We start from the raw sequence: 72,089 nt of genomic DNA on the forward strand, positions 1-72,089 counted from the left end.
CTTTCCCCAGCCCTGCTTCACCCTAGGTGCCTTGTCTCAGTTCCCTGCAGCCAGGCCCATCTCCCTCTAGAAGCAGAGAGAGACTGACTGAGCTCCTGGCTCACAGCCTTTTATAAGGGCCAGCTGTGGCAATCAGCCCAGCCTTGAGAGCAGTAGCTCTCAAGCCCTGCCAAGCTGCTTTTAAACCCCTTAAAACCAGGAGCAGGGGTCCCCCCTGCTCCCGGGAGTGCTCTGTCTGCTTGAGCTACCCTGCTGGCTGGAGTGCTCCCCCTTCTCTGGCTGCCTTGCTGGCTGGAGCTCCTTCTCCCTTCCTGGGCTGCTGTTGCTGCTGGCTGGAGTGCTCCTTCCCTGGACTGCTGCTGCTGGTGAGTGAGGGGTGGGGTGGAGTGTGGTGGGGCCTTGCTGGCCAGCCCCCACTCCCCCCATCTCTGGAGGGAGAAGCCAGGACCCCACCACCACCACTACTACAGCTACCACCTGTGGGGGGTCCTTCCTGCCTGGCCACCAGGGCTGCTGGAGGAGGAGCTGCTGCTGCTGCTGGAGCTGTGTTTGTCCTGGGGAGCTGCTGGAGCCTGGAGGAGGAAGAGGACTGAGAAGACCACCGGCTGCTGGGGAGCGCACAGGACTCTGAAGACCTCTGTGGAGGGGGCCACCAAAGACTGAGTAACTCTTTAACTGTGCTCTAGTGGTGGGGGTTTAGACTGTGTTTGTGGGGACACAGGGGGTGTGGTGTGGAGCCTGCCCCCTGGTCCATCTGTGTCCCCCACCACCACAACCGCTGCCCCCTCCATCACCCCCGCGGGCCACTTACCATCTGCCTCAGTTCCTGCCTCTGGGACTCAGCTGCTTGCCTGGCCTGCCACGCCCTATTGCCACTGTTTGGGCCTCTAGCAGCAGCCAGCCAGCTATTGACTTTGCACAAGTGCTTGTGGGTGCATGCACCCCCCCTCCCCTGGGCTGACCCCTTCCCCTCTGCAACAGGCCCCCTAGCTTTGCCCCTTGTTGCCTGCCCCGTTCGCCCCTCACAGCCTTTCCCCCCCCCACCCCAGCTTCAGTTTGTTTGCCTGCCCCGCCCATCTCCCTTTACGGCTTTGTTTGTCCTGCCCCGGCCCTGAAGCCAGCCCCTTGGTCCCTCTGCCCCACTCCCAGCCTGGTTGCTCCCCTCCCTCCATGGCCCCTCACCCTGCTTAGCCCCTCCCCTCGTGCTCACCCTGCTTAGCCCCTCCCCTCGTGCGCCCATAGCCCATCAGTGCGCTTGTGCCTCTCCCTTGTTTAAGTTGCCCCTCTTGCACTGCACCCCCCATTGCTCTTGTTTCCCCTCCCCTCCCCTAATGCAGCTAGGGGAGCCGGATTTCAATCCTGTGTCGGTGACTGACACCCCCCCCAAGTCCTTGATAGTCCCCGTATCTGCCCTCCTTCCCCCATTTTGGCACCCTCCTCCCCTGCCCACAGCCTAGCAGGGAGGAGTGGTTGAGCTGTTCTTCCCCCCGCTCCCTTTCTCCGGTGTTTTCCCTCCCTCCCTACTCAGCATGGCAGGAGACGCGGCGGGTGGGACCCCTGGGACAACGCCTGTCCCCCCTCCCCTGCCTGCTCCCCGCAAAACCCCCCCAGTCTCGACCTCAACTGCCGCTGCCGGTCCACCTGCCACCGCTCCCACTGAGGCAGCGGCGACTGGCGTGGTGCCCTCTGCTGCTGCCACGTCCCTCGCCCCTTCCGCCTCTGGGGGAGGCCCCCCGACAGGCGGAAAGGGCCAGGGCAAAAAGAAGGGAAAGGGCCCCGCTAGGAAGCCTAAGCCCTCCATGGCGGAGCCTGCCACCGCTGCCGTGGCCCCGCCACCGGCCACCGCTGCCGTGGCCCCGCCACCGGCCATGGCGTCCCTCCCCGCTGTCCCCTCCACCAGCTCTGCGGGTGCCCCTCCCTCAGCCCCCAGAGCATACGCCCAGGTGGCGGCAGCCCCCCCGCCTGCCGCTACGTCATCTCCCCCGACCACCGCCTCTACAGCGGCCGGGGCCCCTTCCCCACCTTGACCCGGAAGCACGGCGTCCGTTGCCTCCTGGTGCCCGCCTCGCCCCACGTGGAGACCTACGTGCGGGCGTTGGCGAGGGTGGTGGGGCCCACAGCCATCATGGCGGCCTCCAAAATGTATGGCAAGGTGGTCCTCTTCCTTGCCTCAGAGGCCGCTGCCCAGGAGGCGGTGGAGAAGGGCCTGGTGGTGGGGGGCGTGTTCGTCCCCCTGGAGCCGCTGGAGGACCTGGGGGTCCGTGTAGTCCTGACCTCCGTCCCTCCCTTCCTGCCCAATGCCGCCCTGTTATCCGCCCTCTCTACTCTGGGGAAGCCCATTTCCGTGGTGAGCCCTCTCCCCTTGGGCTGCAAGGACCCCGCCCTCTGTCACGTCCTCTCGTTCCGCCGGCAGGTGCAGCTTCAACTGCTGCCGGCGGCGCGTGGCGGAGAGGCGCTCGAGGGGTCTTTCCTGGTCCCCTATCAGGGGACCCAGTACCGGGTGCACTACTCCACGGGGGAGGCCCGGTGTTACCTCTGCCAGGCGACGGGGCACGTTCGGAGGGACTGCCCCTTGGCCCGGCACGCAGGAGCGCCCGGGACCCCCGAGCCCTGGCAGGGCGCCGGCCCCGTCATCGCCGGCGCCCCTAGCTGCCCGGTACCCAGAGCCGCCCCTCCTCCCCCTCAGCCCATCACTGCTCCCGCTCGGGCCTCAGGGGTACGTCCTCCAGTGCTCCCAGATGAGCGGGAGAGCCCTGCCTCTGCTGCCTGAACTCTGGCGGGGCCTGTGGAGGAGGGTGCAGCAGGGGTACTGCTGGGCGTGGGAGAGGGCTCTCCCCAGGGGGACTCTTCTCTATCTCCTGCTGTCCCCCCAGTGCCTCTCCAAGCCCCCGAACTGGCATCCTTGCCCCCCAACCCAACCCCTGTCGACCAGCGCGAAGACGATGCCATGGAGGGCTGGACCCGGGTACAGGGTAAGCGGGGCAAGCGGAAGGCTCGGGCTCCGCTCGTGCCATCTGACGCAGAAGCCCCCCGTAAGACCAGAAGGGGGGCTGCGGACGCCGAGCCTTCCGCCATGCCCACGGGGTCGACCCATCTGCCAGTTCTGGCTAGGGAAGACGTGACCTCCGCTGAGGCCCCTCCTGTTCCCTTGACGCCTGTACCCCCTGCAATACCCGAGGTGAGCGTCACCTCGGGCGCAAGTGGGGAGGACCCCGGGGTGGGGGGAGGTGAGCTCCCCTCCATCTTCGCGGAGATCGAGGCCCTGGGTCTGACCCCAGTCACCCCGGGGGATGACGACCTCTTGTCAGTGGGCCTCGACCTAGCCGACCTCACCCCAGCTTCCCCTTCCCCATGCTCCACCGACCCTCCTGCTGTGTCCACTCCCGCCTCCGAGAGTCCCCTGGACTCCTCAGCCTGCCCGGCTGCAGACAGCACCCTGCTGCTGGCCGCCGAGCCTGCTGTGGCGACAGCCGGTGCCTCGTGGCCGGGAGATGGGCTACCAGGGGTGTCCCTCGGTGGTGCGGGGCAACCGAGCTCCTTCCCGGGCGGGGGCCCCCCTGAGGGTTCTGCGTTTCTCCACGCCGAGGCTGCTCTACCTGCCGTTGAGCCCGAGCCCGGTGTCACTGGGGACCCCCTCCCTACCCCTCAAACCCCCGTGCTTGGCCGCGAGGAGCCACCCACTGAGAGTCCAGCTCTTGCAGCCCAGGGTCCCATCTCTGTCCCTCCCCCCCGCCCCTGATCCTGACCCCAGCCCTGCCCTTGCTCCTGACCCCATCCCTGACCCCGTCCCTGCCCCCTCCACCTCCCATGATGTTATTGCCGCCCCTGGAGCTGTCTCCTTCCCTTTCCCGGAGGATGACTCCCAGGGAGCAACCTTTGAGTTCCACAGTCCTGACCCACTAGGGGCTGCACTCTTCCCTCCGCCGCCCCCCACTGAGCCAGGGTCCGCCCCTTGCTTGCCCGTCCCAGTAGGCCACGGGGCCGTGCCAGAGGCCCCACCCCCCCATACGCTGAGAGAGGAGTTGTGGGAGTTCCTGGAGGACGTCCGGGGCTCCCGCAACAAGATCCCGCTTGCTCTCCAGCGCTGGGGGGATTTCCACAAGATCCTCCTAGCCACGAGGGCCCTCATGGGGGAGGGCAAGAGGACCGGGAAGCAGGGTGCCGCGGCTTACCATCGGGTGCGCAAATTCCGTGACTCCTTGCTCACCTTCGGGGTGGGCCACGGTTTGCTGCGTGGCCCAACGGGAGCCGTGAGCGCCCCTGCCAACGAGGATCCCCCCCAGCTCTCCTCATGGCACTCGTCACCTTTGCCACACTGAACACCCGGAGCTGTAGGGTGGGCTTCTGCAGGAGCCAGGTGCTCTCCTTCCTTCGGGAGGGGGGGTACTCCGTGGTTTTCCTGCAGGAGACCCACACGGATCCTGCCACCAAAGCTAGCTGGCGGCTGGAGTGGGGGGACGGGGTCTACTTCAGCCATCTCACAACCCGTCGGGCTGGAGTGGCTACCCTGTTCTCCCCCGACCTACGGCCCGAGGTGCTCGGGGTCGCCGAGGCTGTGCCGGGCCGCCTGCTGCACCTCCAGGTCCTCATGGAGGGGCTCGTGGTCAACCTCATCAACGTCTATGCCCCGACATTGGCCCCGGAGTGGCTGCAGTTCTATCAGCAGGCGTCCGCCTTCCTCGGCTCCTTGGATCCTCGCGAGTGCCTGGTCCTGGGCGGGGACTTTAACACCGTCCTAGAGGAGCGGGACCGCTCGGGGACTGAGCAGAGCCCGGCCGCCGCGGACGTCCTCCAGGAGATTGTCACCCATCACTCCCTGGTGGACGTCTGGCGCGACCACCACCAGGACGATGTCTCCACGTTCACCTATGTCCGGGTGGAAGCCCATCGGTCATGCCGCTCCCGGTTGGACCGCATCTATTTGTCACATTTCCATCTCTCACGGGCCCAGTCCTCCAGCATCCGGCCGGCCCCTTTTTCGGACCACCACCTCGTCACCGTGATGGCCTCTCTCAGTGCGGAGAGGCCGGGGCCAGCCTATTGGCACTTTAACAACAGCTTGCTGGAGGATGGGGGCTTCGTGGCGTCCTTCCCGGAGTTCTGGCTGGCCTGGCGAGGGCAGCGGCGTGCCTTTCCCTCGGCACGGCAGTGGTGGGATGTGGGGAAGGTGCGCGCCCGGCTCTTCTGCCATGACTACACCCGGGGCGCCAGCCGACGGAGGGATGCGGCGATAGGGCAGTTGGAGCGGGAGGTCTTAGAGCTGGAGAGGCGTCTGGCCGCCAGCCCCGAGGATCCCTTTGCGGGGCGTGCTGGGAGAAGCGGGAGGAGCTCCAGGTCCTCGAAGACCATCGGGCCCGGGGAGCCTTTGTTCGATCCCGCATCCGCCTCCTTCGGGAGATGGATCGCGGCTCCCGCTTCTTCTACGCCCTGGAGAAAAGGAGGGGGGCCAAGAAGCACATCATCTGCCTTCTGGCGGAGGACGGCTCCCCCCTCACGGATCCAGCGGAGATGTGCGAGAGGGCCCGGACTTTCTACGCGCGCCTTTTCTCCCCGGATCCGACCGATCCTGCCGCTTGCAGAGTGCTCTAGGACGGGCTCCCGACGGTCAGCGCGGGCGACCGGGACTGGCTAGAGCTGCCTCTCTCTCTGGTCGAGTTCTCGGAAGCCCTCCACCGCATGCCCACCAATAAGTCTCCAGGCATGGACGGGCTGACCGTGGAGTTCTACCGCGTGTTCTGGGACGTCCTCGGCCCGGACCTGGTCGCCGTCTGGGCCGAGTCCTTGCGGAGCGGGGTCCTCCCTTTCTCGTGCAGGCGAGCCGTGCTCGCCTTACTGCCGAAGAAGGGGGACCTCCGCGACTTACAGAATTGGCGTCCCGTCTCGCTCCTCAACACGGACTACAAGATCGTAGCCAAGGCCATCTCGCTGCGGCTGGGGGCCGTGCTGGAGGACATGATCCACCCAGACCAGACCTACACCGTCCCGGGCCGTAGCATCTTCGATAACCTGTATCGGGTCCGGGATCTCTTTGAGCTTGGGTGCAGGGATGATCTGTCGTTCGCCCTCCTGTCCCTGGATCAGGAGAAGGCGTTCGACAGGGTGGACCACGGGTATCTCCTGGGCACTCTGCAGGCGTTCGGCTTCGGGTCCCAGTTTGTGGGTTTTCTCCAGGTGCTGTACGCTTCCGCATAGTGTCTGGTCAGGCTCAACTGGACCCTGACCGAGCCGGTCAGCTTCGGGCGGGGAGTGCGGCAGGGGTGCCCCCTCTCAGGCCAGCTGTACGCCCTGGCGATCGAGCCCTTCCTCTGTCTCCTCCGCAGGAGGTTGACGGGGTTGGTGCTTCGGGAGCCGGAGCTGCGGCTGGTCCTGTCAGCGTACGCCGACGATGTGCTCCTCGTGGTCCAGGACCCGGGCGACTTGGTGCGGGTGGAGGCCTGCCAGGCCGTGTACTCGGCGGCCTCCTCCGCCCGGGTCAACTGGGTCAAGAGCTCTGGCCTGGTGGTCGGGGACGGGTGGCAGGCGAGCTCCCTCCCACCCGCGCTTCAGGCCATCCGGTGGAGCGCGGGTCCGCTGCTCTATCTCGGTGTTTACCTTTCTGCCACACATCCCTCTCCGCCGGAGAACTGGCAAGGTTTGCAGGGCAGGGTGGCGGAGCGGCTCCAGAAATGGACAGGACTCCTCCGGTGCCTTTCCCTCTGAGGGAGGGCACTGGTGCTCAATCAACTGGTCCTGTCCATGCTCTGGTACCGGCTCAACACCCTGGTCCCAGCCCCGGTGTTCCTGACCGACCTCCGGAGGGTGGTTCTGGAGTTCTTTTGGCCAGGACTGTACTGGGTCCTTGCAGGGGTGCTCCACCTGCCCCTGGAGGAGGGAGGGCAGGGCCTGAAGTGCCTGCGCACTCAGGTCCACATCTTCCGCCTCCAGGCACTGCAGAGGCTCCTTTATGGTGCGGGTAGTCTGGCATGGAGAGCCCTGGCGCACGCCTTCCTGCGCCGCTTCCGAGGGCTCCGATACGACCAGCAGCTCCTTTATCTAGATCCAAGGGGCCTTCCGCGAGACCTCTCCGGGCTGCCGGTCTTCTACCAGGACCTCCTCCGGACCTGGAAGCTGTTCTCTGCGACCAGGTCCGTGGCGGCCACCGAGGGGGCAGATCTCCTCGCGGAGCCCCTGCTACACAACCCCCAGCTCCGTGTGCAGGTGGCGGAGTCCCCCGTGATGCGCCAGAGGTTGGTCCTGGCGGAAGCCACCAGGGTCGGAGACCTCCTGGACTACGACCGGGGAGACTGGCTGGATCCCCTGACGCTCGCTCGGCGGATGGGGCTCTCCAGACCTTGTACTCCCTGGCTCATACTACAGGAGGTGAAGGCCGCTTTGCCGCCCGCTGCTCGGGCCTACCTCGACCGGGTCCTGTGTGAGGGCACGCCCTGCCCACCCCCCACCCCGAGCCCTCCGGACCTCTTCATCGGGCCCCTGCCCCGTGGACCCGACCGGCCCCCCCGCCCCTTCTCCACCAGCCGGCTGCACGATCTGCAGCCGGTCCGTTTCCAAACCGCGCCAAGGAAGCAGCTCTACGCGTTCGTGCTCCACACCCTTCACTTCCTCACCCTCGTGTCCCGCCCCGACACCAGGTGGCGGGACCTCTTGCCACCTCTGGAGGGTGAGGAGCCCCGGTGGGCCAGCCTGTACTCCACCCTGGTCCCGAGGCCCATCCGGGACATCAGTTGGCGGCTCCTCCATGGGGCCGTGAGCACGGGCGTGTACTTGGCGCGGTTTACCCCTGTCCCAGACACCTGCCCCTTCTGCGGCGTGAGGGAGACCCTGGCGCATGTTTACGTAGAGTGCGCCAGGCTGCAGCCCCTATACCGGCTCCTCACTAATAACCTCTTGCGTTTCTGGCTGCACTTTTCCCCCCACCTGCTTCTCCACGCACTCCCTATCCATGGCCCCACGAAGTCGCGGGACCTCCTGGTCAACCTCCTCCTCGCCCGGACAAAAATGGCCATCTACGTGACTAGGGAGAGGCGGTTGGCCAATGGAGACTCCTGCGACTGTGGGGCTTGTTTCCGATCCTTAGTCCGTTCACGTCTCCGGGCGGAGTTCCTCTGGGCGGTGTCCGCTGGCTCCCTTGACGCCTTCGAGGAGCAGTGGGCGCTGTCCGGGGTTCTCTGCTCAGTGTCCCCGTCAGGTTCCCTTCTTATGACCCTTTGACCGCACTCCTGGCCCTGTTCTTTTATTAGTTGTCCCCCGCAATTAGTGGGTTTCTGAGGCCCTGTGGAAGCTCCCCTTAGGCTGGGGGGGGTTCCGTTAGCATGGGGCGGGCTTTGCCCGCCCCGTTTCCCGGAAACCCAATAGATACATAGCTCAATACTCAGGCATTCAGCCTCAGGCCCAGAGAACCCAGAAATCCTGCGACGGGATAGTATACTTTAAAAAGAGGCAGCAAAATATGTCAAAAATGATTTGGGATTTTTATTATACAAAGATCATAACAAAACATGAAGATGAGCTCTTAAGGAGCCAGGGAGCACCAATTTGTTCTGTGTTTCTACAGCACCCAGCACAATGGGGTTTGGGTCCAAGGCTGGGGCTTCTAGGCACTACTGCAATACACATCAATCAAAAATAATAAACATTCTAGTCACCTAAAATACCAGGTTTTGCTTATGACAATCTCTGGTTATTTTACACCCACATCTGTAACCCATACACATCTGGGAATATAACACCTTTCATTAACATTAAGTGAAGCTATTGTCTCCTTGATTATCTGGTCACCACAAAATTATAGAGCATTTTTAAGGCCCTTTCCCAGCATACATCTCTCTGGTAACTGTCCCTTTAAATTGGGAGCAAGAACCAGCTGCAGCCCTTAGATGGAAATTTTGTAGCTAACTCTTGCAGGTCATAGTTTCTTTCTTCTGGCCAGTCAGTATTTTGGCTCCTGTACTGTTCTGTCTGGTTTTCTGTTGCTCTTTTTCAGGTAGCACATGTTGGTAGCAACTGGTTAGCAAACTGAAACACAGAGTCCTTGCTTGTGACTTGTAAGACTCTATGCAATATTCTAGTCCCTTTTCTTCATCGGAGGGGTGAGATGCTCTGATGAATACCTCTCTGGCAGCTTGTTGCATATCTGAATTGGTATTTAAGGTCGGCTGTGTAGTGGGAGTGGAGAAAAATATTTCTTCTAGGCAGGTGGAGTAGAATGTCCTTCCCACCGCTCATTCCTTTTTCTCCCCTGGTGTTTTAACTGTTTTCTCAGCTGTTGTTAGGTCATGTTTAGTCACAGGAAACCAACAGTTGAGGACTGGAACATTCCAGAGCCTGCAGTCCCCACCCCGGACCACCTGTGACAGTTGAGGTTGTGACAGTTGAGGACAGTTGTGACAGTTGAGGTTTCTCCATTCTTACAGCATGCCAGTCAGTTGTGATAGCTCTAGGCTTAGCAAGGAAGTGTGGTCCAGAGATCAGTGCACTTGCTTCAGGCTCAGAAGACCAATGTTCTATTCCCTGGGCTGCCACAGTCTTCCTGTGTCATCTTTGGCAAGCCTTTCTGTGTCTCTATTTGTAAAATTGGAATAACAGTACTTCTTTACAGGTGTATAGTAAGGATAAATACATTAAAGATTGTAGGATAGGTAGATCCACATGCAAGTTCTAGTCTCAAACCTATTACAATGAAGTATTCAAAGAGCAACACTAATGGGATTTTCTTTTCCCTTAAAAAATCAGAATTCCTTTATAAGTTTCAAAGTTAGATGCATAAGTATGAATTAACCAAAATAACAGCTTTTAATATTAAAACCTATAATACAACCACAACAAAAATAATATAGTAAAACAGCCAGAGAGTTCATATGCATTTACAACTTTTTGTTGCACAATATAATCTCTGGTCTATTTGAGAGTTCTTGATTCTATGTTAAAACTTATGTAAAACAAAAATAAGTCAATTGAGTTCAATAGCATTGATTGGTGTAAAAACTGTGTGAGATCAGAAGGCCCAGTATTCCCCAAATGGCCTTATCATAGTAAATGGAAAATTGTTTGTGCCTAATATTTCTCTCCTTCAGAAATTCTTAACATTTTCTTGGATGGGAATTGTAAAGCATTGTCAGAAATTAGTTCCCCCAAATTTCCTTCATGACTAAAAGTTGTTAACAAGAACTTACTGTTGTGGAAGGAAAGGCTTCTTCTGGCAATTTGCTAAAGCAATCAATTATAGTGACAGCAAAACAGGAACTTGGTACTTCAGTTTTAAAAGACCCTACGGTGTCAATATCAATCTTTTCCCATTCAAAAAGCAAACATACTGGGTGCAATAGTGCCACACATTATATCACTGTTTTGTCAAATATCTGTCAAGAACACAACATTTTGTAACACTCTCAGTTTGTGAGACATCTACGGCCATCAGGAGAGACCTTTCAGTCTTTCTATGGCTTGGATAATTTATTGATGAGTTCCAAAAGGAAGCTGAACAGACCTAGGTGGGGGAGCTCAGTAAGAACAATTAGACAACACGGTAACTGCTATCGCTACACTTGGATCTTGTCTACCCACACAAGTTGTACCACTTTAATTATACAGTACTGTATAAAATCAAACACATGGTGCCCAGCTTCTAATGAATGTCTTCTAGCCCTCAATCCTATGGAATACTCTGGACAATTAGATTTTCAAAAAAGCTCAACAGCCAACATCTGGAAATCTGACCACTTAGATGCCCAAATGGGAGTTGAGTTCTTCTGAAAATGCACCCTTTAATATATGGCATTGCCTAGTTTGCAGCAGAAAAATTCACCCAGAAAGGACAAAGTGGGGAATCTTAGGCACTCACCTGAAAAATATGCTATGAAGAAAAGTGGCTATGCATTGAAGCAAGGATAATTTAATTGTCCTCTTGGTTTTTGTGTCATATTTTTTATTAAGGTTCCATTTACAAATGGTTTATAGCGGATTAATAAATGATTAAGAGATGTTGCAAGCATGTTGCAGACCTGAGCAGTATGTGTTAAAGTTTGATTATAAGTGCATCAGTGAAGGTGTTATAGATAAGACATGGTTATATGCAACCTATTCATCTATTGGACCCTCTGATTGATTAATCATGTATTAACATGCCTATTAATCAGTTATTAACCCTTTATAACCTATTTATAAATGAAAACGTAATATAAATGTTTTGTTTGTTTTGTTTTGTTTTTAGTAGCAATGTATGAACAGAAGAAAGGTTCAGAAATTCAGTATGGGCAAATAACCATTCAGACTTGTGGGTATCTGAGCACTATCCAAACTCTCTGTACATCTAGAGTCAGCCATACTGGTCTGGAAGCCTCATGATATGTGCTCTTGTGACATTTCTGGGACTTCCCACATCCAGGTTAAGCATCAGCATTCTTGTGGTATTCTGTCATTTCCTTTTTCGACTCCCTGATTCCATTCGGAAGGAAAGAGGTGCAAAAACAAAAAATAATTTAAAAACATTTATCAGCAATTTTTTGGATCTTAAAAAGAGCTTCCCTTGGGCTTGATTTGAGTTTTGGGTTAAGGTTGAAAATGTATTTGGCTGGAGTTCACCCAAACAACAATATCACACTTCCTTTATCAAAAGTCTCTGGTCCAGCTCTCCAGGCACAAGAACAGTGCTCAGTGCTCCTGTGGGGAGGGGGCACATATGTGTCTTTATGCCCCTTTTCCGTCCCTCCCCAATGCTGGGGACTGCTGAGAGCCAAACTGATCTGCAGCACAAGTTAGAGCAGGCTCAGCTCAGGGCTTCTTTAACTTGCAACAGTGACTAGTAGCTCCCAAGGAGTTCCTCTACCTGCCTGGAATGTCAGAAAGCATCATCTACTGACTCTACCCCTGCCCCTTTGTTTCCCAGAACACTTCCTACTTTGAGGAAGGTGGAGAAATGGAGCTGTCTGTGGTAGAATCCTCAGCTGCTCCCTTAAGCTCTCCTAAGTCACTGCAAAGAGGGTTTGCTCTGACCAAGGATCTTGCCCGACACCTTTTTGAAAAAAAAACAACCCACCCCCAACTCACAATATTAAAATGTTTGGAAGTGAACAGTTTAGGGAGTCAGTTAGTTTCCCACTGCCATATAATCCTTCATCGCTCACTATCACCTCACCAGCCTCCCACCCTTAACTCTGCCCCCTAATATCCAAGATTAGATCTGGTGAAGACCAGTAGGTGCCTCAGTCCCGTTTGAAAATGGGGCTTAGCTGTCTAAGTCACTTAGCCCTTGCAATGCTGAGCGGAGCAACACCTAAATGCCTTTAAAAATCTGAGCTTTAGCCTCTCTGTGCCTCAGTTCCCTGGGGTTAAAGGTGAGGATAATGGTCCTGCCCTTCCTCACAGAGGTGTGATAAGGAGAAATACATTAAAGATTGTGAGGTGCTCAGATAATGGGGGCCAGACAAATACCTGAGATAGATAGATGGCTGTTAACAGAATTATTTATCTAACCCCAAGCTTTGAGGTAACATCAGACCTTATTCCTACCTACCCCTGACTTTGCTTTTGGAAAATCGATATGTGACTCCTCAAGGTTTCTCAAAACAAAACACACACACACCCTCTCGCTCTCTGACTGCTCTCGGGGCTAAGAACTTCCTCAGCATTGCCTAGTATGATCAAATCCAGACAACCATTATCTGAAATGTGATTTTTCACACATACACACAGCACTCTGCATCAGTCAGCTTCCCTGGTTGCTTGAAACCCCGTTGATCCAAAATGGCCCTGATCTTTCCACAATATTTGGACTAGAAGTAGTTCCAGGGTCATCTCAAAGTGAATTTTCAGGATGGATTTAAATACCTCTGGGAAATGGCCTTTCCAGTATGGACACTCTCAGCCCCTGAGATACCAGGAGTAGCAGCACACATTATTTCTATCGAACCAGCTTCCTGTGGCCATAAGGTGGCAGTGGCCTTGAACAGAAAATAAATAAATAAATTCCTTAGACTATTAAATCATGATATTGCCAGGGCAGGAACTGCAGGCAGCAGTCAGCTCTTTCTGATTCATTCCAGCAAAACTTCTCCTATATATATATCTGGAACGGTGTACATGTGCGCTTTGTCTCTTTTCATGAGCTCATCAAAGCCGATTACGCAGCCCTGCTGTAAGTGAAAGCTGTGAAGCTGAGCTGAGCAAATCAGGCCATCCCTGTGGATGTATAAATGAGTCAAATGACCTCCAAACGCATGAATCTTCAAATAAGGTTGTATAAACTAGCAGATCTCTATGGTGATTAGTGCAGGCAATGCTTAGAACCTCAGAAGGAAAAGGATGGAGACAGGGGGAGGGAAGCAGAAGCCTATTTATTCCAAGTTTCATTTTGCCCTTCCAAAAGGCAGCACTGACACATACAAGGGCAAGTGTGAACAGTGCTGAAATATAGGGGGAAAGAAGGCATGTTAGCATCCACTCCTGAGGCACTGCCACTGGCAGAAATGGTCATTTGTATGGTGAATACAGGATGAAATCCTGGCCCTTTTGAAACCAATGGGAGTTTTGCCATTGGCTTCAATGAGGCTAGGATTTCACCCATAAAGTCTATAGTTACCCAGTGAAAAACAGAGTGGGGAAAGTTACCATCATTGGAATGAGCATTAACTCCCTTTTCTGTGTATGATTTCACATTGGCACAGGCTAGGTGTGGGGAAAAGCACAGACATGCTTTAGTGAAAGAAAATGTTATCTTCCTCTTTCTACAATGTGATCTTTTAGAGTATACGTACCTGGGATAGCCATGGATTCTGGGGGGGTTGTGACAATCCACCCTAGGTTAGTAGTGACTGACCATTATGACAATCTGATGGCCAGCTGCTGACCTGTGTTGAATGAATTTGTTAGTTTCATCTGACTCCTAGTAGAAAAGAATTCTCATAACAAAATTGACACTAATAATAGTAATAGTATTTTTATTATTATTGCTACAGTAATACCTAGAGGCTCCATCCCAATTCAGAGCCTCAGTATGCTGGGCACTGAACCGAACAGATAGTAAGAGATGGTCTCTTCCCCCAAGAGCTTGCTTTCCAGTAAACATGATGTTACAAGTGGGAAAAACAAACATCTGGTTGGAGGGAGGGCAAGGTACATAGTAATTCTAGGTTGTGTTTAGCATGGATGAGTTGTATACAGTTGGCACAAAACTGGCACATCCAAAGGGTGACCATACGTCCCGTTTTGGCTGGGACAGTCCATTTTTTAAGCCCTGTCCTTGATCAGTTGACAAGAGCAAACAGGACAAATGCCCACTTTTGTCAAAAAAGCGGGGTGCGGGGAGAAGGGCAGTTGAGCAGCGATGCCAAACCCATGCTGGGGAGACGCAGGGCTCAGGCAGGGGGCAGGCAGGGCTCGGGCGAGCAATGACGCCAGCCCCAGCCTCTCATGGGCGGCAGGTGGGGCTCGGGTGAGTGACTCAGGCCAGCCCCACGTGAGGGGGGGGCCTCAGGCTAGCCCCAGGTGGTGTCCCATTTTCCCTTTGGGAAATATGGTCATCCTACACTTCCATAATTGACATTAGTTAGTCTGGCCAGGGACCACCTGTTGCCCCACCACTAACCCATGGGGATGCAGGGAAGCATTGCTCCCCCAAACTGCAAGCCTTGGGCAGGTACAGAATTCTCCCCCGCCATTCGGTCCAATTAGCCTGACTGGAGCTGATCCCCCAAATATAGAAGTCAAATTAAGCCTGTGCACTAACCCTAGCCCAGGACTACCTGCTGGCCGCATCCCTAGTCCTAGCCCAGGATCACGTGCCAGTCCAACCCTAGCTCCAACCCAGGGCCACAAATCAACTCAAACGTTATAGTGGTGAAGGACTGGGAATAACCTTTGCACGTAGAGAGATGGTCCCTCCAGTTTTTGTATGGAAAGAGCATTGCCAGGGTGGGGAGGTATGGAAGCTTACTTTGCCACTGTGCATGCAAAATATGTTCTATGGGTGCAGCTTAATCACCAGGGCTGTCAAGCCCGCACCTTTCATGGCTATTAAAAATCATCATCATCATAATTGAGGGAACATTTGGTTGTTCTCTTGTAACAGTGGAAAAGAATCAGAGAATTACTTTCTTCTAACACTGAACAAGGAACTTTATTAGAATAAGGAAAACAGCATTATTCACGCACATTGTTTTTCAATGTAGGTATGTAGTTAGAAAAAGTTTCCTCCCTTTTACACCATGCTCTGCTATCTGAAAAGATCCTTTTAGGAGCAACAATCTCTTTAGCACATTCCGGCTTCTTATTATTTTGATTTTGTGTATATGTGTGCACTTCGAATTTTGTACCTGTCATAGTTTGACTGGCCCTTTCTGGGGAGATGGGGCCACCACCTGTGCCATAATTAATTATTTGAGGGGATGGTCAGATGATAGTTTAGTGGACACCTGGGCCTCATAAAAGGGCTGGGAGAGCTAATCTGAGGTGTGGAAAGGCTGGCTGGCTGTGGAAGGTCCTGAGCCAGGATTGGCAGGAAATTGGCATTTTAGAGGAGTCAGAAAGTAGGGAGCAGAGGAAAGACTGAAAGGCAGCCCAGAAAGGGGCTGGGAACAGGGCCCTGAGGTGGGCTGAAGGAAAACCCACAAAATGACTTGTTTGGGGACTTTTAGTTGGACTTTTGTTACCCTGAAAAGGGTTAAGTTTGTTTATGACTTGGCTGAAGAGCTAAACCACATCTCTAGCACTGACCTTTTTCATGGAGACACAAGGAGACCCACCTTGGGGAAGGAACCTGAAGGAAGGAGATCCATCAGTGCCATGCTTTAGCAGAAGACAGCACTATGAGAATGCCTTGCCCCAAATGCCAGTACCTCAGAGTGCATTGTGCACTGTATTCAGCATTGGCTAGGGCCCAGCTGAAAGACTGCAAAAACTGCTGGAACCCCAACCAAGATGTATGAGGCTGTTCATAGGGAGGAAATTAGAAGTACAAGGTGTCCAAGTACTTGTTGAAAAACGGATAGAAGGGAGCAGTGACCATGCTGGAAATGAGGATAGGTGGCGGGGTTCCTTCTTGGAATCGGGAAAATAGATTTGGATTCAGTTTGGAGGGGGAGGGAGAAGATTGGACTATGAGGTGTTTTTCATACCAATTTGCACATCTGTACTTAGGATCAGCTAGTTTGTGTGTCCCATTAGAAGCTTAAAAATTTTCTGATTTTGACATCCACATGTTTTTAGCTGTGAATAAGATGCTTTACTTCTTGCTTTGGATGACTAGTATGCACTTTCCCCTCAGGATGGCATATGTATCCCTCTGTAGATTGGGTCCTATCCACGTCTCCTGGAGACCATAGAGTCTGTGGGTATCTGCTCAGTTTTGCAATGTGCTGTTGACCTGTTGGACCTTGTTGGAAACAATGTTTGAAGCTGGCCTATCTTAAAAACAAGGCATTATCTTAGGCATTTTAGCAACTGCAAGGCCTAGTGAGAATTCCAGCCACAAGTCTCCTCAGAGTAGCACTGAATGTGCTTGGCTCTGTCTGGGAGGAGTTTCTCTTGAAGTTATAACAAACCAATAAGGTGACCCTCCCTCTGGCTTCTCAAATGAGTAGATGAGGAAGCTGATCATGTAAATATGTGGGGGGTGGGGTGGAGTGTGATCTGAGAGAGTGTTTGCAATTGAGCCTCTAGCTTCAAAAATGGGACTGCTTGTTCTTTAACTTTCAACTTTCCCATTCCTTTGAGTGCTGACATCTGGAAACCTGTCTGATAACCATGGTTACAACTCCCAGTCAACACACTTGTGCATCAGCTACCCCCACCAGCTTTTGTATCAACGTTAGAATAAAATATTTTGGAAAACAAACATGAATTCAAAGTTAGACTAGAAGCTTCAGCCTCTGTGACCCTGCATCTCAGCCATTGTGGAGCGCTTCTTCAAGCGCTTGAATTAGGTTATATGCAGTAAGGGCTCAGCAAGCATTTACCTTTTTGCTTTGTTCCCACTCTTGGTATAAACTAGATGACTCTGACTCTGATCACTCATCCAGGTGATCGGATGTGAGGTGGTAGTTGATAAACTGTGAGACATCAGTAGAATTAAGTTAAACTGCTGGAGACAAAGGAGCTCTGAACCCCCTTCCTGGTTGGCAGATCAGAGAAGGATTTAACAGCTAGAGCAGAAATCGCTTCATTGAAAGAGATATAGTACAGTTACATTGATGCTCAGAGTAGAAAGCTAAAAGTGTCTCTTCTTAAACATCCAGTGGGCCTTAATGACTCACCTTTTCACATCCCAGAGCATTTCATTTGCAAAGGAAAAGATCAGTTACATAAAGAGTTTTTGCACATGCATACTCCCCCTATGACATTCCTGTCATTTCAGACTCTGACTCAAAACAGGTTGATTTTGAGTTTTCCTCACAGCCCAGGGAGGTGACTTATTCAACCACCCTTATTTGCTTTTTGCATTCCTTCCTCAAGCAGCATATGAGACACCTGAAATATATTCAGGAGCTGAATATATTCTGAATTTCACTAGGAGCTGTCTTTAGTCAACCAGTGTAAAGAGCCACTCTTAGGGCTTGTCTACACGGTGAATTAATCTGCACTCGTGGAGCGTAAATTAGGAATATTGGTACTTTGCATTTCTATAACACCCTTGCAGCCAAAAATCTAAAGCACTTTATAAATAGCAAAGAATTATGTCTATACCTAGCTGAGTAAACTGAGAGACAGAAAGGCTAACACCAATTCTTTTTAAATTAAATGCAGTATTGCCAACCACAAACCATTCAAAAATCATGCATCAGGCTTCTAAAAATCAAGAGATTGGCTTAAAAATCATGAGATTTTTAAAAACAATAAATGTTGGGTTCTTTTATTTGCATTCTGGCTTTTGAGCCATTAGATTCATATTTTCAAGCTTTTTCCTTGCGAGCCCAAGGGCTAGAAACTTTATTTTTTGGTAAACTAAGCTGAGATTTGTTTCATAATCACATGAAAACCACCAAAATGTCATGAGTCTCAGAGAAAATCACAAGAGTTGGCAATAATGTGGGTGTACATTTATGCACCTCAAGAAGTGGCCTGATTTTCACAGGTGCTAAGCAACCACAGCATTGTTTGGCTTAAATGACTTATCCTAGATTACACTTGAAGAATGTGGCAGACTCAGGAATAGAATCCTGACTCCCAGTCCCATTCCTGTTTTAACCACAAGCCTATGATTCCTCCTTATAACTACTCCAAAGCCATTTAACAGGCCATTGGTGTTGCCTGAAATACACCATCCTGTTAGCAGGTCACAATGCTGCCTAAGTATCATAGAATTTCAGAGTTGGCAGGGACCTCAGGAGGTCATCTAATCCTATCCCCTGCTTAAAGCAGGACCACTCCCCAGACATATTTTTGCCCCAGATCCCTAAATAGCCCCCTCAAGGATTGAGCTCACAAGCCTCAGTTTAGCAGGCCAATGCTCAAACCACTAAGCTATCCCCCTTGCTGAGGGTTTCTCCCCCTTTGGTACACAAGAAGTTGAGAGTGGCTTTCTAGACAGAGAAAATCTAGGATGTGGGCTGATAAATCTTCAGAGAGGAACCCTAGAAGCAGCCGAGCCAGAGGAGGAAAACTGAGCTGAATTTTACTATTCCCTTGTTAATTACTGTGTTAATAAAACCAAATCCTTGGAAAGGGGCTGAGATTATAGCCTCTGCATAGGGTGTGTCTCTGCTACACGAGAGCAGATTCGGAAAGACAACAGCTCAGAAGCCATATCATGCCACTGATTTTTTTAAAGCCAAAATCCACTTTGATTTGTACTTTAAAATCAATGCCACAATCACCTAAAGACAGGACAGAAGCCTGCACTTCATGAACATAGTTCTTGAGGTACCTGAATAGATCAGCTTCATGATGTTCCACTGCAATGTCAGTATCACTTAAATAAAACAACAGTACAAAGCTGTCTATTAAAAGAAAAGGTTTGTTCATTTTGGCACCTACCTTCATTATAAATACACACTAAGTTGAAATAACAACTTCAGTGGGAAAAATGAAAACAGCTTTGTTTCCAAAAACAGATCTGAAGCATTTGCATTTAATCACAGTTACAAAATATTCCTGTTGCTTTTAATAGTAATTCAGTGACAGGAGGATACTCTCCACCAATGGGAATCATTCCTACCAGTTTGACAGTGCCCAATAATTGGCGTCTCTGTTCTTTGAATTATTAGACGGCTCTGTAGATAATCATATGCCAAACCCCATTGTCTCACTCCTAAATTTAAAACATCTACTGCTTATCCTGTAGCTCTGCCACTTCCTTTATAAGACAGAGAAGTTGCTTACTTTTATTTCATTTGATACATTTCACATGTACAGTAACATTCTTGTAGAGACCATCGTACTGGGCTATGCAATACATTTTCCCCTTTTGTTGTGTGTTATATAGGAGCTTTATATTTTGGGCTTTCCTTTGGCTCATCCCCATTATTTCGTATTGCTGGACTTAATATCTTACTATGTAGGAATTTTTTAAAACCCTGAATTTAAGGCTTTTCCGTTGCATTTCCTGGCTTAGCATTTAAATCTTATAATAGCCTTGTGCTAGTGATGCTACAGGTTGTGATCTAGCAAAGTATTTAAGCACATTATTAAGTTCAATGAAACTAAAATTAAACACATGCATGAATGTTTTTCTGGCTCTAGATATACTTGTGGTTGAAGGCATCTTTAATAAGGTCTTTGGGGCAGGGACTTTTTGTTCTGTGTTTGTTCAGCACCTGACACAATTGGATCCTGGTCCTTGACTGGGGCTCCTGTGTGTTACTGCAATAAAAATAATACATATTAATAATAACTTATTAGCCCCTATTTTGGGACATTTATTACTATAAAAGTATCTCTTCTCTATTGAATATAACACCACCACCACTGCAATTAATAGGCCCGGAGACTGAGCTATGGGCCAGTTCCAAAGCCCATTGAAGTCAAAGGGAGTCTTCCCATTGACTTCAATGGTCTTTGTATGAGGTCTGGAGTTGGTCCTTCCAAGTCAGAGTTGAGGAACATTGGCAGGACAATATGAGGAGTAAGATTACATAGTCACTGGCTGTGCTATAACTTTTCTTTAGAGGCCCAGTCCTGCCTCAGCCTAGTTAATGGAAATTTTTAAAGTAATGAAATCCTAGCACTGGTATAGGCCTGTTATATAGACAGATGGTAACATTGTTAATAATGATGCAGAAAATGCAGAAGTGTTCACTAAATATTTCTGTTCTATGTTTGGCAAGAAGCAGGATGATCTACTCACATCATATGAGGATGATGAAATACTGTCTAGGCGTAGATGTTAGATAACGTCTAGTAAGGATAAACATTTTAAAATCAGCAGCCCTGGATAACTTTTTACCCAAGAATCCTAAAACAGTTTGCTCAGGACATCTCTGGCCTACTAATGTTCATTTTTAATAAGTCTTGGAGTACTAGGGGAATGCCAGAAGATGGAAAGAGTGCTAATGTTATGCCAGTATTCAAAAAGGTCAAGTGAAATGACTCGGGTAACTACCAGTTAGCCTCACATTAGTGCTGGGCAAAATAATGGAAAAGCGGATCAGGGAGTCAATTAATAAAGAATTAAAGGATAGGGATATAATTAATGCCGGTCAACATGGCTTTATGGAAAATAGGCCATGTCAAACAAACCTCATTTCGTTCTTTGTTGAGATTACAAGTTTAGTTGATAAAAGTAACTACACAGACGTACTATACTTAGACTTTTGCAAGGCATTAGACTTAGTCCTGGACAACATTCAGATTAAAATATTAACATTACGCAATATCGATAGAGCACGTGTCAAATGAACTAAGAACTGGCTAACTGACAGATCTCAAAAAGTAGTTGTCAAGGGAGTATCATTATCAAATGAGGGAGTTTCTAGCGGGGTTCTTTGGGGATTGGAAGCAGGCCCAATGCTATTCAACATTTTCATCAATGATCTGGGAGTAAATATAAAATCACTGCTGATAAAATGTGCAGATGACACAAACATTGGTGGAGTGAGTGGTAAATAATGATGAGGACAGGAAACGTGGGCTCACTCAAACATAATGCTCGTTAATACACCCAAATGCAATGGTATACATCTCAGAACAAGGAAAGCAGGTCATACCTACAGAATAGGGGACTGTGTCCTGGACAGTATTGATTTTGAAAAGGATTTAGGAGTCATAGTGGACAAGCAACTCAACATGCACAACCAGAGTGACCTTGTGGCGACAGGGGATTCTTCAACATACAAACAAAGGAGTAGAGCTGGCTGACACTTGTGATTTTCAGTTCATAAGAAATTCTGGGTTTTCAGAATTAAAACATCAGCTGCTGTGGAGTAGGAAGTCTACCAACTTCTATGCCTGGCAGAGTCCTTGCCACCAAGCTGTCGATCCTGGAACACTGGCAGTGGAAACATGCCAGTGTTTTGACAAAAGTTTTGTCGACTCTGTAATAGATTCAGTGAAACATTTTGTTTCAGTGAATCAGAAGTTTCTGATGAACCTTCATTGTATTGGAGGAATTCCAACCAGCTCTAGTACTGAGTTGAAGTAAAGAGGTAATTTTTACCTCGGGGTATGGCATTGGTGAGATCAATACTGCAATACTGTGTCCCATTCTGGTGTCCACATTTTAAAAGGGCTGTTGAAAAATTGTAGCAGGTTCAGAAAAGAGCCACAGAAATGATTAGAGGTGCAGAAAAAATGCCTTACAGTGAGAGACTTCAAGAGCACAATCTGTTTGGTTTATCAGAAAGAAAACTGAGGGATGAGTTGATTAAAGTACATAGGTACCTTTTGTGCCAGGCACTAAAGAGCTCTTTAGTAAAACATTACACTGCCTTGGAGTTCAGGACCCCATGGTTCTGGAACAGCCTGCCAGGTAGACTACCCCAGAACTGGGGCACAATTCCCTTTCACAGAAATTTAAAAAAATTGGGTTTTCATTCTGAAGCAGAATGAAACCAAATTTTGAAATATCAAAATCCTCCATGAAATGAAATTACCTTTCTCCACATATCTCTAATTAAAACACATATTGTTTGAATGGGCCCAGCTTACATTATAAAGGGCAAGTGTCTTTGATATGTTTGCAAAAAAAACATAAGTTAAAAAAATCAAAGTTCTGAGGGTAGAGTGTTTCACTATTACCCATGCAGTTAAGTTCAAACATACAGCAATTTATATCTCTCTAGAGCTTCCCAACACGAAATAAACACAATTATGCTTCTTTAGGTCATTAGACAATCAAACGGTGGCATATAGTTTAGCTGAAAGCCAGGCCCCATATTGCTTCACTTTGACAGATTTAGAAATCCTGGTACCTGGGTGAGGTTACCACCGTAACATCCAGCTATCAGAGTTTTAGCAGAAAGTCTTGCTCAAATAATGCAAAAACCTTCTGTTCTTCATAAGAAGGATCATCTGTTTGTAAAAATCTAGCTAATTGCTCATTATCTTATTGAAAAACAGCACGCTACAGAGAAATCGCCAGCACTCTCAATAGTTGTATGAAACTTGTGTGCCTGTTTCATCTTCCTGAAACCATCAGTGATAAGACAGTAGGTGCAAGAAGACCAGGGCCAAGTAGAATGGGAAGAACAAGCCAAAAGCAGTGCTCTATAACTACAATAAGTACTAGTAAGGACCATAAGTACTAGATCACAGCTATGCTGCAGGGGCTAAATGCTGGAGTCCTATGACAATACAGGAGCAGTACTGTACACCATTGACACACACAAAGTCGTATCAGATGTCCGAAATCTGTTGGTCATTTATTAGAGGTACTGTGACATTGTGAATGGATAAATTAGCTGACCATTGTCATTTTTGCTGCTCTTCGCTGCCTATATTTTCCCTCCATTTTAATCTGTCAAAAGCTTTTATCTCTCACCCTACGGATATACCAAGAATCCATAACCGATGTTTTTGAGGGTACTTATTAAAAGTTGTTTCAAACTGTCAGTAAATGTAGTTCACCAGGTCTCCTTTGAACAAATTAACAGATGAATTGGTAAAGAGATCGAGCAGGTTAAAGGGTGATTCACCCTTACAAATATTTGTTGTTTTTCCCTATCCCATTATATTCATCTGGGTGCTTTTTGACTATATCTGCAATTACTTGCTCTACTATTTTCCTTCATACCATAGCAAGGCAGTCCTGCAAGTTGTGCCACAGAGGTTCCCACGCATTAGGACTGCTTTCATAGAACACATGCAGGACTGAGGCCTAAAAGTCACTGATCTTCCCTAGAACCAGACTTAGCACTATGTATTTGTTCTCTGTCATTTGGCTTGGCTACATTTGAGAGTTGCAGCGCTTTGAGTTACAGCGCTGGTCGTACAGCTGTGTAGGGAAAGTGCTGGTGTGTGGCCACACTCACAGCTACCTGCGCTGCAGTGTGGCCACATTTGCAGCATTTGCAGCGCTGTTGGGAGTGATGCATTATGGGCAGCTATCCCAGCGTTCAAGTGGCAGCAACGTGCTTTTCAAAAGAGGGGGGTGGGGTGTAGTGTGACAGGGAGCGGGGGAGAGAGAGAGAGAGAGTTTTGGAGCCGACACTGTGTATCAGCTCCCTGCCTTGCAAAATCAGAAAATTTTCCCGACCCCTTACGCTTAACTGCAAACAGCCTGCAGACCAGATAAGCAGCTGTTCCAACGGACTCCCTTTCTCCGCCCCGCCCCCACTGTTTCTCTCGTCAAGCAAACACTCATCCCCCTGCCTGCCTCATTCACAGGGTTTATCTCATTTGATTGTTCACTGAGTTACAGATTGATCACAGCAAACAGGAGCTTGTGTTTGTTTTTTAGATAAGCAGCTCCCGGAGCCCTGGAGCCCCGCATTCACAACAAAACAAAGAGAGGCTGCATAACAAAACAAAGAGAGTAATTAGTTAAAAGCATTCTGGGATATCACCTAATACCCTGGAGGCCAATAACAGCACTGGTGTGTGGCCACACCTGACGAGCAGCACTGCATCACCAGCGCTGCACTAGTTATACCCCAAGCAGACCAGGTGTTCAGCCAGCGCTGCAGCCAGGGAGATGCAGCGCTGGATGTGCCTTGCAGGTGTGGACAGTTACAAAGTTGCAGTGCTGGAAAGCCTCCACCAGCGCTGCAACTCTCAAGTGTAGCCAAGCCCATTGTCTTTAAAAGATAGGCTTGAATGTCGGCCATCCTCCAGGACAGTAGCTTTTTTCAGTGACAGAGTGCATGTCTTTTTCAGTATCTCAGCTACTTTGTTCTTTAGCTCCTTGAGAACTCTTGGATAAATGCCATCCAGTGGTGCTGATTTATTGCTGTTTAATTTCTCGAGATGTTCCATCAACACTTTGTTCAGTACCTCTGTCTCAACAGGGCCAAACCCTCCAGTCCGTACTCTGTCTACTCAGACAATAATCCCATTGTGCCAGATCCTCAGCTGCTGTAAACTGGCATAACCCCACTGAAACAAATGAAACTAGCTAGGGATGTGGTGCGTTGACATCCCAGTGGGAGTGGAGACTGTAGGATTAGCCTTATAAAGGTTAATTCTCAAGTAAATACAACCCCACTGTCCTCTGTGATGAAAACCGATACAAAGCTTCCAAACAATTTTCTTATCCTCTCAGTTTTCCCTCTTCATGGCCTGCTGGCCTAGCAGACCCAGTGACTCTCCAACAGGTTTCCCCAGGCATTGTGTTGGAGGTACTTTGGGTTGTTTTTCTCCACAGTTATTGTCTTTATTATTTGTTAAAAAATGATGCCCTTGGGTGGGGCCAAGATGAAAATAAAAGACACTTTCTGTCCTATAGGGCTTAAAAGACAGATATTGATAAAACTAGAGGATGGTGTCTGCAGTTCAACAATGATCACTGAAGCAAGTTAAGGGATAACATCTTTAACTAACAACAAGAAATAGCTCATAGAGTAAGCACAGTACTGATGCTGTTGTAATCTATCCTGTCTGTATTCTCTGTCTCAGTCTCCCAAGCCAGTTCCTGTCTTTGCGGCCTTCTCCTCCTCTAGGTTTTTCTGAAAAAATTCCCATCACTGCTAACACCAGTGGGAGCACTAGTGTAGAGAAGATGCCAGCAGACTCTGGGTTTTCTCTACTGTGTGATGTAGTCCTGTGGGGAAGGTAATTCTAACAGCTTTAGTTTGATTGCACAACAGCACGGCAATATGGGAATCAGAGTAGAGAAAAGGGCAGTAATCAAGGGAGGAGGGGAACATGACGTGGACATCTATTTTGTCTGTTGGAACAGATAGGAAGGGTTGGGGATTCAAATGTTGCAGTGGAAGCAGGAAGTGGATGCCCACCCCTTTGTGCAGAGCCCGGTGGAGGCTGTAGTCACAAGTTTTTGAGGATGAATCTGTAGATGTGCTAATTGGGAAACATACAGTTGTTGTGTGCCTCTCTGATAACATCTGTCTTAACTACGTGGCATGGTGCAGTGTGTAATCAATCCAAACCGTATTTTGGAGAGGCAGAGCAAACTAAAACGAGTCTCAAACTCTGTTCCTCTTATTTACTCCATAGGAAGCTGAAAATAATTGCAGCAACATTTCCTAAATTCACTCTGCACTGCAAGGCTACGTTTACTACATAAAGCCATCTAGTGGACAAAGCATACTTTGTTCCTTAATGTCCCTGCACTCCTTGACTCATGTGGGTCTTGCCAAATTTCTAACAGTTATATTAGTCACCTAGGAGATTTAATGCATGCCATATCATGACCCAAACATAAGATATATGTTTATGGCCATTTGGCTGTTTCCCCACAGTTACAGAAATAGATGAAGATGGGTTGTTCTGATCCCTATTATGTTTTAACAGAACAAATAAAGGTGTTATCAAATGTCCTTCCATGCAAGTGGAAAGATCTCAGTGCTACGAGAGAGTAAAATTGGTCTAACAATAGCAGCATTTTAAGAAATGATTTTGGTAACTGTGAAGAACAGAGGACATCACAGCAGTGAGTGACCATATTTACCACCAGAAAAATTCCCTGCAATTAAATGGACTAATTATGGTCCTAATTCAACAAAGCATTTAAGCATGTGCTTAATTTAAGAATGTGAGTAATCCCATTGATAGCAAGTCAGACAGACTACTTATATGTTTAAGTGTCTAAGTACACAGATGAATGCATCCACTTTACCCTTTAAAATGTCTCTTAGAAACATCTTCTTCCACAGAGATGACCTTAGAACTTCCCAGAATCCGGTATGGGGATACAGGATGATCAGGAAGGCAGCCAGCAAGCAATTTATGTAGGACAAAAATGCAGGCTGTTAAGACATGATGATGTAGCTGCATGTTACGCGGGCCTAAGACAGGCTGTGCCCACTCCTTTCACACACGCACAATGATTTCTCTTCCTTGTAGAGAGTAACTAAACTATTTTCCATGTCATTCTGTTTCTACATATAGAGCTGTGGACAACTGTGTGTGTTCCACTGAGCAAACTGCTCTCACCTTTCCCTTCCAAAACTACCATGTAACCCTCTGGTGAGTTTGTTACAAGTCCCCCACTGTACTGCCAACCCACAGAGGGTGTGAGTTTATATAGAGGAGAGAGAGCTAAAAGCTCTGGAAATTTCCTGTTCAATTCCCACCATGTTAATCAAGATGGCAGCCCTCCCATCCACACAGTAGGCTTTTGATGTGTCTTTCAATTAGAAAATGATAGATTTATGACAAGTTGTTTCTCAAAGTATTGATGAACAAGCCTTATTTCATAGCCTTTGCACAGGCAAAACTCCAGTTAAGTTCATGGGAGTTTTTCCTACTCAAGGACTGTAGGATCAACCTCTCCTCCTCCCACCCACACACGCGCTAACTTATTTGGTGATCCCATTTAGTAAACCGTAGTTTGAGGAACATTGCACTGTAAAACTTCAAAGGGACCAATAGGAGAGCTAGTGAAATGGGTGTGTATATTGTGTATTTGCCTGTGTGTAGAAGTAAGGCCCAAATGTCAGTGGGGAAGTCTAGCTCAATTTTTTTTTGTTGCACTTTTAGGGGTGAAGCCACAAGATTAGGCAATGGCATTAATTTAATGGCAGTTGGTGAGACTAGATTACAATGTGACATAATGCATAGCATGGGTTTCTTTTTTACTTGTAAGCTGCAAAAACACCCTTACCATTACTGTTTAGCACAAATTTGTGTGTTATAAAATGTCATTTTCTAAACCTATTCCTTATTCTACCTTTTAGGGGTAACATTTTCAAAAGTGCTACTCAGTATGTCTACACAGAGCTAGCTTTAATCTAGCTAGCAGGAATGCCAATAGCAGGGAAGCAGCAGCACCGATTTCGGTGCAGGCTAGCCACCCAAGTAAGTGCCCAGAGACCTGGTTGGGCTTGTGCAGCCCGTGCTGAAGTTTGTGCTGCTGTAGCTTCACTGTATGGGTACCCAAGCTACCTATAGTAAAGCTAGCTTGGGTACGACTACAGCTGGTGCAATCACACCTCTGATTTAAGTGTAGATAGACCCTGAGTGACTTAAGAGCCTAAGCCCCATTTTCAAAAATGACTTAAGCACCTAGGAGCCTACGTTTCACTGAGGGCATGTCTACTTTGCACCTTTCTTATGGTGAGGTGTAGCGTACATACAGTGCAAGCTCCCTAGCACGGGTATAAAGAGTAGTGTAGCTGGTGAGGTACTGCTGAGGCAAGCAGAGTAAAGACACTCCTGGACCCTGTGGGTATGTACCTGGTTGTGTACCCTACACAGCTACCCCATCTATGGTGCTACTTTGAGCAGTGTAGTGTCCCACTGTCTTCCCGCTGCTGGAATCTCTTCCCGTCACAGGGAAAGGCCCTGGCGGTGGTGACGGTTCTCTGGCAGGGGGAGGCAGTGGGGAAAAGCTCCAGCAGTTCCCCGCTGCCCGTTCCTTTCACTGCTGCATGTAGTTACCCACTGCAGTGTGGCCACAACCTGCTTCTCACTGCGACATGTATCTACATGTCCCCAACACGCCACCACTAGTGTGTGCAACACAGGCATAGCCTAAAAGTCAATGTGACTTAGACTCCCAGGAGCAAGTCACTTTTGAAAATGGGACTTGGGCAGCTTACAACGGTACTAATGGCACCATGGCACCCAGCCAGACTCAGAAGGAGCCCTGGCGCCCATACCATGGCCCCGCCCACCCGCTCCCCCTGTGCTCCAGCCTGGGGCCTCGCCTGCCGCTTACTCCTCTCCCCCCCTCACCTCGCCCCCCACTTGCTCCTTTCTGCCTGCTGCATGCTCCTCTCCACCTGCTTGCTGCCTTGTCCCCCGGTTGCTCCTCTGTGCCCTCTGCTCCACATTTGCTGCTCACTCCTCTCTGCCCTCTCCCCACCCACCCGCCAGCCGCTTGCTTGTTCCTCTCTGCCCTCTCTCCCCCATGCAAGCAGCAGGCAGAGCCTCAGGGGGAAGAGGCCAAGTGGGGATGGGGCCTCCGGGTGGAGTGGAGGGGCAGGGCCTCAGGGTGGAACAGGAGGGCAGTGCCTCAGGGTGGAACAGGGGACAGGGCCAGGACCCACAAAAGGTTAATCTGGCCCTGGACTTAGGTGCCTATGTCACTTAGGCACTTTTGAAAATGTTGCCCCTTTTATGACAGAGTGCAGGGAGTGAACAGGTGAGCCTGCTCTCGGATCACTTAGATGCCAATTAGTTCCCCAGAGAAAGTTGATGGAGATAATTAGATAATCAGGCTGGCAAGCTGGGCGGGATAAAGATTTAATTAGCCCATCAGCCCAAAGCTGATAAAGAGGCACAGGAAGGAAGTGTCAAGGGGGGGAGAGAGGGATGAATAGACCTAGCTGAGCCCAGTCACACAGAGGCCTCAGGGAAGGGAGATCTCTGCTCCCTTCAGGTCCTGATGAGAGGGCCAAAACCACAGAGGATATTGTAAATGGCGTTGGTGGAGAGAACTCAGAATAAATGGCACTGTGAATGCACAACCAGTGGCGTCTGTGCAGTGTCTGCAGGGCAAGAAGACAGGAGCAGAGGCGCGTACTGCTACATGTTAGCCCCAAAGCTTTCAAACATAATGGAAAAAAGGAGGGAGTGTTATATAGTGCTTAGTACAGGGGACAGGATATCACCCTCAGTGCAGACCAGGACTGTCATGTTGAAAATGAGGTTACTCAGGAACTAACAAAATTTTAAACTCCTGAGTCCTTGTCTACACTGAGTGCTAAGTCACGTTGTCTTCTGTATTAGTTAACACATACTATAACATGACACTTCTTGCAGAGTAGACAAAGCCCAGAGAGCTCAAGAAGTGCGTAAGACCAGTCGGTGCCCACAACTGGACTAGCCTCCACAAACAGAGCAAAGGGAACTACAATGCTGCACCAACCAGCTGAGTTGGCACCACTCGGCAAAATGTACTTTACATCCTTCCCAGAAGTGCAGCAGCAGCTGCTGTGGCGTGTGTTTCCCCAGCCTTTCTGCCTCCAAGAGCACCTATTAAAGCAGGGTATCCCCAGACTGTCCCCCCAGTCAGTGGCGCTGGGCCTTAAAGGGTAAGTCTATACTATAATGTAAGCCTAGGATTCAAACTCAGGCTCAAGCCTAACCCCCTTCCTTCTACACACAAATCGCGCTAACCCAGGGCTCCGATCCAGGGTCCCAAGACCTCACAGGGGTAAAGGGTCAGAGCCTGAGTCAAGCCAGGACCCAGGGTTCAAGCTCTATTGCTTTGCAGTGTAAACCCAGCCCTACTGGGCTGGTGCTCTGGGAGTCCACCAAAAGTATCCCACAGGCCAATTTTCTTTGTCCTCTATGGACACTCAAGTTTTCCCACACTGCACCATAAACAAATTGCTAGAACAGCAATTTGGGAGGGCGCTAGGAGGTCTGGGGTAGGGTGGTTGGACTCCAGCCCACAGAATGCAGTGCAGACATTGACGCCCCAGGGTTTAACAATTTCTAACCTGTGGTTACAAGGGAATGTAGATGCTCAAGACCTAGGTTAACAAACCTAGGCTCTGCTAACTCAAGCTCTGTTAACCTCGGGCTTACATTGCAGTGTAGACACTACGATGCTGATCAAGCTCTTCCAAGACAGGAGTTGAAGATTTTCTTAGATATGAGGAAATTGTTGGTGCTCAGCACTATTGAAAATCAGGCCACTTATTTAGCTGTCTAATATGGATTTAGGCTAATTTGAGGAAGGGATTAGGGACTTCATATTGGCCTAATTATCCTACTGAAGCCAAGGAGAGTTTTTGATTGACTTCAGTGAGAATGGAGTTACACTCAATGTGCTGCCAACTCTGGTGATTTTCTCACAATATTTGACGTTTTACTGAAAGCCCCAGTTCCTGGAGTCATTTGATTATATGGTAATCTCAGTTTTCATTTAAAAAAAATAGGTTTCTATTTCTCGTTGTTACAAGTAGTTTTCAAGGGAAAACTTGAAAAATGTAACTCAAGTGTACCTCAAAATCTCAAAGGGCCAAGAAAAAGGAACCCAATGGAAGCTAACTTAAATTATCATGATTATTAGGCTAGTTTCAAGAAGCTGGGGGCCCTAACTGATGACTTTTGAATGCTGTGGTCAGAAATATCACACGCACAAAGTTTATAGAGTGATTTGGGATCTTTAGATGCTAGGCTCTAGAGAGGTACAAAGCATTATTAGTTTTAGTGGCTTGCTACAGAGTCATCTAGCATTTAGAAAACGAAAAGATAGAGGAGATTCTTCTTGTTCCTTTTGTAGCTTCACTATTTGATGAACACAATGGAAGAGGGGTCATTGAAGGAAAAAGGATCAGAAGACTGAGGATCACTTTTTCATTCAACTGAAATATAAAATACTCTTGTTGGAGTGATATTTCTTCTCACAAATAGTACATAGAACAAACTGCTAAACGGAATCAGCAATCCAAATTTGCTCCTATTTTCAGCTTAACTGCTCATTTTAAATTGTTGCTTTAATAAGCAGATGGATTTTTCATAATACTTAAAAGGAGTTAAAGCATGAAGACACTTAAAGATATGAGATGTCAGGTCTTTAACTAATGGGATTATACAGTAGGGACTCTTTAAAAACGGCTTGGCCCAGTGATCCAGCCCCCATAAAGACCTTATTATAGGTCAGCAATTTATTTTGTGAGCAATAGCCCCCTTTGAATAACACACACAATAAAAAATTTAGATTTGTGCAAAGAGCATAATTTTATTGAAGGGTTCTAATATATATGCATAAGCTTCCCTGAGCCAGCTGTGTACAGTTTCCATGTGTCTTTTTGCAGTTTCTTTTTTAAAACACTAGCTCTTAATTGTGTTTTAATTTTAAGTTTGCCTGTTTTCCAAAAGAACATTTTCATCTGCTCAGCAATCCCATGAATATTATGCTACAGGCAGTATTCCCAGGGAGAATGGTGTTAGGAATGTGGCCTCGATTTTTTTACAATAGGAAAAGTCTTTTTTTTCCACCCTCTACTTATTTTAAAACAGGATGGATTTCCCTCAGACTTTCCAAAACGACATTCAACTTTGGGATGAGATCAAGCCTAGAAAGTTTCACCCCAAAGGGGGAATTTTTCAGAACGATAGGAGGATTTGTTTGTTATTTATAATTTATTGTAGCCTTTAGGAGCTCCAGCCCCAGGCCAGTGTACAAACAGAACAAAAAGATGCTCCCTGCCCCAATGGCTTCCAGTGCCCTGTCTACGCTCACAGTGGCAGAGCTGTACCATCGCTGTGCCACTGTAAGAGCGCTTGTGTAACCATGTTATGCTGACGGGAGAGAGTTCTCCCGTCGATATAATAAAACCAGCTCAACGAGCGGTGGTAGCTATGTCGGTGGTAGAGTGTCGAGTGCTGTGCACACGAGCACTTATGTTGGTAAAACGTATGTCACTCAGGGGTGTGTTTTTTTCACACTCCTGAGCGACAAAAGTTTTGCTGACAAAAGTGCTAGTGTAGACATGGCCTAAGACAAGAGACAACAGATGGATACTGACAGACTGACAAGGAAACAATGAGACAATATTGGTCAGTATGACAAGCAGTGGGCTCAGTGGACCCGCTGCCTAACCATTGTCAAGTTTTCCATAGGCATGTGAAAACATGGGTTTTTACAGAAAGCATGTTACATCCTTAACTATAGCTTTCATTGCTAAAATCAGAATGCCTTATGGGAAATACAAAGAATCACTTAAGAGATGTGAATACACCCCTCAATAGTCTAAGGTCAGATCTTGCCTACAAATATGCATCTATTGCTAAGGTGCCTATCTCCACGGTAAATCTAGGGCAGTGGTCCCCAACCTTTTTCATCTGGCGGGTGCCGGACGACGAGGCGCCGAGGACTGTGGCCGGCAGACAAGCATCCACTGAAATGCCGCCAAGAAGCGGCAACGTCAAGAGGCATCTCCGCCAAAATGCCGCCGAAAATCAGCGGCATTTCTGTGGTGACACCTCTTGACGTTGCCGTTTTTCGGTGGCATTTTGGTGGATGCTTGTCCGCCGGCCAGTACGTGGGCGCAGATAGATGCCCTGGCGGGTTCCCGTGGGCACTGCGTTGGGGACCACTGATCTAGGGCCTGTCCATAGCCATTAAATAAATGGGAGTCTTTGCAATGAGTTCAAAAGACCTTAGGTCAGGCGCTAAGTGCCTTAGGCTACGTCTGCGCTTAAAATGCTACAGTGGCACAGCTGTAGCACTTCAGTGTAAACACGTTTCAGCGACTGGAGGGGTTCTCCCATCACCGTAGTAAATCCACCTCCCTGAGAGGTGGTAGGTGGGTTGGTGGAAGAATTTTTTCATTGACTGAGCACTGTCTATACCAAGGGTTAGGTTGGCTTAAATACGGCTCTCTCTTTTCACGCTCCTCAGAGACATAGCTATGCCAGTGTAACTTTTGGTGTTGACCAGCCCTTAGTATCTATGGTGAATTGCTCATTGGAATCAATGGGCGTTTTGCAGGAGTAATGGAGGCCTTCAGGACTGCGCTTCGAGGGCCTGTCGCAATGACTTTAAAGAATCAGGCACATATACCTTTTAAAAAAATCCATTTGGGGGTTTCCCTGTTCTTGAATGAATCAGCTCTGGTGGCTTGTTGATGCTGTTTGCTGCCTATTTCTGACCAGTGTGTGGGTGAGTAAAAATTCTGTATTTTGAGTATTAACATTTTATAATAGCACATGCAGAATGATAGACTAGAAGGAGCTGAGTTTGCTGCTGCCATTGGCAGTGTGTTGCCAGTGTCTTAAATGGAAGCAGGATCAAGCCTTAAAAAAATATGCTGACCAACAGCTGGACTGCATGCTCTACAAAACTAATTCCCATTTTGCTGGACTTCGTGTTTTTATTAGTTCACACAGCATCTTTATAGATTTGAGTATAATACAATAATTATAAATACAAGGCCTTGTCCTGCAATCCCTTCCTCGTGCGAGTAGCCTTTACTCATGTAAGCAGCATTACTGAAGCTGCTCAGCTGCGTAAAGGTTTGCAGGCTCGAGCTCACATAGTCCAACAAATAAGATAATTCCTATACATGTATCACAATATACCTAGTGACATCTTCTGATTTACATTATAAATCTATGTACTGTGCACCTCACAGTCACTGGATTTTATGCCTTCAGCACCAGTGTGAGGTATGGGATAGTATTGCCACCATTTTACAGATGGAGAAATGAGGCACAGAGAGTTACGTGACTTACCCAAGGTCACACAGGACATCTGTGGCTGAGATTGGAATTGAACCCAAATCTGACAAGTCCCAGTCCAGTGCTCTGTCTACTGATACTTCCTACCATAAGGGCTGCCAAACTGTAAATAGATAAAGGAAATGGGGCCTGATGCAAAACTCATTCAAGTCTTCAGTGAAATGTAGATCAAGCCCATAGGACCGGATCCTGCAAAGACTTATGCATGTGCATAACTCTACATATGTGACTAGTCTCACTAAAGTCAAATGAATTAAAATTACACACCAGCTTAAGTCTTTGCAGGCTTGGGCCATGCTGACCAGAGAAAGGAAAGCAAGAAGTTGCCATGACATTATAGACATTAAACTGTTATTTCAGAAACTAATATCATGACAAATTTATTTACATGTACAACACAAAATATAAATGAATGGGAATGTTTATCCATCTGCTTCATGTATTAAGGTCAATACTGGATCCTATATGCCCTCAAAGATATGACTTTTCTGTTTCAAAATAACTGAATCCTGCATAGGGTGAAAATTGCCCCAGCACCAAAGGCCAGAACAAAGCCTGGGCACCAATGAAATCCTCAAAGTCAGACTTAAGCAGCATGAAAAAGTGTTGCAGAGGCCTCGTGCTGATTCTGCACAGGGGTGAATTTTATCCCTAGTGCATAATAATAATGTTTATGTTTAAAGAATCCTCCATATGTAATCAAATACTACTTAAAATGCTCGTTTAAAAAAGGCAACAAAATTCCAGAAAATGCAGAAATACAGACTTGCCAATAACCATTTCCCAACATGAAATAAACCAATATCCACTCCAGTGCGGAATCTGCCCTGAGTCAAACACAATGCACCAAAGCATTTAAAAGAGAGATTGTTCATTATGGATCCAGACGAGTGAGGTATGGATAGCTAGAGCCTGCCCTAGGGTGCTGACAAATGGGAGCCAAGAATACAGGACTGGGCCCTAATAATTTAATTTGGAACGAGGCAACAGAATTAGCTAAACAAAGACAAAATCCCTGTGCTGAGCTGAGAAATGATGCTTAAATAACTTGACCAGTTTGACCCAAAAGGCAAGAAGTGTTAGGCTGACGTTCCAGCCATAACTGATGGTGTCAAGCACAGTACAGCAGGGCTGCCCAGAGGGGGGGCAAGTGGGGCAATTTGCCCCAGGCCCCGCAGTGGCCCCGCGAGCTGCTCCGGGTTTTCAGTGGCGGGCGCCTCCTGGTGAGTACAAGCACCGCAAGCGGCCTGGGGCAGGGAGGGTGGAAAGCTGCGATCGGCGGCAATTAGGCTGCTCTACCACCACCGCTTCATTCTTCGGTGGCGGGTCCTTCCCTCCGAGAGGGACCCGCCGCCGAAGACCCGGCCCTGCCCCAAGCCCCCTGAATCCTCTGGGCAGCCCTGCAGTACAGTGATGGGAATTAGGGACAATGGAAATCAAGCATGCAGACTAGAGCCCACATGCACTGCAGGAACACTGTAGCCAAACTGTCTTGCCCCACATGGGCAGAGAGTACTGGCCACGCTAGAAGAATCAGTCAGAGGCCCTGGGGGTTTTTCGCCTTCCTCTGCAGCCTTGGGCATAGGTCACTTGTTGGAAGGTTCTCTGCACCTTGAAGTCTTTAAACCATGATTTGAGGACTTAAATGGCTCAGACACAGGTTTGATACAGGAGTGGGTGGGTGAGATTCTGTGGCCTGCATTGTGCAGGAGGTCAGACTAGATGATCATAATGGTCTCTTCTGACCTTAAAGTCTATGATTCTATGAATCAGTGTAGTTCTCCACACAGCTCTCAGGGCAGGATGCAGCTGTTCAGCTGCCCAGGGCCTCAGTCCAGGCACTGTGCAAATTATAATTCAGGGAAGGTTTGATCCTGCACCCTGAAAGTCAAGGAAGTTATGCCATTGTCTGGCATGAAAGCAAAATCAAGCTCACTGCGGGCTTCTACTGGTAACAGCCTTGTATAACTGCATGTCTGGAACAAGAGAGTTTTTTTTTTCTTTTGGATGAGCAAGTAGAAGAGGCTCAGCTCTAATAGTAATACCTAGCTCTTATACAGTGCTTATAATCAGTAGATCTCAAATCAGTTTACAGAGGAGGTCAATACCCCATTTTACAGATGTGGAAACTGAGGCACAGAGAGCTGAGGTGACTTTCCCAAGGTCACCCAGGAGGCCAGTGGCAAAGTCAGGAGTAGAACCCATGGCTTCTATGTGTCTACCAATGTGCTATCCCCTACACCACATTCCCTTCCCAAGCAGATCTAGGCAATGTATATCTACTTAGTATTAAGAACAGTAATACTAAACTATTATAATAAATCTTATCAATTATAATCATCTTGGTAAAAGTGGGTGAGTAGATTTTGAATGAAATCCTGGCTCCACTGAAGTCAATGGCAAAACTCCCATTGATTTCAATGGAGACAGGATTTCCATCTAGACCGAGGCATTTTATATTTTATATTTTAATGAGAATTTTGCAAACTGGTTTATAGCAACACTGTTCTGGGAAGGTGAAAACAACCAATTTCACTAAAAGAAGGTTCCACCCTACCTGATTATTTGTATCCCTTTCCCCTCAAAATGCATATTGCATGCCTAATAAACAGTAGTGATTTGAGAGCCAAAAAGTCTGTCCTGTAAATAGTTACTTAGGCACAAAAATAGAAAGAATAAAAAAAAACACTTTACAAAACTTCTTTGCAAAATCCTTGCTGTGCATATGTGCATTTGCCCTTTCTGAAGTTCAGTACCTCATCTGCTATATAGGTACAATTTTAAACTACCAAAAGCAATTAAACTGTGTTGAGGACTAGTTTCCTGCCAAATGTATTTATTTATTTTAAATAGAAATGATTTGGGAGGGATAGAAGCATGAGCAGCTGGTAACATTCTCTTGATTAGTTTTTTCCCCTGCATTTCTAATAACAAATTCAAAAATGATTTTTAGCACTTTTTAATTACTTTTTAACAGATTATGTGCAGGTAAAACTTAGTATCTTACAAGTATCAGAGGGGTAGCCTTGTTAGTCTGGATCTGTAAAAAGCGACAAAGAATCCTGTGGCACCTGATAGACTAAGAGACGTTTTGGAGCATGAGCTTTTGTGGGTGAATACCCACTTCACAAGATGCATGTGACATGGTCTGATGAAGTATTCACCCACGAAAGCTCATGCTCCAATACGTCTCTTAGTCTATAAGGTGCCACAGGATTCTTTGTTGCTTATTAGTATCTTACAAAAATCCTAGAGCCCAGAGGTAATAAAGGAAAAAGCAGAGAGGGAGAAATGAGAGGGAGAGGAGAAATAAATACAGGGAAAAGAAAAAGAGTCATGAGGCATGAGAAAGTGAGATAAAAGAAAAATAAACATAGCAAACGCAGCTGCCATCTTACAGAAATATAGTGAATGGTAGCTGCTTCGTAACAATAATTTAGTTCTATACACTGAAGTCTAAAATTAAAGACCCAGGATCAGATTCTCACCTAGTGTAAATTGGTTTAGCCTCATTGACTTCAATGGTACTATGCCAATTTAAATCAGCCAAGGATCTGACCACAAGAGTCAAATGCTGGCATGCTCTCCACATAGGAACTCACCAGAAACCTCACATCTACTAGTGGGAGTACAGAATGAAAGTTTACCTAGCCCTATTTGGCTTCCTTCACCCTAAACCTCCAAGGGGGTGCTATAGAGTCTCTCCACAGCACAAGTCCTGGTGGTGCATTCTGAGGAGAGTCCCTGGGATCAGGGAGCATGGTTTACAATGCTTACCTTGCAGATGCCTTAACCCAACAAAGACTCAGCTACAGGGGCTTTGTGTGGGGAGGCTTAGAGCCAGAACACTGGTGCACATTAAAGCTGATTTTGAAACAAGTATGTGACAAACATCTTCAGTTTGCTGGAGTTCATTGATTGCTTCGGAGACTACTCCATCTAAGACTGTTAGCTTGCTCTAGTCATTCCATCAATCTTCTATTCAAGGGAACCTCAGGATTCCATTACAATTTTTTAAAATCTAACTAAGCTCTTTGGGGAAGGGATTAACTTTTGGTTCTGTGTTTATACAGTACCTAGTACAGTGGGGTCCTCGTTCATGACCAAGGCTGCTAGGCACTACCAAATGCAAATAGTAATAATTCATTAATATATATATGCTAAAGAGCTCTATAAAATAATTCTCACTGCAAATGAAACCAGGGGTATACTTTGAAGTTCTTTATTTAACTGCATGATATGCTTTCATTATATTGTTTCCCCTTTTGGCCCAAGCAGTTAGCCAATATTTGGGGACTTGCGGGTGGTTTCCATTAAGAGGAGAAATTAATGATGGAGTCAGATATTCCTTGGATACAATCCTGTTTATTTTAAAAAAATGTACACAAAGACCTATTTCCTGAACACAGCAGGAACAAACAGCAGGCAGTTTCCTTGCTCATAATTCCAAGCCTGTTTCCAGCCAGCACGCTGCCCAAAAAGAATCTCTCTCTCTCTCTCTCTCTCTCTCTCTCTCTCTCTCACCTCCCCCACCCCCCTCTCTCTCAACTTTCTCCCAGGGCCACACTTCCAGTGCTTCTCTGGCTGTCTCCTGGCTTTTCTAATCCTGTCTGCTTGTGACACACAGAGCCCCTGCATTTTCAGTCAGCTCTCATGGGAAACCCCTTGGCCCACATAGCGTGGCTTCTGTTTGGCTTTGCATGTGGCTTAGTTCCTTGGGTGTTGGCTTCCATTGGGTGTTCACAGCTATCTTACTCCATAAAGGAGCTTAATTACACCTTATATTTATCTGGAATGAAGGATGGCTATCACGCCCATCAGCCTCAACAAGGTCTAAGCTTGCCTATAGATCAAAGACACACCTGCTGGTAGCCTCCAACACCCTCCATCATAGCAATGTGATATTAGTTAAGAAGGTCAAACAATGCTAATTGCTACTTTGTTCTTAATCTAGCCAAACAAATTAGATTAGGGCCAAAAATAAAGGTTCTAGCTCCTCAGATTGTTTCCTAGATATGTATTTTGATACAGTATTTTCCTTAGCTCTGTTTTCTTTTACCGTTTTGTAGTGAGATTACTGGGTGGCAACTGCTGCTACTTTGTAAACTTCTTGGAAGTAATAGTCATCATGCTTTTACTTCAGCTAAATTAAAACTTCCTAAACTAAACAAAGGAGGGGAATAACTAGGATTGTACTCTGATGGCATTTTAAAGACTAACAGATTTATTCGGGCATAAGCTTTCGTGGGTAAAAAACCCACTTCTTCAGATGCATGGAATGAAAATTACAGATACAGGAATAAATATATATTGGCACATGAAGAGAAGGGAGTTACCTCACAAGTGGAGAACCAATGACACTCCTCATCAATTATTAGGAGTAGACCCCATACATCCTGTCTAAATTGGCCTTCAACATTGGTTCTCCACTTGTAAGGTAACTCCCTTCTCTTCATGTGCCAGTATATATTTATGCCTGTATGCGTAATTTTCACTCCATGCATCTGAAGAAGTGCCACCAGGCTCCTCGTTGTTTTTGTGGATACAGACTAACACGGCTACCCCTCTGATACTCGGATTGTACTGAAATGGAATTGTCTCAGCCAGTCAGAGTGCAGTGATGTTTTTCAGGTACTGAAGCATAACCAAAGATCTTTTCCCAGGTAATCCAGTTCCCTGGATTCTGATTTGCATAATTACTACACAGTTATTTTGCAGCTGTGCAGTAGGTGAATCCCAGTGCTCTGACATCTTTAAAAGCCACCCAGAGCACAGAGATTTTTTATTTCTCCAGTGGGACTGGAAAGCTGCAAATCCAGTCTCTAGTCTGATTGGCTGCTATACGCCCTCTGCTCTGATTGGCTCTGGAGTGCAATATCTTTAAGTGTTTTGCCAAAGACAAAAATGCAGCTTCAGCGTCTCATACCATTCAGCTGAAGTAGGAAATTCCAAAAATTACATGAAAAAGAAGATGGAAAAAATAAAAAACACCCCAAAAGGCAAAGCAAGTGGGCTGTGAAACTGCTGGAAGAGAAAATGTTTTTATAAGTGTCTAACCTTCTGAATCATTACTCTCCTCCAGGCCCAATCTTGCTCTGAGTGAAGTCATTAGGAATTTTGCCAATACCCCTTCATTCCCTTGATGCCTGAAGGGCTCTTTTCTCCACAATCACTGTCATTTATTTGTTTTTCATTTGGGAAAGTACCCGCATCTCCCTCCCAATACAATTTCAAAACAAGTGGGTTCCAAGACAGGTAGTGTATCCGCGTGCAGCTGCACCAGACTAACCATGTGTTGGTCCCTTGAGCGGTGTTGCCCAGGGGTTGTATATTCTAAGGGCTTGTCTACACTACAGGACTATTTCGAATCTACTTATCCACTAAATACACAAATTCGAACTTTAGTCCACATTCAATGCATGCTGGACAGTCAGATGCTGAGAAACAAGCACAGACTGGTGGGACCGCATAGTGCTGCAGGTCTGGGATGACTTACCAACATCAGGAACTCTTCAACTATCCACTTTATCTGCCCCTGGATGAGGTCTATGACTGTCCCTGGTGCCTAGTGACTGCAGTCTGTGTGTGCCTGCCAGTGACCCTGCACAGCCAAGTCTAGCAGCATGCACTGTGGGCTATGCAGACATTACAATTCCCCACAGAACAACAGAAAGTCTTCGATTTCGAATACGCTTTATATAATATTTATTATTATTTATTTTGAATGTTTAAATTGTAATAATTATTAATTTTTAAAGTCATTTGTGTTTGTGATATTTCTTCATATATATTATATTATATATTAGTTTAATATTTAGAATTTTGTAAATACTGTTTCTATTTTTTCTATAATAATGTTATAAAAATAAATGTTTATTTAAATATATATTATTTTTTATTTTTAGAAATTTTGTAATACTGTTTTCTTTTTTCCTATAACAATGTTAAAAAAATAAATGTTTATACGTGTTGCAAGAGGAACTTTATGGGCATCCCCACTTTATTCCTGCAAACAGCTGGGCAGGGAGTTGTCCTTTCATAGCTATGGAAAACTTCCCTTCTCACTCTGAATACTGATGTTGGTGACTGTAGCCTGCCTGCTTCTGTGTTTATAAGAGCTCCTGGGTGTAATTTAAAGTAACCTAGAAGCAGCATTAAGTGACAGGCTAGATATGGGTTCTTTGCATCATTTGTCCAGTTCAGGATATCCATAACTGCTGTTTCTCCCTAGATCACATCTCTTTCTCCTTCCTCAACATCTCCTGTTCTGAATACCCCGAGTAAGAGCAGGCATATGGTTTATGGAGCAAGCTCAGAATACCTCCCTCCATAGCTTTTCAACATAAATCCACTTTAGCTACCTTCTATGTTGGCAAGTTGCATCAAGTTCTTAAACCCCTGTGTAAGCAATTCAAGAATAATGTCTAGTGTATTTGAGTTAAATTCTTTCAAACCCAATTCTTTAAATTCTTTCTGAGCTTTTCTATGGCAAAACCCCCCAAATCAAGATTTTTTAAAAAGTAAACAAGCAAAAATAAAATTTTTGGGAGACTTATTATTAATGGTCATTTCTGCTCATTTGCAGAAATCAAAACTAAGATTGTTTGATCTGAAAAATCAATGTGTCCAATAAATGCATCCGAGAGAGAACACAGATCCTTAATTCAAATCCATCATAGACACAACCACTCTTAAGTCAAAGTAATGCTTCAAGGCCTTTGTTACCAGAATGACAAAATCTTCCCATGTGGCCTCCCTAATATTATCATAAATGGCCCTTTCAAGTTTGACTGACAGCTCAGGCCACTTCTCCTTTGATTATAAATGAGGTAAAGTGTTTGCATACAGAACGGATGTTCTGTTGAAGGCCTCTCAGCAGGCACTTCCGGGTATTGCCCCCAGAACAAGTGACAAATCAGGTGTGAAAGGAACAAAGAATTAACAGCCTCAGAGAGCAAGGACTGAAGGCAGAATTAATCTACCTCTTAATTCATCCAAAAGCACTCTTAGGATGTGTAAGATACCACAGGCTTTTAAGGAGGCTTTTACTCCATATGCAATGGAGTTTCTGATTTAATAATATCAGTACAACTCCAGTGATATTTGCCCTTTCCATAAAATCAGATCTCTTGGCAGTCCTATTAACAGAAGTAAGAAAAAACATCAGGAAAATGTTCAGCATTCTGATATATATATCAAACCAACAAACTATTTTAAAGATTTTTGCACCAGGTAACATGTATATTAATGCCTCAATCCTGCAAGTGCTAATACAATACAGATGCTAAACTTTATTTATGTGGATAGTCCATTGACTTCAGTAGATCTATAATTATGAGTAAAGTTAAGCACAGACTGAAAAAACTGGGATTGTTTACCTTAGGAAGGAGGTGAATAAATGTATATGAAATAGTGAATGGCACAGGGAACATTATAATACCTAGCTCTTATATATCACTTGTCATGAATATATTGCAAAGTGCTTTGCAAAGGAGGTCAGTATCATTATTCCCATAGGATAGACAGGGAAGTTGAGTAACTGAGAGGGAAAGTGACTTGTCTAAGGTAACTGAGCAGGTCAATGGCAAAGCAAGGAACAAAACCCAGATCTCGTGAGTCCTAGTCCCTGGCTTTAGCCACACAATTCGCCCTCTCATAATACCCAAACAAGGAGTCATTCAGTGAAACTGAAAGGTGGCAAATTAAAAATCAATTAAAGGAAATACTTTTTCACTCGTGTAATTAGACGGTGGAACTCATTGCCACAGGATGTCATTGAAGCCAAGGATGTAGTAAAATTCAAAGAGTGATTGTATTGTATATAGATAATAAGAATATCTTCCAGTTGTATTAGTTAATGCTAAAAAAAAGTGTTAGAAGGGATAATCCCTCCTACTTCAGGGTTAAAACCAATTTCTTACCCTGTGAGACTGTGCGTAGGATAAGGACGTTCATGGGGCAGTTTATCCCACATCTGTGGGGTTTCTTGAATCTTCTTCTAAAGCACTTTGTGCTGGCTACTGTCAGAGACAAGATATTGGATTAGCTGGACCATGACCTACGTGTTTGCAGGCTCCTGGCCTACATTTTCATTCAGGGTAAGTATGATATCCATTTTGTAAAAGCATATCTCTCAGTTAATGAGTGATATGTCCCATCCATAGGGGAGATTGATAGCTCTAACCTTTTCTGGCTAGCCCTGTGAACTCATGTGAACACCACACACTGCTTTCAGCATAGTGCTCCACTTTTGGGTAAACTTATAAAAATCACCTTTTTCTACATCAGTCATAAGAAAAATGCAAGTTGTGATTGAAAAACAAATCAAGAAAAGAACATGGCTCCTATGCAGGATAGCTCATATGCAAAACACCTAATTTGCTCAGGCGAAAAACTTTCAGTGATTTAGAGCAAAACCCTATCACTGAGCACAAGAAAAACAAACAATTATTTATATTACAGTAGCACCTAGAGGCCTCAGCTGTGATTAAAGCCCAATTATGTTAGGCACTGTCCACACACACATGCAGTAAGATGGTCTGAGGAGTTTACAGTCTGAAAAACAAAACATAAGAGAAAGGAAGTACAATTAGTCCCATATTACGGATGGGGAACTGAGATGAAGAAACTTGCCCAGGCCGCACAAGAAGCCTGTGGCGCAGCTGGGCAATGAACCCCGGTCTCCTGAGGTCCAGCCCAGTGCCTTACTCACAGCCTTGCTTTCTTTAAATGTTCCTTTGTTACCAAAGGTGAAATCTCCAGAGAGCAGTTCAGTGTAAGGCCCCATCTGTAAAGCAGTAAGAAGTAATGAAAATTAGAATTGTAACAAGGCACCTTTCACCTGAGCATCTCAAAGCACTGTACAAACGTTAATGAATTACTATCAGAATAACTTTATTTGTAAAGTGCTTTAAAATCCATGCCTGCCAGGCACTTAGTAGTGTACCATATTCACTACTATTATTCCACAGAATCAAGCTGGAAATGATATTTGCTGGATTCTGCATACAAGCAGGGGCAGCTCTAGAAAATAGGCTGCCCCAGGCAGCGCGGTGTGCTGCGCCGCCCTTCCTCGGTCCCGCGGCGGGTCCCCTCTTCCCGCGGCTCCGGTTGAGCTCCCGCGGCAGGTCCACCGGAGCCCCGGGAACAGCGGACCTCCCGCGGGCACGGCTGCGGACGGTTCGCGGGTCCAGCGGCTCCGGTGGACCTGCCGCAGTCATGCCTGCGGGAGGTCCAGCCGAGCCGCGGGATGAGCGCCCCCTCCGCAGTCATGCCTGCGGCAGGTCCGGTCGTCCGCGGCTCCGGTGGACCTCCCGCAGGCATGACTGCGGCAGGTCCACCGGCCCAGCCTGCCGCCCCCTAGATTTGGCCGCCCTAGGCAACAGCTTGGTTTGCTGGTGCCTAGAGCCGCCCCTGCATACAAGAAAGCGAAGAGTATATCAGAGTAGAGAGAAAACAGCATCTTGTTAAGGCATCTGGTCACTTCCTAGTGTTGCTATAGACTTCAACTAACAGTCGTGGCAGAAGAGCTTCAGAACCTGCATCTTTTTGCAGTGAATTAACTTTAATTTGCACCATCATAGCTATTAGTACATCATGTAATTTGATTAATAGAAATGTAGGTCTGGAAGAGACCTTGAGAGGTCATCCCATTCAGCCCCAAGGCAGGACCAAGTCAAACTAGACCATCCCTGACGGTTTTTGTCCTCCCGGTTCTTAAAAAGCTCCAATAATGGAGATTCCACAACCTCCCTTGGAAACCTTTTCCAGAATTTAAGTACCCTTATAGTTAGAAAGATTTTGCAAATATCTAACCTAAATCTCCCTGGTTGTAGATTAAGACCATTACTTCTTATCCTACCTTCAGTTGACATGGAGAACAACTGATCATCATGCTCTTTATAGCAGCCCTTAACGTATTTGAAAACTATTAACAAGTTCCCCCCCCAATCTTCTTTTCTCAAGGCTAAACATGCCTAGTGTTTTTAATCTTTCTTCAGAGGTCAGATTTTCTAAACCTTTCATCATTTTTATTGCTCTCCTCTGGACTCTCTAAAGTTTATCCACATCTTTCCTAAATTGTGGCACCCAGAATTGGTCACAGTACTCTAGCTGAGGCATCATCAATGCCAAGCAGAGAAGGACAATTTTCTCCCGTGTCTTACATATGACCCTCCTGTTAATACAATAAGAATGATATTAGGCATTTTCACAACTGCATCACATTGTTGACTCCTATTCAATTTGCGACTCGCTGTACCCCCTACATTCTTTTCAGCAGTACTACCACCTACCCAATTATTACCCATTTTGTAGCTGTGTGTTTGCTTTTTCCTTCCGAAGTGAAGTACTTTGCACTTGGCTTTATTGAATTTCATCTGGCTGATTTCAGACCAATTCTCCAATTTGTCGATTGTTTTGAATTCTAATCCTAGCCTTCTGAAGTGTTGCAACCCCTTCCAGCTTCGTCTCATCCAAAAAAGTTATAAGCATACTCTCCACTCCATTATCCAAGTATTTAACGAAAATATTGAATAACACCAGACCCAGGACTGACCCCTTCAGGACCGTACTAGATATGTCCTCTCATTTTGACAGTGAGCCATTGATATCTACTGTTTGAGTATGGTCTTTCAACCAGTTGTGCACCCACCCTATAGTAATTTTACCTAGACCACATTTCCCTAGATTGCTTACGAGAATGTCATGTGGAACTGTGTCAAAAGCCTCACTAAAATCAAGATATATCCCATCTACTGCTTCCCCGCATCCCCTACGCCAGTAACCCTGTCAGAGAAGTAAATTAGTTTGACTTTGCATGATTTGTTCTTGACAAATCCATGCTGGCTATTCCTTAAAAGTCCTATTATCCTCTAGGTGCTTACAAATTGATTGTTTAATAATTTGTTCCAGTATCTTTCCAGGTCTCAGAGGTAGGCTAACTGGGCTCTAATTCTCTGGGTCCTCTTTGTTCCCCTTTTTAAAGATAGGTTCTATTTTCACCTTTCTCCAGTCCCCTGGGACCTCCATGAGTTGTTGAAGATAATTGCTAATGGTTCTGAGATTGCTTCAGTACCTTAGGATGAATTTCATCAGGCCCTGCTGACTGGAATATATCTAACTTATCTAAATATTCTTTAACCTTTTCTTTCCCAGTTTTGGTTTCTGTTCCTTCTCCCTTGTTGATATTAATTGTGTTGAGTATCTGGTCACCATTAATCTTTTTAATGTAGGCTGAAGCAAAATAGACATTAAACATTGCAGCCTTCTTGAGATCATCAGTCATTGGCTCTCCTTCCAACTGAGTAGAGGACCTACACTTTCCTTTGTCTTTCTCTTGCTCCTAATTTATTTAAAGAACCTCTTATTGCCTTTTATGTCCCGTGCTGAGTGAAACTCATTTTGTATCTTTGTCTTTCTGATTTTATCCCTACATGCTTGTAGGGACAAAAGTATAAGCTTATTATTGTTGCCCGTCTGGCTGAAATTTGTGGACTTGAGGATGGTTTTCATTTGGATGAGAAGTTGGTGATGTGGAATCTGAGTATTTTCTTAGCGCAATCTGTTTATTGATAAAATGTACACAAGGGGTGAAATCCTGACCCCACTGAAGTCAGTGTCAAAACTCCCTTTGACTTCAGTGGGGCCAGAACATCACCCAAGAATTTGCTTCACTGAACAGTGGAAGATACAAACAGCCCATAGGGAAGTCACAAGGGGTTGCAGACCTGCTCCCCCCAAAAAAGAATTAAACCAAGCCAGGTGGCTGAGGGGCACACATTGATTAAGCACTGTCTTACCAAAGCTGCTGCTTCCAGATTATGATAGACCTCCCACACTTTTCCAGACCCATTCTAGTACTGAAAACACCTCCTTTGTCTTTCTCTTGCTCCTAATTTATTTAAAGAACTTAAAGGAAAGCTTCCTGTGCTTTTCAGAAGTCCCAGGTGAGTCACTTTAGCCCTGTCCCAAGAGGCTGTCTATTGGGTTCTGCTTTTCTTCATTCTACAACTTCACTTCCTTCGGGCTGAACCAGGATCATTAGCCTCACAATACCCCCTTAACAGCCACTGCTTGTATCCACCCATTCTAAATGGAGTTTTTTCTACCTTAACATTCCATAAGGGTGGGCTACTACATTAGCATGTGTACTGCAGTAGCTGATGTCATGTTGCATTGCATGGCTCTGGTGCTGTGCTGTACATACACATAACAACACCCATACCACTAAGGCCCAAAGTTGTAGTGATATAACTAAAGGTTTGCTTTTATACGCCTTTAGTTACATGGCTAAGGACTTCCAGGATACACCACCGCACCTCCCCAAGAGGGGAAACCATGGTACACCATTAGAGATACATTCTGATCAGGGAGCCCTGCCTATAGAGGAGAATGGGAGCATACGGCACCACAGCAGCATTTTGGAATCAAAATATTTGGGGTTTTGGCTCAAATATTTTGGTATCTGAATTTTTCCAAAAAATACATAATGGGGGGGGGGGGGAGGCGGCAGGGAAAGGGGTGGAAAAGATAATTTTCCAATAATCAGGTTGTATTGGCTTAGTTTACCAACATAAAAGGGTCCAACATTAAAGTTGAATCAGTTCAAGTAATTTTTAAAACTGAATTAAGTTAACCCAGTGCAACTTCTGTGTGTAGACAAGGCCTAAACCAGGTACTGCAAGTTCCCAATAATGCCCTGTCACCTATGCCCGGAAAAAGAGACCAACAGGATTAGAGAGCTTTTACGAAGACATAGCATATATTTCACTCACAAGGCTCTGACATCTTATTGCTACCTGTAACAGAATGGCTTGCCCCATGGGCTGGAGAGCCTGGGACTAAGCCAACTGGAGTACAGAATGAGCCCCAACTGAGGGAATCAGGCAATTCCCCATAAAGAGCAGAAGGTAACTATACTTGAGAGAGACAGACAGGCACAGGCGTAAGTGGTGACAGAGCTGTTGTTAGGATTTCACCCCTTGTGTACATTTTATCAATAAACAGATTGCGCTAAGAAAATACTCAGATTCCACATCACCAACTTCTCATCCAAATGAAAACCATCCTCAAGTCCACAAATTTCAGCCAGACGGGCAACAATAATAAGCTTATACTTTTGTCCCTACAAGCATGTAGGGATAAAATCAGAAAGACAAAGATACAAAATGAGTTTCACTCAGCACGGGACATAAAAGGCAATAAGAGGTTCTTTAAATAAATTAGGAGCAAGAGAAAGACAAAGGAAAGTGTAGGTCCTCTACTCAGTTGGAAGGAGAGCCAATGACTGATGATATCAAGAAGGCTGCAATGTTTAATGTCTATTTTGCTTCAGCCTACATTAAAAAGATTAATGGTGACCAGATACTCAACACAATTAATATCAACAAGGGAGAAGGAACAGAAACCAAAACTGGGAAAGAAAAGGTTAAAGAATATTTAGATAAGTTAGATATATTCCAGTCAGCAGGGCCTGATGAAATTCATCCTAAGGTACTGAAGCAATCTCAGAACCATTAGCAATTATCTTCAACAACTCATGGAGGTCCCAGGGGACTGGAGAAAGGTGAAAATAGAACCTATCTCTGGCCTGGAAGGGAAGGTATCCTGATTAAGCAGGGAAGAGATGGAGAGACTCTCCAGAAGAACTGAAGTGGCCCAGTGAAAATGACAGTACAAAGAGAGGAGCAGGCTTAGCTGCCCAGTACAGGGCCCTGGGCTGGAACCCACAGCTAAGGATGGAACTGTGTTCCCCTGTTGGCCCTGAGGAACAAGCTCATAGAAAGGGTTACCAAGACCTGTAAGGGGGGATTTTTCAAAATTGCTGATGAATGAAAAAATCATCTTTCTGCCAAGTCTGAGTGAAAGTCAACCCAGAACTGGGCCCATTATTTGTACATTTTTATTATCATCTGTATTACTGCAGCATCTTCAGCATCAGGACCCCATTGTGCTAGGCACTGCACAAACACAGAACGAGAGGCAGTCCTTGCCCCAAAGAGCTCACCGTGTAAACACACAAGGAGTGGAAAGGGAAACAGATGACATGAATTGTTCACACAGCAGGTAACCAGCAGAGTTAAAATTAGAAGCCAAATCTCCTGACTCCCATGCCTGTGCCCTAGATATTAGATCACCGCCCATGATATGGGGCATCTATGACTTGATTCAATGGTCACAGATCTACAGAGAAGTGTCCAAATTTAATGTCAAATGCCTGCAAAAATTACAATTTATTTTCCTATTCAGGATCAATTGAGCAGGAAGCTGGGCTCTATTGTTTTTACAGGATGCCAGTCAGTTCAGAAGCAGAGGAGTAGGCTTGCCAGTCAAAGCATGCAGAGAGTCTGCTTTTCTCCTTTGTGGATGGTCCACAATAAAAAAAGTATCTATTTATCTTTTAATTTATAAAACCCACACAACACGTACTCCCTGTGTGGATATATGTCAGCCAACCTTAACAACAGGCAGAGCTAGTAGCACCTCCTTGAATTAAAAGAATGCACCACTCCTTGGCCACTGTCACAATTAAGAGCTCTCCACTTGATGAAAGAAAAATAATGCATTTTCCCCTCCCTCCCTGGAAGAGAGAGGCCTGCATTCATTCTGTAACAGTGCTCCCCAGGTCACTGAGGGCAGCCTTGAGAGTGGAGCTACCAGGGACCAGTTCAGAGCTAATTTATAGAGCTGGTCAAGAATTTTGTTGACAAAACTGTGTTGGACAATGCCCATTTGTCTGGAAACTGAAACCTTCACAGAAGTGTATCGGCTCCAATGAAACAATTGTCAGAAAGGTTTCTCATGTCCAGGCTGGAGTTTCTGGAGAGCATAAGACCCCAGAATATCCAATGGTCAGGGCATGCCTCTGGGATATGAAGACCCAGGTTCAGGTCCCTACTCTAAATCAGGCATATCAGAGATTTGAAGCTGGGTCTTCCGCATTCCAGGGGAGTGCCCTGATCTCTAGGGTAGAGCTCTCTTGCCCGGAAAAATCTGAAAGATCTCAATCTTGTTCTGTATTGGAGCAAAAACATTGTGAAAGCTCAATATTTTTCACAAAACTGAATTCCTGTTTTCTGGCCAGCCCTATTAATTTGTGCCCAGCTGCCCATAGCAACTATGGACCTTATGGCATCTTGGGAGGAGCCAAAGCCCACCCCTCACCTCCAATTCTCAGAATGCTCTCCGGTATGTATATTGGGGACACAGCACAGGGAAGTGCCCTCTGGACTTAGGGCAATAGAGAATCAGGCCCATGGACTTAACACTGCATCTTCATAGGGGTCAGGCTTCATTCTTGGGGTGTGTACGTGCAAATCAGAATCAATTTGAACAAATATCAATTTGAAACTGATTAGGTTTTTTTTAAATGAAATGTACCCAAATAAGATTTGTTCTGGGCTAATATCAAACCTGCAAGATTTCAGCCTGGGAGGATTAAGGGCTGGATTCCCTTGCTTCCTTTGTGGTACTGAGGTGGTGCAAAGAGAGGTGAGACTGCCCATGGCTCCCTAGCATGGAAGCTTCCCCAGCTAGCATATTTGACTTCTACACTTCCCTCCCTGCAGCCTCCTGTGCAAAGGGAAGGAGAGGTGAGGAAGAATGGCTGGAGCATGCTGTGCTCTAGCCTCTGGGACTGTTGCCAGCTGGTACAAGTTGGAGCAGCCCACGGGCTGCTCCAGCCTAGCTGGGGCAGAGAATCGGGAGACATAACTGACGCTCTGACACCCTCACAGCACATAATCTGCGCAGTAGAGATCCTGATCAGAGCAGAGAACCCTTTTTGGAGAAAGTTATAAAGCCCCAAGCCAGCAAAGCTCTTCAGCACATGTGTAGCTTTAAGTGCCTAAGTAGTCCAGGGGTAGGCAACCTATGGCACGGGTGCCGAAGGCAGCACACGAGCTGATTTTCAGTGGCACTCACACTGCCCGGGTCCTGGCCACCAGTCCAAGGGGCTCTGCATTTTAATTTAATTTTAAGTGAAGCTTCTTAAACATTTTAAAAACCTTATTTACTTTACATACAACAATAGTTTAGTTATATATTATAGACTTGTATAAAGAGACCTTCTAAAAACATTAAAATGTATTACTGGCACATGAAACCTTAAATTAGAGTGAATAAATGAAGACTCGGCACAGCACTTCTGAAAGGTTGCTGACCCCTGAAGTAGTCCCTTCAAGTCAATGGGCTTCTTATGTGTTTGAATTTATACTTGCGTTTAAGCACTTTCCTGGATCAAGGCCTAATGGCCTGAAAATATTATTTATTTTGTACTCTGGTAGCACCTAGGAGCCCCAGACATGGACCAGGACCCCACTGCATTAGGTGCTGTATAAACATAGAACAAAAAAGCCAGCCCCTGTCCCCAAAGAGCTTACAAACCAAGGAAATGTAAGGATATGTCTATACCATGCACTGGCGTGGCTGTACCACAACAGCCGCACTGCTGTAAGGTACACAGTGTAGCCAGGAGAGAGTTCTCCCGATGACAATCTAAAACCACCCCCAATGAGGGGAGATAGCTTTGTCGGCAGGAGAGCATCTCCCACTGACGAAGCAGTGCCTACACCGGCACTTTTTGTTGTTCTGGCGGGGTAGGGATTCACACCCCTGAGTGACAAAAGTTTTAACAACGAATGTGCTGTGTAGACGTAGCCTAAATCAAATGGAAGTGCCATCTCCAACTTACCTATGTTGTTGCCTCCACAGTGTAACTGTTTTTTTCCAGTGGTGCTGGAAAAGAGATAACTTGCCAGCAGGTGCATTTTTAAAAAGAGGGAGCCCTTGTGCCAGAAAAAAACTGAGCTCCTTTCCTGTTCCTGAGCTTGGAAAGGGACATAAATATCATCCACGATGTAGCATTGTTAATTAATATGTCATTTCCATCACCTTCTTTTTGGAGGGTGCATTACACTGAGCCGAATAACAAACCATTCAAACATTTCATTTTGTAAGAGGCAGGGAAAAAACCCAAAGCCAAAGAACTTTTTAACTGGATTGTGCAACGACTATGACAATAATTGGCTGTAAGAATTAGATAGAGGTAGCAGAAGGCCTCATGAAACGAGCACATTACAAAGACTTTCAGTACTGAAAAATACCGCTGTCCTAAAGTGTGAGAAGGAAAACAGGGAGATGGAGTGGTTTTGTATGAATATCCAGAATGCTCCAACGTTCATATCCTTGGCCAGGGGACAGATCTACTTACGATGTATTTTCCAGCAGGAGTTTTGAGCTTTTTCTCTCCGGTGTTGCTATCCCGCCTTCCAAACTACTTTTTTCTCTAATGCTAGTATTGGCTAAAGGAGCTGATCTGGCTGTCCTGGAGACTCAAGTCCCTTATGTATCCACACAACAGGGAAGCAGCCTGGGTAGCAGCATTGTGAACTTCTCCTACTGACCTGCCAGTGTGACTCACCTTTGACATGAGGAGTTGATTTCAGTCTTTTTCCCAGTTTATCTTGGCCTTTCTGCTGTGCCTGTTAACAGGTTGCCAGTTAGGCCCTGATCTTGTAAACTGTTCCAAGCACATGGACTCCGGCTTCTGATGAGTCCCACTGAATTCAAAGGGGCTCTGCATGGATGCAGGGATCTGTCCAGATGGCACAGATTGAAGGCTCAGGACCTTGCAGCCTGATCCAAAGCCCCCAGTGGGAGAATAAGGGAGAGGTGGTACAGATCACTGCTGGCAGCCCCACTAGTTATTCTGCGCACTAGTCATCCTTGCATCTATCTGTTTTATATCTTGTTCTATCATATACACATACTTATGACTGCAGCATGTAGAAAATCAGTCTGCTAGTTGCATGATGGTTTTCTGTCCCATCTGAAAAAGGTCCAAATAAAACCTCTTTGCCAGTTGAGAAGTGGACTCAAGTTTATTAGTTTTCAACTAACCCTAAGTTACGCTCGTATAAGTCTGTTGCGCTCATGTGTCACTTATTTCTGCTGTAACTCGGCTCTAACTGTCACAGTTTAGAACACCATAGCCATGCATACAGAACACTGTTTGGAAAGACTTAGAAAGTCTTATTTTTGTCACCACAGTATAGCTGTGTCTTGCAGGTGGTATGGATTTAGTATAAAGTATAATGAAAAACTGTAGCTTGTTCATACACTTGGTGGTAACTGACATAGATATGTCCTACTTGACTTGTGTGGGTTAAAAAGTAAAATTAAAATGCTTTGAACCCCAACAGCGTGGTGCCTGTTTCAGTGTAACAAGTAGTTTATTTAAACCGTTAGTGACTCCAAAAATGCCTACCTTCCACTGTCAGTATCAACTCTAGGCACTTTAAAATTAATAGAGAGGTTGAGGAAAAGGGCATCTTTCAGTCGGCTTTGAAGGGCAGTGAACATAAAAATGCTGGTGCTAAACCATGCACACCGTTATAAAACGTGGCAAACCCGTGTTGCTGATTTTGACCAATATTGTCACTTAACTTTTAGCAGAACTGCTGCACTGCTATAATACAAGGTTGAGTTTAACAGATGACTTTTGTACGTGCTCTAAAATCCCCAAATAGCAAGAAAAGAAGTTGTTACACGCCACCCCCACAACACAGCCTTAACCCTGCTCTCATTTGATCGATGCCCCCAATAATGCACATAGTAACACTCTCCCCTTACAGATGCTACAGGATATATTGGGAACAGAGCGCATGAGCCCTGTAGGACCCAGTCTAATACCGTCTATTTGCTAAGGCAAAACTCAGGTTTAGGGCAGATGTAGCAAACAGGAGCTGCCTACACTCAGCCCACACCTCATAAACCTCCCCAGACTTGATCAACGTTACCATCCCCTCACCCTTGCCTAAAGGATTCCTGCTAAGATACTGCCTTTACTTACCCATCACTGAACCCTGGAGACCACTGTCCTGTGTGCCATTAGACTGCCACCAATCACTGTGGCAAGAAGACTCCGTACCCCACTACTGACACACCCCAAAGAACTTAGCATGGATAAGAGGAATACTTGATCACTCATGGTACACAATGCACTTCTCCTATCATAGTGACAACTCTGTCAAGCTGCTCTTGCTAATCCCTCCACCATTCCATACACCTACAGAAGGCAGTTGGAATGCATGGGGATAAATGCTGCCATTCAAATCTGTGGAACACAACACAAATAACACATTCTTAGTTATGACCTCATAAATAAACTAGGGAAATACAGTCTAGATGGAGCTACTATAAGGTGGGTGCATAACTGGTTGGAAAATCGTTCCCAGAGAGTAGTTATCTGTGGTTCACAGTCATCCTGGAAGGGCATAACGAGTGGGGTCCCACAGGGATTGGTTCTGGGTCCAGTTCTGTTCAATATCTTCATCAATGATTTAGATAATGGCATAATGAGTACACTTATAAAATTTGTTGATGATACCAAGCTGGGAGGGGTTGCAAGTGCTCTGGAGGATAGGATTAAAATTCAAAATGATCTGGACAAACTGGAGAAATGGTCTGAAGTAAATATGATGAAATTCAATAAGGATAAATGCAAAGTACTCCATTTAGGAAGGAACACATACAAAATGGGAAATGGCTGCCTAGGAATGAGTACTGCGGAAAGGGATCTGGGGGTCATAGTGGATCACAAGCTAAATATGAGTCAGTTTAAACTAAATGGAAGGATAAACAAAAATAGATCTGTGACTAGGGTTTTTTATTTCAAAAGGGCTAATTTTAAAGAATTAAGGAAATTAGTTAGATAAGTGGATTGGACTGAAGAACTTGGGGATCTAAAGGTGGAGGAAGCCTGGAATTACTTCAAGTCAAAGTTGCAGAAACTATCAGAAGCCTGCATCCCAAGAAAGGGGGAAAAAAATTCATAGGAAGGACTTGTAGACCAAGCTGGATGAGCAAGCATCTCATAGACTTTAAAGTCAGAAGGGACCATTATGATCATCTAGTCTGACCTCCTGCACAATCTCAGAGAGGTGATTAAGAAAAATCAGAAAGCCTACAAGGAGTGGAAGATGGAAGGGATCAGGAGGGAAAGCTACCTTATTGAGGTCAGAACATGTAGGGATAAAGTTAGAAAGGCCAAAAGCCATGTAGAGTTTTCCCTTGTAAAGGGAATTAAAACCAATAGTAAAAGGTTCTATAGCCATATAAATAAGAAGACAACAAAGAAAGGAGAAGTGGGATCGCTAAACACTGAGGATGGAGTGGAGGTTAAGGATAATCTAGACATGGCCCAATATCTAAACAAATACTTTGCCTCGGTCTTTAATGAGACTAATGAGGAGCTCAGGGATAATGGTAGGATGACAAATAGGAATGAGGATATGGAGGTAGATATTACCACATCTGAGGTAGAAGCCAAACTCGAACATCTTAATGGGACAAAATCGGGGGGCCCAGATAATCTTCATCCAAGAATATTAAAGGAACTGGCACATGAAATTGCAAGCCCATTAGCAAGAATTTTTAATGAATCTGTAAACTCAGGGGTTGTACCGTATGACTGGAGAATTGCTAACATAGTTCCTATCTTTAAGAAAGGGGAAAAAAGTGATCTGGGCAACTACAGGCCTGTCAGTTTGACATCGGTAGTATGCAAGGTCTTGGAAAAATTTTTGAAGGAAAAAGTAGTCAAGGACATTGAGGTCAGTGGTAATTGGAACAAAATACAACATGGTTTTACAAAAGATAGATTGTGTTAAACCAACCTGATATTCTTCTTTGAGAAGGTAACAGATTTTTTAGACAAAGGAAATGCAGTGGATCTAATTTACCTCGATTTCAGTAAGGCATTTGACATGAATGCCAATTATTAGAAAAGATGGCGAATTATTAGAAAAGATGGGGATCAATATGAACATTGAAAGGTGGATAAGGAACTGGTTAAAGGGGAGACTACAATGGGTCGTACTGAAAGGTGAGTTGTTAGGCTGGAGGGAGGTTACTAGTGGAGTTCCTCAGGGACTGGTTTTGGGACCAATCTTATTTAATCTTTTTATTACTGACCTTGGCACAAAAAGTGGGAATGTGCTAATAAAGTTTGCAGATGACACAAAGCTGGGAGGTATTGCCAATACAGAGAAGGACCGGGATATCATACAGGAAGATCTGGATGACTTTGTAAACTGGACTAATAGTAATAGGATGAAATTTAATAGTGAAAATGCAAGGTCATGCATTTAGGGATTAATGACAAGAATTTTGATTATAAATTGGGGGCACATCAGTTGGAAGTAACAGAGGAGGAGAAGTACCTCAGAGTATTGGTTGATCACAGGATGACTACGAGCCGCCAATGTGATATGGCTGTGAAAAAAGCTAATGCAGTATTGGGATGCATCAGGCAAGATATTTCCAGTAGAGATAAGGAGGTGTTAGTACCGTTATACAAGGCACTGGTGAGACCTCATCTGGAATACTGTGTGCAGTTCTGGTCTCCCATGTTTAAGAAGGATGAATTCAAACTGGAACAGGTTCAGAGAAGGGCTACTAGGATGATCTGAGGAATGGAAAACCTGTCATATGAAAGGAGACTCAAAGAGCTTGGCTTGTTTAGCCTAACCAAAAGAAGGCTAAGGGGAGATATGATTGCTCTCTATAAATATATCAGAGGAATAAATACCAAGGAGGGAGAGGAATTATTTAAGCTCAGTACCAATGTGGACACAAGAACAAATGGATATAAACTGGCTATCAGGAAGTTTAGACTTGAAATTAGATGAAGGTTTCTAACCATCAGAGGAGTGAAGTTCTGGAACAGCCTTCCAAGGGGAGTAGTGGGGGCAAAAGACATATCTGACTTCAAGACTGAGCTTGATAAGTTTATGGAGGTGATGGTATAATGGGATAGCCTAATTTTGGCAATTAATTTGTCTTTGACTACTAGCGGTGAATATGCCCAATGGCTTGTGATGGGATGTTAGATGGGATGGGATCTGAGTTACTACAGAGAATTCTTTCCTGGGTGTCTGGCTGGTGAGTCTTGCCCACATGCTCAGGGTTTAGCTGATCACCATATTTGGGGTAGGGAAGGAATTTTCCTCCAGGGCAGATTGGCAGAAGCCATGGGGGGGGTTTTCGCCTTCCTCTGCAGCCTTGGGCATGGGTCACTTGTTGGAGGGTTCTCTGCACCTTGAAGTCTTTAAACCATGATTTGAGGACTTCAGTGGCTCAGACACAGGTTTGATACAGGAGTGGGTGGGTGAGATTCTGTGGCCTGCATTGTGCAGGAGGTCAGACTAGATGATCATAATGGTCCCTTCTGACCTTAAAGTCTATGATTCTATGAGTCAACAGTGTTACGCTGTTACAAAAAAAGCAAACATCATTCTGGGATGTATTAGCAGGATGATTGTAAGCAAGACATAAGAAGTAATTCTTCCGCTCTACTCCATGCTGATTTGGCCTCAACTGGAGTATTGTGTCTAGTTCTGGGCACCACATTTCAGGAAAGATGTGGACAAATTGGAGAAAGTCCAGAGAAGAGCAACAAAAATGATTACATGAAAACATGACCTGTGAGGGAAGATTGAAAAAATTGGGTTTGTTTAGTCTGGAGAAGAGAAGACTGAGAGGGGACATGATAATAGTTTTCAAGTACATAAAAGGTTATTACAAGGAGGAGGGAGAAAAATTGTTCTTCTTAACCTTTGTGGATAGGACAAGAAGCGATGGGCTTAAATTGCAGCAAGGGTGGTTTAGGGTGGACATTAGGGTGGACAATTCCTAATTGTCAGAGTGGTTAAGCACTGGAATAAATTGCCTAGGGATGAGGTGGAATCTCCATCATTAGGGATTTTTAAGAGCAGGTTGGACAAACACCTGTCAGGGATGGTCTAGATAATACTTAGTCCTACATTGAGTGCAAGGGACTGGACTAGATGATCTCTCAAGGTCCCTTCCAGTTCTATGATTCTATGATTCTATTCTTCATGTCAATTAATTATGGCAGCTCCAGGGGGCTGGCCTACGGTTGCATTGGAGAGGTGGCGTGTACCTTAATTCCTCATTTCCTGGCTTTCAGAGGTTTGAATGTGGCTGAACATTCTGGGAACAGGCCACTGCCTGGCATCCCTTAACTCCACTGGAGTTTTTGGCAGTTAATATTATGAACAGGGCCAGTAGCCTCACCTATTAAAGTTGCAAGGAACTTCCAATTAGGACCCTGTTGTCTGTTGCTTATAATTTAATCAAAGTTTAACCATTTGGGCTGAAATTTTCCATGCCTCAGGCTGAATATTTTTGGAAAACATCAGCCAAAATGTTTCTCCCTGCAGTTGTAGTTGTGGGGTGCTGCTGGCTGGGCAAGGTCCAGGCACCTGAACTGAGAGCAGGGAAGCTGTATTCTTAGTGACCACTCTGCTAAGTCCAGGCAGCAAAGAGGAAGAAGCTTCCTATTCCAAATTCAGAGACTAGAGCCAGATCTGGGTTTGGGGTTCAGGGAGAGTAGATTGGGACAAGGAGCCTGGAGGGGAGGCAGGGCAGAAACTGGGACTGGAGGCTTGCAGGAGAAAGGGAGGAAGAGGGTAACCAAAAGCTGAGGTGGGGGACTGGCAGTGAGACAAGGAGGATGGGACTGAGAACCAGTGGGGCAGGGAGAAGGAGATAGAGGAAGAAGAGAGATTGATGAGGAACCAGAGTGCTGGGGGAGAACTGGGACTGATTGGGCAAAGAGACTGGAACAAAACTGGCACCAGGGATGCAGGAGAAGGGATGAGGATTGTGAGTCAACAAGGAGCCCAGGGAGGGAGACTTGGACTGGGAGCCAGAGGGGACAGGAAGTGGAGATGGGTGGTACTGTAATTTGTTTTTCCAGTTTGCTTTTTAAAAAATGTAGGAATTAAGTTTGCCTGTGAAACCTTAATTTGCCCCCTTGTGCATATGCATTGTGATACAGTCTTTATTTTCATGATCACATACTAATTTTTTTCCCCACAGACCCCCTGCCTCCTTCAGTGCATAGGACGGATCCTCTGGGGATGAATGAGGATTGTGCAGTGAAGGAGGCTGGTGTTGTCAGTAGGATAGTGAGTGGGTTTATATCTCACGTTGGCTCTGAAAGAGTTAACTGGAACTGGCGAGCTCAATTAAGTCACTTGGTTGCACCTAGGGGGTAGGCCAGGCCCAATCAAAGATGAGTCCCAGTTGGGGGAAGAGCGGGGTGGCTAGTATAAAAAGAGGAAGTGCAGTGTTGGAGGTGGGGAAAGAGTGAGAGCCAGTGACAGCTAGCAGACTGGTAGGGTTGAAGAGGACGCCTAGGGGAAGAGCTAGTCTTGGTATCTTCTCCTGAGCAGAGAACTCTGGTAAGAGGCTAGGGAAAGGCCAGAGAAACCATGGGGATGGAGGTAACTGTGGTGATGAGTTTTATTACAAGAACAGGACCTGGACCTCCAGGGAACCATTCAAGTGTAGGGACAGAGTGAATGGGAAATTTTAAGTGGGATGAAAGATTCTGCCTGAAGAAGGCAGATGTGGTTTAAATTTGTATCTGCATTTGGGACTTGTTGGGGGCCCTAAAAGAAGCATGACTCTGAAGAGGCTGTGGTGCTTGAGAAGAATGCAGGTATGCAGTGGGCCCAGGAAGGGGCTGAGGGGAAGGCACACTGGCAGGCTGAGATAAAGTGAAGCCCTGGGAGGTAGCTAAGGTGACCACATGTCCTGATTTTATAGGCACAGTCCTTATTTTTGGAGATTTACCTTACACAGGCACCTGTTATCTCCCCCCCCCCACCCTGTGTCCTGATTTTTCACACTTGCTATCTGCTCACCCTAGAGGTAGCAGGGGCTGGGGCAGTGTAAACAGACCTTGTTGGTTCACTACAGGAACCCTGGGCTGGAACCCAGAGGAGAGGAAGGGCCTGGGGTCTTCTATCAGGCAACAGGGAGGTGGCATGAACCCCCCTGATGTAAGGAGCTGGGCTTTTGAAGCCCTGTACCAAGAGGGAGTAAGGACCACAGGGCCTAGAGTTGGGCTGAGGACCTCAAGGACACTGGATTATAGTCTGCTTGGGACATTGTTACCTGCCCCCCCAGAAGGGATGGGGACTATAAATGACTTGGCTGGATGGCTCAGTCACAAGAAGTGGCAGACCACAGCAGGACTGGACTGGCTGTAGGCAAGGGGTGGTAAATGAGGTGTCCCTGCTATGCCACACTCTGCCACAAAGGGGTGCCCCAGGGGCAAGTCAACTCTCTTGCAAGGACCTTTGCCTGCTTCATTTGTTGCAGATGTTGGAAGATGATTTGAATGAGGCAGGGGGCTGCAGGAAGAGAAATGGGCTCATGGTTAAGGAATTGAATGCAGCCCTGGGGAACTGGCTTCTATCCCTACCTCTGCCACAGAGATCCTGTGTGATGCTGGGTAAGTCATTTAAACAAAAATGTTCCCACATGGTCACTAATTGTGGGTTCCTCACTTCCTGGGTACCTGATTTGCAGAAGTGCTGAGCACTCACAACTCCAACAGAAGTCAATGGGAGCTGTACTTTGAACATATGAAGTTGTCTGAAAAATCAGGTCCTCCCAGGTATAGCAAATTGCAAATCCAAAATTAGTGGATACCCTTAACCTTAAGTATCAGGGGGTAGCCATGTTAGTCTGTATCCACAAAAACAATGAGGAGTCCGGTGTCACCTTAAAGACTAACAGATTTATTTGGGCATAAGCTTTCATCTTAACCTTAAGCTCTCTGCTTTAGCTACTCCCTATTTATAAAATGGTAATAACACCATCTCCTCACCTGGATTTTATCAATATAAATGTTTGTGAAACACTCAGATACTTACTCCAATGGATTATCCCCTATGCAAAGAGATTCGCATAGTATAAACATTTGGTGGGGCATGTGTAAGGTTGCCACATCTCCCAAGTTCCAGGATTGTCCCAACTGGTATGTTTTTTAGAAAACTACTTTGCCATATTATTGCAATGCAGTGATGTTTAGAGCTAGTTGGAGGTTGGGGTTTATTAGTTGAAATTTCAAATATGGGTGGGAAAAACAGAATTCACTTTTTAAACACGCTTGCTCTTTTTTTTCTTTTTTTTTAAAGCCAGCTCTAATATTATGATGCCACCTTGCAATATGGCTGGGTAAAGTGGGGGAACTGCCCTGCTTGTGCTCTCTCCATTTAGTGGATAAACTGAGGAGCTGATTCTCTGAAGGTGTGTAGCTATCTCACCAGCTGTTCACACATTACAAAAACAACCATAAACCTTGTATGCAGTGTTGGTGCCAGGATATTAGAGACAAGATGGCTGAGGTAACATTTTACTGGACCAATTTCTGTTGGTGAGCGAAGCAAGCTTATGCCTGAAGAAGAGCTCTGTGTAAACTGGTCTCTTTCGCCAATAGAAGTTGGTCTAGTAAAAGGTCTTACCTTACACACACCCCTAACAACAAACCTTAACAGTTGTATTCCCCCCACCCTTGAATCAGACAATCCAGCAGATTTTTCTCTCTTCTCATCCCTTTTAATGTGCTGGTGATGACCAGACACTGATCACCAAACACTGTCACTTGCTGCTTTGGTTATTTAAAAAAAAAAAACAGTTTAGGTAACGTTTTTTTATCACTGCAGTGCTAGTATCACGGCTACTGCTACGACAGGACTGCTAACGCTGCGAAGGACAGTCAACCAATCACCACCCCTACATATGACTGATAGAATGGGGGGGGGAGAGAAAAATAATTCCTCAAGACCTGGAGGGCGGGAGGCGGAGCTTTCTTTTATATGCCTCATTTTGGTGGTTAGAGTCCTGCCAGCCCCCATGGTGGTAATGGGGGGAAGGCAATCTTTGCTTACACACTTTTGCTCGCCCTGTGTTTAGAACAAAGCCTTTGCCAATACAGCACGATTTTTTTTGTAAATTACCAACGTGGTCCTGGGGCGATGCCTGAGCTGGTAATTCCAAGGTCTCTCTTGATCAGTTTCACCATTGACTAATGGACCTCGCATCCCTGACCGGTTTGACACACAAGCAGGTTCCTTCCCCTCCCCCGTACTTAACACCCACCTCCCCGAACACTTATTAGCAAGCAAGGCTTGAACGTGATAAAAGATGAGACCTTGAGAAAAGTCAAAAGCATCTAGGAAGAAAACAGGTTGGACCTGTAAAGAGAAAAGAGTTCAAGAGTTTCACCAGTGAGCCATGAAATGAAAAGTAACAGCTGATGTACTGGAGAAGAGGAGGAAAGAGGCAGCGTCAGAAACTATGGATCCAAGGTTAACGTGGGGGGAGGGGGAGCTGAAACTTAAAGTAATTACCCAGGCGAGAGAGAGAGGTATCTATGGTAGTACCGTTTATGAGTTAAATTCTCTATACAAGGATCACCAGAGAACTCCTTATTGGCAACATGGTTTGCATTGTAAGGCACAAATGACCCCACTGCTTTTAAAAGCATGAGGCTAAGCAACCGATTTTTTTTATAGTCCCCAGAGGGGTTACAAGTATTTGCATATTTATACCCCAGTTGATCGCCCTGAGGTCTGAAAGCAAGAAATTACTCCAGAATTTTACTGAGCGCTAGCAAATAAATAAATAAATTGAACGACGATGTGCTTGTTTTATTATACAATCAAGGTTAGGATCATAAATACGGGCTGAAGTGAAGAGAAAAGGCACAGAACAATTCGTTTAAAACTATTTATGCTTTTGAAAGCCATGACCATTGTTTTGTTCTCCTGTCAAGACAGGAAGCTGAATTTCTGGCATAAAATAAAATTCCAATGTGATTATGCTATGGAGAATTCTTTCTGCTCCTATTAATACAATTAAATGCATCTTATACACAGTAGGAAAGATTTCCTATGTGACAGTCCTTTTGTGCAAAACAAAAAAGAAAAGACATAGGGACAGTAATTCGCATTGTTTGAGATCTAAAATATTGCATCTAAGTGGCATGTTTCATTCACTGCCCTACTTCTATGATGATCCCAAAGTAGTTAGTATGTGTGGACGGATCTTTCCAATAAATCTTGGCTCAAAAACAATTAAACGCCAGCATGATTTGTAGAAAGGAACTTTTATTTCCTTTTTTGTGTGTGTCTTTTGCAAGTTTTACTTGTGACGGAAGCGGCTTAAACCCTTGTATTCTGGAAGGCGTTTTAGGTGAGAGCTTTAATAACAGCAGCCGCTGCTTTCTTTTGTTCATAGGCAGCTGTAGCTTAGACTACATTTCCCAGCAGGCTGTGCGGAGAGAGCATTTCAGTAAGAAACTGCGCTGCCCCCTTTTCCACCACACTCGCCCTCCTCCCTCAGATAAATAAAGAAATATACATACCTTGCTGACACATCATGTGCATTGAACATTCAACAAGGGCAACCATGCAAAAGGCAGATCAGTGAAAACAACCAGCAACTTACCTCCTCCAAAATGAAACTCCAGAGAGAGACATACAAAAACTACAAGACAGTTAGATCCTGGAGTGGGAGGAAGGTAGGCAGGGCAAACAATGCCTAAGGTTTTACATCTTAAATGCACAAGGATCAGTAATGAGAAGATACCTTTGTGGAAGGGTATAAATCAAGATTTTTGGTAGTCACACCAGCCCCCCCATACCTGTACTAAGCAACTACTTTCTGGTCACTCAACTAAAGAAAACTCGTGTCTTGCATAATTTAGTTTACCACTATATAAATACACCTCTACCCCAATATAACACGACCTGATATAACACAAATTCAGATATAATGTGGTAAAGCAGCGCTCCAGGGGTGGGGGTGGGGCTGCGCACTCCAGCGGATCAAAGAAAGTTCGATATAACGCAGTTTTACCTGTAACACAGTAAGATTTTTTGGCTCCAGAGGACAGCGTTATATCGATGTAGAGGTGTACTCCTTTTCCTGCTCCTACAGAGCCCACAGATTGTGCTGTACTATATTACACTGCTTTTTACTGCATTGAAAATTGTATTTGGCATGTGTAGTTAAACAAAAGGTGAATTTTTGTAATGGGGGTTCTTTCTATGCAATCTCTGTATAGTCTTGGTGAAAGGAGGTTTGCTTAATTAATTTGGAACCTGTTGGGTTGATAGGGATTAACACAAATACAGATGTAGGGGGAAGATGAAATGTTATTTTAGAAAAGGCTTAAAAAAAATTGCTGGTTTGAAGTGGTCTTCCTTTAACACTCTCTTCTCAATTATACCACTGACTTCAATGAAGTGATGCCAGTGTAAATGAAGGGAGAATTTGCCCCAGGTTTCTAAAGGATCCTGGTGATGGACCTTTTCTCTACAACAAGAGTGCGAAGGTGGGTACTACAAAGAACTGAAGAATCTGCTAGCCAGGCCTTTCCTCCTAAGGGAGTTGATTCAATTTACACAATTGTGTGTTGAGGGGTGTGTGTGTGTGTGTTTGTTCAGAAGCTAGATTTGAATTTCTACAGCAAAAATTCAGTGGTTGAACTTATATGTGTATTGGAATTGTCTTCATAACAAAAGGTAAAAATAGTATCAAAAGCAAGTCTAGTCCATTGTCTGATTATGTTTTCTTTAAAAGGAAGGTTAGGAAGATTGTCATTCTCTAGAGTTGGATTAGTGGTTAAAATGATCTTGTCTCACTGTAGTTGTCATTGCTGTATTTTCACTTTGAACCTAGGGTTTCTAGTCATGATTATTTTATTTTAAAGAAACATTAAGATAAAACATATGTCAGAAATAACTATTTATGTATACTAATAACCCTCTCAGTTGTTCCCGCTGGAATAATTTTAAATGTAGAATTTTCTTTTCAACATTTACACTGTTTGCTTTTTGCTTTACATTTAGTCTCTTTTCCCTATGCCAGCTAATCTGTTTCACTTCCCTTTCTACAGTTACTGTCATCTTTTACATCTAAGTTTAAGCACTGCTGATGAATGTTTAACTATTTTTGTAAACTGTTTTTGTTGACATTAAAAATAATTTGAGAACATTTTTATACACATTGGTCAGAAATGATGTCGCCTTATATGTCTGTACAGTGCCCAGCATATTTTGGGGTAGATTTGTGACTTCAGGCACAGTCCCGTGAAAAGAGTCAGTAGCCTCAGTAGGTACAGTGCCTCAGACATGCCCTTCTGAATCACATTTTCCTCCTTGCTCCTGAGAGAATCATTGACTATTGGCTTACACCAACAGTGAATTACTACTTCCTTCTTCATATAGCTCTCATGTTATGATGGCTTGGCTACTCTATCCACTGAGTAGTTGAGGGGTGGATGTAAGGCTGTGCCTGTTCCCCACCCACTCCTTGCCCACTTTCTCCCTCCCTGGAGCAGGTGGTCAAGTAACCTTGCTTATGACTCTGCTTCATAGAATCATAGAATATCAGGGTTGGAAGGGACCTCAGGAGGTCATCTAGTCCAACCCCCTGCTCAAAGCAGGACCAATCCCGAGCTAAATCATCCCAGCCAGGGCTTTGTCAAGTCTGTCCTTAAAAACCTCTAAGGATGGAGATTCCACCACCTCCCTAGGTAACCCATTCCAGTGCTTCACCACCCTCCTAGTGAAAAAGTTTTTCCTAATATCCAAAAAATATTCCTAATATCCTTTGTGACCCAAGGACCAGGTATGTGGAGCTTTTTTGGGGGGTGGGGAGGGGAGGGATTCTTTTTTCCTTGGATGAGTGTATAGTCTGAATCACAATCAACAGTAGGGTGACCAGATGTCCCAATTTTTATAGGGACGGTCTTGATATTGGGGCTTTGTCTTATATAGGTGCCTGTTACCCCCCCCCCCAATGTACATGGTGTTCAAACATAAATATATGACCTTCATGTCTATACTCTGCCAGCAGGTTTTATGGAAAAATCCCATTGAGTTGAATGGGAGTTTGGAATGTTGATTCAGGGCAGACCTCTGGCTCTAAGTCTGCAAGACCATGCCCCGTTTTTCTGGAACCTCCACATGTCTTCACAGTCTGTATAATGTGTGCAGACAGAGGAATGCATTCTTAAGGTGGCTCATTAGACTAGAGTGGTACCGTTTATTCCACATGGTGGGACTGATCCCTGGTAATTCCCTATATGGTCAGGGCTATGTCTGGAATTAAAGTTGTCACTGTTTTCATTATACACTTCTATTTCCATCAGCTTGTCTTATGCAATTTCTCTCTCTACCACCTTCCTTGCTACCTCCCTTCATTTTACCTTGGCTTCCTGTCTATCTTGTCACACATTTTTGTGCAAAAGCCTTCTCCTTTACAATTGCTTCCCTCTACATCCTGTATAGCCTTGACTTATTGAGGTCTCATTCTGCATTCCTTGCTGCTGCAAAACTCAATGGGTTTGGGTGCTGCTTGGGGGATCCAGGACTGGGCCCACTTCAAAATGTAGCTGAAGAAAACATAACTTTTCTTGCCTTTACCTCCAAAGTTCTCTTTTGTTCCACTATTATTTTATTATATATCCCTGTAATTGTATTACTTACAGCAGTCTGTAAAGCAGTCTGGAATACTGGGCCCAATCCTATTTTCACTGAATGGCAAAGTCCCACTGATTTCAGGAGGATCAGGCCCACAGTTTCAATTAAAAGTAAATTGAGAGCTCAGTTCTTCAGCCCTTAGTCAAGCAAGTTACCACCATTGGGAATAATCCCGCATGTCCCTACTCAATTTTTATATAGACAAAACCCAATGAAGTAAATGCAGATTATACTTAAATAAAGGAATTCATTGATTTCAATGGCTCTAATCTCACATGTAAAGATTAATTCATGCAAGATGCAGGACTGGGACTCAAAACTCTGTTGTATTTTATGTTGCAAAAAGCTGAAGCTCAACATGCCAGCTCTCCACCGACCAGCATTATTATTGTCATCTGTATTAATATTAGTATTTTCCATATATTTGAATTATAAAAATCACGTAGGATGTTTTTAAGTTACCCAAGTGCAAAAATATTGTCATTGTGCATTCCTGTAACTTCAAAGTGGGTGAGTGCTGATTAAAAGGAAGTGTGTGTAATGGGGTAGGTAATGTGTTTCAGATCCGTTTGTAAAGATAATTGTTCTAAACAGCTTTTCTAAAAGAAATCACCAAAAAGCACATTTTTAAAGAAACACGATAACTCAATACAGCCAAGAAAATAGGAATTCATGGTTAAGCCCAACAAGCTTATGTTTCTTCTTATAATGACTCTGTTCTTAGCGCATGTCAGTCTTAACTAAGGCCCTGATTCTGTAAACATGTGTGTGCTTAGCTTTACTGCCTGAGTAGTTCCATTGAAATCAATGGGAGTAAAGATACTAAACTAAAGTTAAGCATGTGCAAATGTGTTTACAGGATTGGGACTTTAAAATATTCCCGTTTGCTTGCTGTGTTTATGTTATTTAGAAGTAGTATTTTGTACTATGAAGAAATAAGCCTGACTTGTCCTGAAGTCGGGAGACATAATTATAAGATCACACCATGGCTTTTTACTAGTTTATTTTGTATAGCTGGCTTGGTGTTCGTGGTGCTCACTCTGGGCCCTATCCAACTCCCACTGAAATGAATGGAAACGCTCAGTGGAGGCTTCAATAGGAGCTGGTTCAGAGCATTGGGCCCAGTCTTACTCCCATTACAATTAGTGCTGATAACTCCAATTGATATCAGTGGGAATAGAATCAGGCCCTTTGACAGAATGTCACACTGCCAACCCATTTGGTAATATGTTCAATTTACCCTTTATTTTCATTATGGGCATTTTATAATAACAGTGTGTAACTGGAATAAATCTACCTGTACATACTGTTTGTACAACACACACTTCTTTTGTGGGCCAAGAAGCATATACACATGATGAATTTAACCCTAGAGATTTATCTATACCTGAAATATGTAGCTCTTGCCTTGTCGGTTCGCTGAAAAGTCTTTAATTGGAAAGGAAATCTCTACAAGCACAAAAAGTCCCATAGAGGAAATCTTAGTCACTTTCTATAGGTCTGAGTTACTTTTCATTTTGATACTTGATTTTTAACCATTTCTTAATGCTTTATTTTCACAATACATATCAGCTCAGAGTGAGATGAAGGAGAACAGGGAATATAGGATATGAATAGATATTTCTACAACAAAAGCAACAGTTGCTTGTTGCTCAGTATAGTTGAGCTCAAGCATTCAAAAATCATGAATCAAGCCCCTCCCCACAGTCATGAGATTAAAAAAGCCCTTATGATTTTAAATCAAATAATAAATTTGGGTGGGGTTTGCGGTTTTTGTTTTTTTCTTTTTCTAGTTTTGAGGCTTTAGGATGCAGTTTGCTGCCACTTTCAAGCTTTTCTCTGCAAGCATGAGAGCTAGAAATTAACATTTTTCCAGATGAAAGCTGAAATTCTTAAGTAATCACATGACTCCAGCTGCTGGGGCTTTACGAAAAACACCAGCTATCATGAGACTCATAATAAAACTGCAAGAGTTGGCAACACTGCAAAAAGAAGGCCATGCAGAGACATTAGCAGAATAAAATAGGTGTTACAGAACCTGGTAACTGAAGCTGCTTTTACAGTTCTACAGCTTATCTAGTGTCTAACTGAGATGAAGCTAACAGCCTGAGTCTCAATCCAGACAAAATGTAGGGACTGCTTCTATGCTGGGGGATGAGAGCAGAAAAGATTAGATCCACTCCCTTGATACAGAGAATATGTTTGCTGTTTGTTATGAAATTCTGAAGAGCAGCTGGGGATCCAACAAGTTAAAGATTGGTACTGGCTTCCGTCTTTTTTCTGTGTGCAGTTCAACGTGTTTGTCATGATGTATACAGCCTTAAGTAGTGTGTGCCCGGCCTGAGAGATCACTTCCGTCCGTGTGTGATATCACCAAAGTTGAGATCAGCTGAGGCACTCAAACTGGCTTTCTCTTGGTTCAGCTGGGGAGGGCTAATGGCAGGGTGTTCTTCCTGGGGCAGTCTGCTCTGGGATATGCTTTCTCCTCCATCCCTACTTTGGTCTGACAGAGTCTAGTAACTTTGGCAATGCACTTAAGGTCCATTTGCTTTACTAGACTTTTGAGAAGGGCATGTGGATGTGGTGGGAGGGTTTTAATACTCTAGCTGGCTACTGATAATCTCAATAAATTAACTGATTAACTGAAGGGCGGTGTCTCTTTTTTGTAATCTTTGTATTTTATTATGCACATTTAAAAAATAAAATAAAATAAAATGAGAACTTAATATATACATTGTAAATGCTCCTTGGAGTAGTTCCAAACAACAGTCTGTAGGTAACAAAATTGCACATGGGAACGGTGTGTTCTAGTTAAAAAGATTAATTATACATATTTATATGTGTCCAACTTTTTGTTCTATGTTGGTACCACACCTATTACAACAAGATCCTGGTCTGTTACTGGGGTCTCCAGATGCTACTGTAATACAAATAATGAAGAAAAATGTGTGTATATATGTACATATATATGTATACACCTGTGACGGGTTGGATCACAGAACCCCCCCCCTTGGAAGCTGCCACCCAGTGTGCCAAGACTACTTCTATCCCTGCTTTCCCTGCCAGCTCAGGACTCCAGCACCCTGTCTTGCTGAGCCAGACACTCCCGTCTGCTCCAACACAGATCCATGGTCTGAATTACTTGCCCCAAAGCTGCAGGCTTACCTGAAAGCAGCTAACAGAAGAGATGCCCAACTCCCAATGGGGTCTAAACCCACATAAATTTGTTTTACCCTGTATAACAGGGAGGGCTGTGCACTCCGGCGGATCAAAGCAAGTTTGATATAACGCGGTTTCACCTATAATGCGGTAATATTTTTTGGCTCCCGAGGACAGCGTTATATTGGGGTAGAGGTGTAGTAACAGACAGAACAAAGTAAGTCACCAAGCAAAACAAAATAAAATGTGCAAATCTACATCTAATCAAACTGAATACAGATAATCTCATCCTCAGAAATGCTTCAGTAAGTTTTTTCCTCAGACTAGACCCCTTCCAGACCTGGGCACAATTCTTTCCTCTGGTACAGCTCTTATTCCAAGCAGGTGGTAGCTAGAGGATTCTTCATGATCGCTCCTCTCTCCCTTTGTTCTGTTCCACCCCTTTATATATCTTTTGCATAAGGCGGGAATCCTTTTGTCCCTCTCTGGGTTCCCACCCCTCCTTCTAAATGGAAAAGCACCAGGTTAAAGATGGATTCCAGTTCTGGTGACATGATCACATGCCACTGCAAGACTTCAAGCCTTCATTCCTCCCAGCCTGACTCACAGGAAGGCCCTGCCTGCAAATAGAGCCATCCAGTCAATTGCCATGGTTAATGGGAGTAATCAAGATTCCAAACCACCATTAATGGCCCACACTTTGCATAATTACAATAAGCCCTCAGAGTTATATTTCATATTTCTAGTTTCAGATACAAGAGTGTTACATTTATACAAATAGGATGATCACACTCAGTAGATTATAAGATTTGTAATGATACCTTACAAGAGACCTTTTGCATGAAGCATATTTCAGTTACATTATATTCACTCAGCATATTTTTATAAAATCATATAGGCTGTAACGTCACAACACCCACACTATAAAATATTCTATTGACCAATGCTTCTCATTTAACTTAATCATAATGTCATAAGGTTGAAGCTCATATTTCTGTAGACTAGACATTGGTGCGTGTAGTGCTACTATCAGTTGGTTATAATAGGGCTGATATTGATCTTAAAATATTTCCGTAGTGATTCGTGGAGCAAAACTTGTTAAATGAATGTTATTTACAAATTCATGCCATTGTACAAAAGAAACATAGGCCTCCTTTCAAAGAGGAGTGATGAAAGGATTCTGATGACTGGATCAGTGTTGCAAATAAGAGAGAGACTGGAAATGCAATACCACAAAAAAATTTTTTTTAAAAAATGTAAAACTACATGTAGAAAAAAATTACAGAAGAAAATGTCGAGGAGTTCTGTGTAATTAAAAACAGTTTAAATTTTTTGAGCGTTGCAAATGATACACATTGATTTAGGTTTCAAGAGCCATTACTAGTACTCTGCTATGGCAGTTCAATATATTCTCTACCCTAGGGCTCTATTCAGCAGAAATGTTATTTAGCCCTTCTGTGTGCAGGAGCCTGCTGAATACAGTGAAATGGACTTCTTCATCTTTTCATCCTATTCAGCAGAAATTTGTTTGTCCCGTGGAACTATTTCTTATGACGGCTGGGACTTTTTGCAGAGAGCCAAAAGGGGGCAAAGACTTCACTATAATACTCCCTCAATCTTCTGTGAAACACTGTCTATTCGCTGCATACAAAAACTTGTCTCATTCTGCCATAGAAGCTAATTTTATATTTTGTCTGAAGTTAAAGTGGCTTTGAGTTAAAGGAGTAGTAAGTAGCACAAGGGGAAACAAAATATATAGGATATGCTCACAGTCACTTTGTGCGGCAGCAAAAGATGACATTAGGTGACTAAATCATTTGGGATGGAGCCAAGGTGACACAGCAAAACACGTGTTGTGGACTTACTTTGAGAAGCAGATAAATATTAGAAGCTTCCTGCCCTTGGCAGACCTGTGTTTGGTGCATTATAACAAAGGATATGAATAACTCCCCATCCCCTGTCCTATTAGATTTTTTTGTTTGGTGGGGCAGATGCATTGATTGCATGGCATTCTCCCCAATGAATATGGTAAAACTCTGGCCTCTGGGTAGGGTGTAGCCTCTCTCCCCCATATAAAAGAGCAGTGAAGCTTTGAGACTGAGATTTTCTAAGACACCTAAAGAATGTAGATGTGGAACTCCCATTGGAATTAATTAGAATTAGGTGTTTGAATCTCCTAGGCGGCTTGGAAAATCTCAGAGTTAATGTACAATGTATCCTTTGTATTTCTGTGATTCCTCTCCTCTCCCCTACCAAGGTTGGTGCAACAAACTGGCAGAGTTTGCCTGAATCACCCTACCCTGTATACTGATCCTGCTAGGAAAGGGTTATGGGGATTCTGCTGACTCATTGAGGCAGGTAACTCATTACTCCACTGTGTATAAAGGAAGCGAGAGGGGCTCTCTGGAGACAGAAGCTCTAGGGTTTGGGCTGAGCAGCACTGAGGAAGGAAATTTAGGAGCAGCCAAGTTTGGGGAGAAGGTCTGAGCTGAACTTTATCTTCTAATTGATTTCTTTTTTAAGGCCAAACCCCTGGAAGTAGGTGATTCTGGACTGTATGTACTGTGTTTGTTGAGCAGGTTTGGAAAGGCACTTGAATAGTCTAGGTATTTCTCCCATCCAAACAATGCCAAACACACACTTACCCAGATTTGTGATACTGCCACTTCTGATTAACAAAATGCTGTTCCTTCTATATCCTTTCTTGCTGCTGATGTTCCCTACAATCATGCCATTTCACAAGAGGCTAACTTTGGATAATCAGTCTCAAGTGGAACTGTTGTTAAAGAAAAGCCATAACTACCATTAGTTGATCCAATAGCTAAGTCTTGAAGGAGGTGTTCTCTGAACAATAAAAGACATGACACTTGAACCAGACTC

At 45.2% G+C, this 72,089-nt stretch overlaps 1 long non-coding RNA gene across 3 annotated transcripts; it reads right to left on the reverse strand.

Annotated features, from left to right (window-relative positions):
• Positions 1-19,149: 19,149 nt before the first annotated feature.
• On the reverse strand, positions 19,150-53,744 carry LOC120380473. Of its 3 annotated transcripts, none has more exons than XR_005587774.1 (7): positions 53,531-53,744; positions 43,391-43,465; positions 43,147-43,233; positions 42,600-42,695; positions 33,673-33,781; positions 26,156-26,285; positions 19,150-19,788 (listed from the first exon to the last, which is right to left on the reverse strand). It is a non-coding gene; the product is annotated as an uncharacterized LOC120380473 (long non-coding RNA). The 3 variants fall into 3 exon arrangements; XR_005587775.1 differs by having other exon boundaries at positions 42,600-42,698; XR_005587778.1 differs by lacking the exon at positions 26,156-26,285.
• Between the last annotated feature and the right edge of the window lie 18,345 nt (positions 53,745-72,089).

This window comes from Mauremys reevesii, linkage group 1, assembly GCF_016161935.1.
Source record: "Mauremys reevesii isolate NIE-2019 linkage group 1, ASM1616193v1, whole genome shotgun sequence".
NCBI classification, from domain to species: domain Eukaryota; kingdom Metazoa; phylum Chordata; order Testudines; family Geoemydidae; genus Mauremys; species Mauremys reevesii.